Source organism: Entelurus aequoreus, linkage group LG01, assembly GCF_033978785.1.
Source record: "Entelurus aequoreus isolate RoL-2023_Sb linkage group LG01, RoL_Eaeq_v1.1, whole genome shotgun sequence".
NCBI lineage: Eukaryota > Metazoa > Chordata > Actinopteri > Syngnathiformes > Syngnathidae > Entelurus > Entelurus aequoreus.
In genome coordinates, this window is record NC_084731.1 from 64,322,908 (window position 1) to 64,394,996 (window position 72,089).

Here is a 72,089-nt window from a genome sequence, read left to right on the forward strand (position 1 = left end):
AAGGGGGTGAGTGAGGGTGGATACAGACTCCTTGGAACAAAATCGACAATCATCCGACTCTGACACATTCCATAGTTTTAACATTTTTCCCGTGGGTAAGAAGTTATAACTAATTTTAATTTGAAAATAACGATTTTACACATCGATAGTAGTTTAGTAGATCAAATTTAGAATATGGAGGAGGTGAGTGTGAACCATGTATAGTCTTTGATTTCACTGATAAGATCAATACGGTACAAGGGAAAGGTACGTACTGACTTGTGTTGACAATCACAGTGGTTGGCCGGAATCAACAACAACCTCAAAAGAGGATGCAATATCAGTAATTAAATGACTTGTGAATGACCTAGTACCCCGACATGCTTTCCCCAAAAAGATTAGGTAAGACAACGGCAACCATTAAAAAGAAAAAAAATACTCACTTAGCCTTGGTCGAAAAGGCTTTCGGACTAGAACACAGGTTTGGGGTACCATCCTGAGTCCCAAGGTAAGGTTGAAAGGATGGACCAGAACATTAAAAACTAATTGGCTAAAATCTGTGCACAGACCAAATTTAATTGGATTGACATGTTGCAATTAGCGTTAATGATCATTCGAAGGTCCGTGAATAAAACTGTTTTACCGCCCTTTGAGTTTTTCACCCTATGAGCTGCATACAGGTCAGCCATTCACAGGACCAGCAGCCCACCATGGAAGGAGGACTCAGCGTAAAACCAAAATGGTATGTAACACAAAAAATTGCAGAATTTGTGTGCCAGTTCTTCTGTACAGATTCCCTTCCGCCCGCTGAGAGGGTCAAGATCAAGGTCATCAAACGCAAGTGGACGGAGCTCAGGTGGACTGGTCCCTTCAAGGTCGTGGAACGGACGTCCCACGCCCTTCGACTGGCTGGTGGAGGGGACACCTGGTACCACCTCTCCCTCTGCACTACAGCTGAAGAACCTGACAGATCACCAGGGGATGTCATTGCCACAACATCTGCCCCTCTTGACCCCCTCGCCACATCATCTGCTCCTCAGCCCAGGAGACGAGAGAGATTTTCTACCTACATTACTCTTTTCAACTTCTATATTGTATATCCTTGTGTGAGACCAATCCAGTATGCTAAATGTTTTAGTTTTTCTTGCTTGTTTTCAGCATAACTATATGTGTCGTTACATTAAGTGAAAAGTTTGATGTTTATCCCCGTTTTGTTATCTAAATTACTCTGATATTGATAGACGAAAGGCAAGATGTTACACCCGGTAGTGTTCCCTGACGGACTGGTGCTTGGCCGTGTTCTACTGTCTTTGTGTCTCAGTTCATCCTTCCTGACGACAGTGACTGACAAGTGTCTAAGAACATTCAGCGGACTTTAAATAGACTGGGTCAAAGTAGATAGCAAGACTTATTTTTGACCTGTGCAGTGTGATTAATTACGGGGGACACAATAGCTATTACCGTGGTAATAACCTCTATATTTGTTACGACTCAACCCTGAACCATTGGTGTCGGATGCAGACAACATACTCTGGTAAGTTGTGCCCATCGTCCCTTTTATGTTGTTTTGGGGCTTGACCTGACTGATACAGACGCTAAATGAATTATTATATACATATACACACACACTGTGTGTGTGTATATATATATATATATATATAGATATATATATATATATATATATATATATATATATATATATATATATATATATATATATATATATATATATACACACACATATATATATTAGATATATATAGCACACTTTCCGCGCGCGCGATGATGTCACGTTATCGATGAGAAAATGCATTTTTAGACAATATGAAGTCCCAAGTATAAAAAAAATAGATAAATAAATAAAATTAAATAAAATTCTGTCTTTTCTTATCCACTTTGTACTGCTTGCTACTCACAGTGTCTCCTAGCCGCTCAGGCAAATCACATTGTCTAAAAATGTGTGTGGAAAGTGTGCTATATATATATATATATATATATATATATATATATATATATATATATATATATATATATTGCATATGTACAGCCCGGCCCCCGGCCAAATTGTTTTAACCCAATGCGGCCCCCGAGTCAAAAAGTTTGGGGACCCCTGCCCTAGGGCAACAACGTTCATATATGTTCGATGAAACGTGATTATGTGCATGAGTGTATGTATGCATATGTACTTGTATATGTACAGAATGTGTATATGTGTGTTTGTACAGTGAATGTATATGTACAGCATGTGTATATGTATGTTTGTACAGTGAATGTATATGTACAGCATGTGTATATGTATGTTTGTACAGTGAATGTATATGTACAGCATGTGTATATGTATGTTTGTACAGTGAATGTGCGTGTGGATGTACGAACTTCGAGTATGTAGGTACAGTATGTACTGTATTTGTGTATGTATGTGGGAGCGTAGGTATCTATGTATGTATGAATAACGGTATGTATGTGAGTTGATGTGTATTTGTATGTACAATATATTTGACTCCCAGTGTGTGTGGGAGTCAGAGTACGGCTCCAGCCACCCAGAGAGCCCAACCCACAAACAGCAGGTGTGGTGCCCAGGGAACCAGGGACCACCGGCCCCACGCAGCCAGGCCGGCCAGCGACAGGAACCACAGAGCCAGTCCCACCTTGCCACCCGTAAGAGCCAGCAGCAGGCCGCAGACAGACGCACCCGGGCAGAGGACAAGGCACAAGAGAAGCAGGGGACAGCCAGACCTCAAGCCAGCGAGAGACCACACCCCACACGGGCAGAAAGGCGGGACGCCCCGCCCGGGGTACCCAGAGACTCCCCGCAACCGGACGGGAAGACCGCCCCCGCCCCACCAGCAACCGGGCCCCCACGAGCCCACCTCCCAGAGAGCACGGCGCGGCCCGCCCCCGGCCACCCCACCCAAGCCGACCGCCGCAGGACCGCCCAGCACAGGGTCACGGGAACCACCCACCCCACCCGCAGGGACCCAACGATGGAGATGGAACAACCAGCAACCACCCTGTCGAGTTTCACCCCGGAGGGAGGGGAAAAATAAAAAATAATAAAATCCCTTTTTGAGAACCGGTTCCCGTTATCGAGGCCACTATAGTAAAGAAAAAGAGTTGGTTCTTCATTCGAATCCCTGGGAACGAATCCCTGGGAACGAATCCCTGGGAACGAATCCCGTCCCACAGGAAATGCCCTGTGGCACGTCCCAGGAAATGATGTAGCTCAGTCATTAGGCGGCAGATACAGAAGCAGCAACAACAATGGACCAGAAAAAACGCTTCAAGGCATGGCTTAATTTCACAAAAAAATACGACGAGGAAACGGCTATCTGCAATTATTGCCAGGCTTCGCTTTCCTGTAAGGGGAACAGTACAACAAACATGTTGAAACATGTTCAGGCTGTACATAACCTGAAGGTTAGAGAAAGGTGTCGTGGAGAAGCAGCGACAGAGATGACGAAGCAAACCCCTCGTCCTCTGCTTCAACCTGCAGCGCCAATTCCAGTGATAGTGCTGGTGAGTAACTAACGTTAACTGTTGCCGGTTAATTTCCATATCTGCACACTCGTAGCCTTTAGGCTAAAAAAACGTTACCTCTTATGTCAACGAGGACTGCAGTAATGTTAGCTAGACTAACGTTACCTAAGCATAGTCAGTGGCTAACGGTAACGTTAACGTTAGCCTTTTTGTATGTGTCTGATAACGTTAACGTTTTCTTGTAGCCTACACCACTCCAGAGTTTGCAGGTCTGTCTAATAAACTAGTGCTTTCTTTCTTTCTTTAGTTTATTTCGTGCATGAACACACTTACAGCATAACACATCACAGTTTCATATCATTTCACTTTATATCATGTCCGAAAAGGAGTAGGAAGAAGTAAAGCTTATTTAATCCTACCCCTTTCCCACTTCAGAGCGTTTACAAATATATACATCATTTACTGAACTTTTTATAATAAAATAACATCTGTGAATTAGTATATACAACGGTTTTGTAATATGTAATGAATTAATTCAGTCATTATTAATATACTGAGATGAAGAATATCTTATTTTCAATAAGGTTGAAAGTATTTCTCATAATTCTTCTTTGTACTTTGTAAGCACTATTAATTTGAACAACCTCTTAAAGTGGATCATATCAGTACAATGTTTAACTTCATTACTTAATCCATTCCATCATTTAATTCCACATACTAATGCTAAAGACTTAATAACAGACACCCTAGTCTTCACATTCAGCTAATTTCCCCCCTAATTCTATGCTGTGTCTGTCCTTCATTTTCCCTCCAGGACAAGGATGTGCAGTCATTCCTGGAGGAGGCCACTCTGATGGACCCCAGAAGGATGTTCCAATAACAGCAGAAGTGCACTTTTTGGAGAGCTGTATTATTTTCAGTTTCGTGCCCAAGGGACTGATTTTATTTAACACTATATTGTTATTTATACACCTATAGTGATCACAGAGACAGGTTGTTTTTGTGTTACTGTATATACGTATTTGTTTTTCTGAAAAATCCCATTTAATATACTTTGGGTAACAACAGTTAATATTTATTTATTTTATTTTATTTTTTTAGGGGGGTAACAACAGTCAATATTTATTTATTTATTTTATTTGATTTTTTTCTTATAAAATAAAAGTGAGCTTTTGTTAAACCAAATATTGTGTTTTTTTTCCCCATATACAACAACTTATCTGGATTCGATGAGAGAATTTATAAGGAATCGGTTCGATAAGAAGATTCGATAATGGGCCTGAACTCGATAATTTCTTATCAAACATCATCCCTATACACCAATGATTTTATCTCACACTGTTCTCTCTCTGAACTAGTTGCACTTGCTATGCTACCAGAGAGGGGAACAAATGAAGAATAGTGAGCAAAAAGTGTTTTAAAGTAGCAGTGGAAAAACAGGTTGACTTTATATGCTTATTTGTGTTTGTGTCCATTAAACCATATCCAATTGTATTTACTATCTGCAAAGTATGTGAAAACACCATCTAAACATCACAAAATGCCACAAATTCAGTTAGCCATTTTGAATATTACGCTCCAAATACCTTCGGCTATTTCCGGAGATTGACGTCCCTGAAAGAACGCTTCTGCACTCTGACCATATTATTAGATCAGTCATACTGGAAATACGCAAAAAATTATATGTAGAAAGAGATGTGCTGTCTATCATTCATAATCCCTATATAAGTCCTGTACACATGTTTTTCTTTTTTTATGCATTCTAAGTCAGAAATAAATAAATAAATAAGTCTGCTAAAATTGACTCAATGGGGGCTCTCTTTTTCGCCCTCAAAGCTCTCTATATAACCATCCGAAAACCCGCAAACAATACTCCGTTAACATCTCCATCCATCCATCCATTTTCTACCGCTTATTCCCTTTTGAGGTGGCGGGGGCGCTGGAGCCTATCTCAACTACAATCGGGCGGAAGGCGGGGTACACCCTGGACAAGTCGCCACCTCATCGCAGGGCCAACACAGATAGACAGACAACATTCACACTCACATCCACACACTAGGGCCAATTTAGTGTTGCCAATCAACTTATCCCCAGGTGCATGTCTTTGGAAATGGGAGGAAGCCGGAGTACCCGGAGGAAACCCACGCAGTCACGGGGAGGACATGCAAACTCCACACAGAAAGATCCCGAGCCCGGGAATGAACCCAAGACTACTCAGGACCTTCGTATTGTGAGGCAGATGCACTAACCCCTCTGCCACAGTGCTGCCCCCATTAACATCTCGTGACCTGAATATTAGCCAAATATTAGCGACGCTGTTATTATCAGCGCTAACATAGACAAAGTATTGTTAGCATTGATTACCGAGAGCTAACTATAGTTTATGCTGCACTGGACTCTGAAGGAGAAACTTTATTGTAATTTTAAAATGAAACTGAAGATGGCAGTAATGCAACATGGATGGATGCAAACTGTCAAGAAGAAGACGCTTATGTCGTTTCTGCTACTGTTGCATAGTGTCTCGTCTTGTCAAAGTTATTTTAGATTATAAAACAAGCCGCTCGTCTGGATATTGTTAGGATTTAGCCATGAATCTAGAAGTTGTTGTTCTGTGACATTCAATGTATGCCTGGCGATGGAAGAAAAACACACTACAATAGAAGACCCTTTTTTAACCCTACAATTAATGGGAAGTGTTTAGAAGATATGGTCATCCTATGAGAGCAGACATTGTACAGTAAGTGATCATTTTATTATGTTTGTAGTATGTATTTCTTGGTTAGCACTTAGCAATACTGCTGCAATACTGCGACATGATGCTTAATGTCCAATAAATCCAACCCCTTTTCAAGCCTTGCATAAATGGCTCTGCCAAAATGTAAAAAAAAAATGTGTGTTGTTGTACTGTGCAGGTTTGAAATTAATACTTCGATTCAATTCAATGATTCACTATAGCTCGGTCTGTTTTGCAGAGCTTGTAGCTCACCCTCCTTATTATCAGGATCATGAGGTTCCGGAGCATCATTTGTCCCAAAGTATTGGCTCCCACAGAGTCTGCATGATTAGCATTGTTGTTGATGGGGAAGGGATCTGAGGCTCATGATCACATGTCTGGCTCGCTCATTATCTTTCAAACTTTGTAAGTATTTCCGTGTCATAAATCAGATATATATGATAATAGCTTCACTATGTAGGACACTTGTTTTTACACTCGACTGGTACTCAAAGGTACCGTGGGTAGGGAGTGCTCTCCTGCTGGTGTCCAGAGTCAGGACCAAACATGGTGAAACTTCGGTTGCTTTTTTATGCTCCAAGAATCTGGAATGGTCTCCCAGAGGACGTGAGACGGGCCTCGACCTTGGCAATGTTCAAATCCAGGCTGAAAACACTTTGACTTATTTGTGCGTATGACAACTGAAAGTATTTTATCGACACCATTTGATTGATTTTAATTTGGAAATGTGATTGTTTGATGATGATCAAGTACTTTGATTTTGACGGAGACTCTAGAGTCCTTTCTTGCGTTTCTTTGTATCAAGATCGATTTCTTGTTTTTTGTTCTCTTTTCTCTCGTTGACATGTACAGAGTGAATGTGGAAAGGGTCGGCATAATAAGCTTTTAGCTTCAGCCTACACCTTTTTGGTCAGGAAATGTAATTTATTTATTTATAATTTGTGAGACTGAAACAATACAAAAAGAACGCAGCTGTAAGTTAAAAAATACTAACACAGACACTGGTAAACATGTTAGCATACTAGCTAATCCAAACGACGCTAGCTTCATTACATTTAATTATGATAGCACGTAGAAATATGCATGAAAACACTCTTACAGACATCACACATGGGACGGTTTACTTAGTAAGAATTGTTTTAGTTATATTGTAAAACTTACAAATGTTGCTTGGGGTGATAAATGAAGAATTATTCTTAGCGAAAACGCTATGGCCGCTTATTTCCGGTTTATGGCATCAACACAGGAAGTACATTTTTAACCTGCAGTTAGCAAACCTGTTTAAAAGATGGCGCCATAGCAAATACAATAACACAACATTTCAGTCCTCTGCTTGGGTTTAATGCGAGCTATTGAACACAACACCTTATATGCATTAGCGGAAAAAATTGTCCGGAAATGACGGTATATGTGGTTTTAGCGTAGTCAAAAATGTTTCCAGTTTGACGGGAGTGACAGACAAGGATGACTTCATAAGCAAAGCTAATTCTACTTTAGCCCGTTTGGCTTGCCAACATTATTTAAGCTTATGAAATCGTTTCTCTCTTTGACATGTACAAAGTGAATAAGCTTTTAGCTTCAGCCTACACCTTTTTGGTCAGGAAATGTAAACCGATACTTTTTTTTAATTTATCTGCATTGCACTTGAAGTGTACTGTTTACATGAACTGGTGACCAAATAAAAACCATTGAAATGAATTATTTTATTTTAAATTATGATTATTATTTTACACTTTCATTTTTTGCCTTCTTGTAATTTTCTGTAAAGCACTTTCAACTGAATTGTGCTCTATGAACAATCTTGCCATGCCTGTGTATTTGATTACGGAGGGATTTTTGCACTGCTTTGAACGTATTTTGCATATTTAAAATTAGACTTCTTGGATAGCGTGTGATAGAAGCGTTTGGAATACGGTCATTTTCAGAGACATTATAGTTGCACGTACAGTAGTTGTTTGTACACAAGGATGTGGTAAGCAAGAGGGTGCACTCTCCACATGTAAATTAATCCATTCATCTAAACTCAACGTGACTGTTAAGTGTGTGTGAAAAAGAGGGAAATATGATTACTTAGGCACAGCAAGAAAATGAAAAGTAAATTAAAAACACATCGGGGCCTCTTTTTGCCTAATGACTTTGTTTTTCCTCCGAGGGGGGCACGCTGATTGGAGCTGGAGTCGTGTTACTTTGTGCAGAATGAGTCTTAATCATCCGTTTTTCCGGGTAATTACTTCGACAAAAAGCGATAATTTGAGACGAACCCCACAAAATAGCGTTTGTCGAACATATGTGTAATTGTCCTCAATTTTGAACCAATTATATGTGTGGTTGTCACATACACAAAGACTATTCCACTACCGTATTTTTGGACAATAGAGCGCACCGGGATATAAACTGCACCCACAAAATGTTTTAAGAAAATAATATTTTTCCATATATAATCTGCACCGGACTACAAGTCACAACCACAAAATTTTTTGATTGGGAAAAATATTTTTCCACATATTAGCCGCACCAGACTGTATAAGTCACACCCACTAAAGTGTAGGGTAAAATAATATGTTTTCCATACATTAGCCGCACCGGACTATAAGCCGCACCCACTGAATTTAAGGGGAAACATATTTTTTACATATATTAGCTGCACCAGACTATAAGCCCCACCCACTAAATTTTAAGGGAAAATAATATTGTTCAATATATTAGCCGCACAGGACTATAAGCCACACCCACTAAATTTCAGGGGAAAATAATGTATTTCCATATATTAGACGCACTGGACTATAAGCCTCACCCACTAAATTTGAAGGGAAATAATATTTTTCAATATATTAGCCGCACCGAACTATAAGCCACGGCCATTAAATTTCAGGGGAAAGTAATATACAAACCCCGTTTCCATATGAGTTGGGAAATTGTGTTAGATGTAAATATAAACGGAATAAAATGATTTGCAAATCATTTTCAACCCATATTCAGTTGAATATGCTACAAAGACAACATATTTGATGTTCAAACTGATAAACATTTTTTTTTGTGCAAATAATCATTAACTTTAGAATTTGATGCCAGCAACACGTGACAAAGAAGTTGGGAAAGGTGGCAATAAATACTGATAAAGTTGAGGAATGCTCATCAAACACTTATTTGGATCATCCCACAGGTGAACAGGCAAATTGGGAACAGGTGGGTGACATGATTGGGTATAAAAGTAGATTCCATGAAATGCTCAGTCATTCACAAACAAGGATGGGGCGAGGGTCACCACTTTGTCAACAAATGCGTGAGCAAATTGTTGAACAGTTTAAGAAAAACCTTTCTCAACCAGCTATTGCAAGGAATTTAGGGATTTCACCATCTACGGTCCGTAATATCATCAAAGGGTTCAGAGAATCTGGAGAAATCACTGCTAAGCCTGTGACCTTCGATCCCTCAGGCTGTACTGCATCAACAAGCGACATCAGTGTGTAAAGGATATCACCACATGGGCTCAGGAACACTTCAGAAACCCACTGTCAGTAACTACAGTTGGTCGCTACATCTGTAAGTGCAAGTTAAAACTCTCCTATGCAAGGCGAAAACCGTTTATCAACAACACCCAGAAACGCCGTCGGCTTCGCTGGGCCTGAGCTCATCTAAGATGGACTGATACAAAGTGGAAAAGTGTTCTGTGGTCTGGCGAGTCCACATTTCAAATTGTTTTTGGAAACTGTGGACGTCGTGTACTCCGGACCAAAGAGGAAAAGAACCATCCGGATTGTTATAGGCGCAAAGTGTAAAAGCCAGCATCTGTGATGGTATGGGGGTGTATTAGTGCCCAAGACATGGGTAACTTACACATCTGTGAAGGCGCCATTAATACTGAAAGGTACATACAGGTTTTGGAGCAACATATGTTGCCATCCAAGCAACGCCCCTGCTTATTTCAGCAAGACAATGCCAAGCCACGTGTTACATCAACGTGGCTTCGTAGTAAAAGAGTGCGGGTACTAGACTGGCCTGCCTGTAGTCCAGACATGTCTCCCATTGAAAATGTGTGGCGCATTATGAAGCCTAAAATACCACAACAGAGACCCCCGAACTGTTGAACAACTTAAGCTGTACATCAAGCAAGAATGGGGAATAATTCCACCTGAGAAGTTTAAAAAATGTGTCTCCTCCGTTCCCAAACGTTTACTGAGTGTTGTTAAAAGGAAAGGCCATGTAACACAGTGGTGAACATGCCTTTTCCCAACTACTTTGGGACCAGTCCAGCCACCCTCCACTCTTCATCGACGGCACAGCGGTGGAGATGGTAAGCAGCACCAAGTTCCTGGGGGTGCAGATAACTGACAATATGACCTGGTCCCTACACACCGGAGCTCTTGTAAAAAGAGCTCAGCAGCGCATGCACTTTTTGCGTCGGATGAAAAGAGCACAGCTCCCTCCCCCCATTCTCACCACATTCTACAGAGGCACTATAGAGAGCCTGCTGACCAATTGCATCTCTGTCTGGACTGGAGCCTGCAGTGCCTCAGACTGGAAGTCTCTCCAGAGAGTGGTGAGGATGGCAGAAAAGATCATCAGGACTCCTCTTCCTCCTATCCAGGAGATCGCAAAAAGCCGCTGCCTGACCAGGGCTCAGAAAATCTGCAGAGACTCCTCCCAACCCCACCAAGGACTGTTTTCACGGATGGACTCTAGAAAGAGGTCCGCAGCCTCTGTAGCAGAACCTCCAGGTTCTGTAACAGCTTCTTCCCTTAGGCCGTAAGACTCTTGAACGCATCATATTAATTCCCTCAATTCCCCCCAAAAATGGATGAACTCGCTGGAATATAAAGACAATATAACATACATCCATAAACGTAGATGCATATGCAAAAGTGCAATATATTTATCTTTACAGTAATCTATTTATTTATATCTGCACCTTATTGCTTTTTTATCCTGCACTGCCAACCAGTTAATGCAACAACATTTCGTTCTTATCTGTGCTGTAAAGTTCAAATTTGAACGACAATAAAAAGTAAGTCTAAGTGTAAGACCCACAAACACTGGCTGAGTAACAACAATATGAACGTTGCATGGAAATTTCTCTGCCAGTTTCTGCATCCCACAGGGATTCTTCTTTTGTGTTTCTGCACCTGCGCTTCCCACACAAGGTTGCAACATTGTTTGTCAACACTGTCTGCGCTCATTTTGTCGCACATTTGACCCTCTGATGTTCTGTGTACCTACACTCTGTCCTCCCCGTCTAGGCCTGCTGTGTGTGTGTGTGTGTGTGTGTGTGTGTGTGTGTGTGTGTGTGTGTGTGTGTGTGTGTGTGTGTGTGTGTGTGTGTGTGTGTGTGTGTGTGTGTGTGTGTGTGCGTATGTGTGTGCGTGTGTGTGTGAGTGTGTGTGTGGGCGTGTGGTACACAGAACATCAATTTCCACACTTCTATTAGCCCCGGGTCCAGTGGACCCGAACATCTTATAAAGTAATAGAAATGTTTAGGGGGTGTGTATGGTGTGTGGTCATTAAATATGTATTCTGATATATGTTCTTCACAGAAAATGAGCCAAAGCCAGTGAGTCTCAGTTTGAAAAATTAATTAATTGTATCATTTTTCTTTTAATAAAAATCGAAAACGGGTCCCACAGACCCGAACACCACACAAGGGTTAAATAAGACGGCCTGCACCAGATTATTTGTACACACAATGTTAGTACAAACCCCAAAAGCAGTGAAGTTGTCACGTTGTGTAAATGGTAAATAAAAACAGAATACAATGATTTGCAAATCCTTTTCAACATACAGTATATTCAATTGAATAGACTGCAAAGACAAGATATTTAATGTTCACACTGAGAAACTTTGTTATGTTTTGCAAATATTAGCACATTTGGAATTTGATGACTGCAACATGTTTCAAAAAGCTGGCACAAGTGGCAAAAAAGACTGAGAAAGTTTAGGAATGCTCATCAAACACTTATTTGGAACATCCCACAGGTGAACAGGCTAATTGGGAACAGGTGGGTGCCATGATTGGGTATAAAAGCAGCTTCCATGAAATGCTCGGTCATTCACAAACAAGGATGGGGCGAGGGTCACCACTTTGTCAACAAATGCCTGAGCAAATTGTTTAAGAACAACATTTCTCAACCAGCTATTGCAAAGAAACTACGGTCTGTAATATAATCAAAAGGTTCAGAGAATCTGGAGAAATCACTGCAGGTAAGCGATGATATTACGGACCTTCGATCTCTCAGGCAGTACTGCATCAAAAAGCGACATCAGTGTGTAAAGGATATCACCACATGGGCTAAGGAACACATCAGAAAACCACTGTCAGTAACTACAGTTGGTCGTTACATCTGTAAGTGCGAGTTAAAACTCTACTATGTAAAAGCCAAAGCCATTTATCAACAACACCCAGAAACGCCGCCGGCTTCACTTGGCCCGAGCTCATCTAAGATGGACTGATGCAAAGTGGAAAAGTGTTCTGTCGTCTGACGATTCCACATTTGAAATTGTTTTTGGAAACTGTGGACGTTGTGTCCTCCGGAACAAAGGGGAAAAGAACCATCCGGATCGTTCTAGGCGCAAAGTTGAAAAGCCAGCATCTGTGATGGTATGGGGGTGCATTAGTGTCCAAGGCATGGGTAACTTACACATCTGTGAAAAGTACATACAGGTTTTGGAGCAACATATGTTGCCATCCAAGCAACGCCTTTTTCATGGACGCCGCTGCTTATTTCAGAAAGACAATGCCAAGCCACCTGTTACAACAGCATGGCTTCGTAGTAAAAGAGTGCGGGTACTAGACTGGCCTGCCTGTAGTCCAGACCTGTCTCCCATTGAAAATGTGTGGTGCAATATTAAAAAGTTAAAGTTAATGTGCCAATGATTGTCACAAACACATGAGGTGCGGTGAAATTATCCTCTGCATTTGACCCATCCCCACAGGGGAGCAGTGAGCAGCAGCGGTGGCCGCGCCCCGGAATCATTTGGTGATTTAACCCCCAATTCCAACCTTTGATGCTGAGTGCCAAGCAGGGAGGTAATGGGTCCCATTTTTACAGTCTTTGGTACTCGGGGTTTGAACTCATGACCTAACGATCTCAGGGCGAACACTCTAACCACAAGGTCACTGAGCAGGTCAATATGAAGGCTAAAATAGCAAAAGGGAGACTGTTGAACAACTTAAGCTGTACATCAAGCAAGAATGGGAAAGAATTCCACTTCAAAAATGTGTCTCCTCAGTTCCCAAACCTTTACTGAGTGTTGTTAAAAGGAAAGGCCATGTAACACAGTGGTAAAAAATGCCCCTCTGACAACTTTTTTGCAATGTGTTGCTGCCATTAAATTCTAAGTTCATGATTATTTGCTAAAAAAAAGGAAGTTTCTCAGTTGGAACGTTAAATATCTTGTCTTTGCAGTCTTTTCAATTGAATATAAGTTGAAAGGGACTTGCAAATCCCAAAAATGACATCAGAAAGAACACGCCACAGCCAGCTTAATAATAAAGCGGTTTCGTAACTCGGAGGTAACCACTGGAAATATGAAGGCGAGTCATCCAGACATGCCGTGTTTCTCATTCCATCTGTACAGACACTTGTGGAAATCACACATGAATGTCTTCAGAGAAAAGCGATTGCAGCTATTTGGGATACAACACTTCTCAGACGGAAAGAGAACTTTCCAATGTCAGCTGTGATTGTACTTGGCGAAAAACTTTGTCCATTTGTCGAAGGAGAGACAACGAGGATCCTGATGAGAGTGTGCGAGCATGATCATATCACACCTATCCTTAAATCACTCCACTGGCTCCCTATTGCATCCCAGACCGAATTCAAGATCAACCTGCTAACACATCAATGCATCTACGGCAACGCCCCCTCCTTCCTCAAGGACCTAGTTTCCCCTCAACCTCCTACCCGCAACCTCCGCTCCTCAAACCCATCAGGACAAACTTACAAACAATGGGCCGCCGGGCTTTCTGCTCGACCGCACCCGAACTCTGGAACGCTCTCCCCGACCATCTTAGAGCACCAGAGTCGGTCGACCGTTTTAAGAAGGGACTAAAAACCCACCTTTTTAGCACAGCTTTTATCTAATTTCTCTGCCTTCTTGTTTTTAAATGCACTGCTTGCCTATCTGTTTTGTCCAGTGCTTTCATGTTTTTATTTCTACTTTATCCATGTTTCTGTTTTATCTAGTGTTTATCATGTTTTTATTTCTATTTTAATTTTCTATTATATATTCTAACTTTCTATTTTTTTTTATACTTTGTAGCACTTGAGATTTTAACAAATGTAAAGTGCGTTACAAATGTTCATTTATTATTATTAACGAGAATGCGAGCTCCCGTGGATGTTATAAAAAAGGTAGCGTGTGCTTTTTATTACCTGGCCGTCGAGGGAAAACTAACTACGGACGACATCAAATGCTTTTGGACTGGCAAAGCAGACTATCAGTTATAGTCCGCCATGTATGTCGCGGACTCAACGTCCAGGTCCAGAGTCTATAAAGTCTAGGTCTGCAACAACTAATCGATTAAATCGATTAAAATCGATTATAAAAACAGTTGGCGATTAATTTAGTGATAACACCAACTCACGTGCAGGCAAGATGGGTCCTGGCGGAACTGGATCGTATGGCTACTTGGGCAAAGATGATCTTCAAGCCCAAGAAATCAAGGTGTCTGGTGATCCAAAAGGGAAAAACAACGGGAAAGTTCAAGCTGCTTGTTCAGGGGGAAACAATCCCGAACATCCAGGGGAACCCTATTAAATGCCTTGGAAAGTGGTATGATGATTCCATGACAGATAAAAACAGCATCTCCAGCACCGAAAATCAAGTTGAAGAATGGTTGAAAAAGATTGACAAGTCTGGTCTGCCTGGGAAATACAAGTGCTGGATCTACCAGCATGGCCTACTCCAAAGACTTATGTGGCTTCTCACTGTGTACGAAGTGGCCATAACAACAGTTGAAGGGTTGGAGAGGAAGTTCAACAAGCATCTTCGTAAATGGTTGGGAATACCCCCAAGCTTTACATCTACAGGGCTCTACATAAGGTCGGGTCAGCTCCAGCTCCCCCTGTCTTCAGTTGTGGAGGAGTTTAAAGTCGCAAAATGCAGACTTTCCCTGACGTATAGGGACTCCCAAGATCAACTCATCAGGGAAGCTGGAATAAGAACAAGATCTGGCAGGAAGTGGGCCGCCAGCACTGCTGTTACCCAGGCAGAATCATCTCTCAGGACCAAAGATACCATCGGAAGCCCTTGCACTGGAAGACAGGGTCTAGGAACATCACATTTCCAGCAGTGGTCCAAGTCCACTCCCAGGGAAAAGAGGACCATGATCCAGGATGAAGTTCGAAACCTTGAGGAAGAAGGAAGAAGAGCTAAAGCCGTCGAGCTCGCAACCCAAGGTGCCTGGACAAGGTGGAACCTTCCCAAGAGGACCGTGACGTGGAGTGAACTGTGGAGGCTGGAGCCGTTTCGTATCTCGTTTCTGCTCCGAGCAGTATACGACACCCTGCCGACCCCAGTCAACTTGCATAGGTGGGGAATGAGGGAGGACCCGCTGTGCAGGTTGTGTGGCGGTAAAGGAACTATGGCGCATATTCTTTCTGGGTGCAAAACAGCATTGACCCAGGGAAGATACAGGTGGCGCCATGACAGGGTGTTGGCAATGCTCGCAAACATCTTAGAGCAAGAGAGGAGAAAGAAACACCACGCCAAAACTAAGCCACTGCTGAGCACCATCACCTTCGTGAAAGAGGGTCATAGACCAGTTGTCCAAGGCCAAGCCAAGCAAAACTTCCTGCAGTTGGCCCAGTGTTGGGAGATGGAGGTCGACCTGGGGAGGAAGCTCCTCTTCCCAGAGGCGGTACTGTCCACCACTCTAAGACCAGATATAGTTATGTGGTCCCCAGAGGGAAAGAAAATCATCCTGGTGGAACTTACTGTCCCATGGGAGGAGGGATGTGAGGAAGCGGCAGAGAGGAAGAAAACAAAGTACCAACAACTTGTCCAGGACTGCCGGGACAAGGGGTGGATGGCATGGCTGATGACAGTGGAAGTTGGATGTCGAGGATTCCCTGCTCAATCTGTGTGGAATCTGATGACAAAGGTCGGATTGAGAGGTCACTCGAGGAAAACAGCCCTTCGTAGGCTGGGAGAAGCGGCAGAGAGAGCCTCCTGTTGGCTCTGGCATAAAAGAGAGGACAATAGCTGGAAGCCTGGATGAGAGGGGCAGTGATCTGGCCAATCACTGCTGACCAACCAACCGGAGAGTGTTGTGGTTAAGGGTCGAAACACTCGGTGAACGTTGGGGACCACCTGATGACCTCTTGTCCAGGCCAAAGCTTTATCCATTAGAAATGGATTAAAATAGCATCTTTGATGTATTTGCAAACAGTCATCGATTCGTTGGATCTATGTTATGTGCATGCGCAGAGGCTACTTTTTTATTTGTTATTATTTCAATAAAATACTGGAAAGGATAGAAATGTAGTTTGTCTCTTTTATCCAATTATTAATTGATTAATCGATTATCAAATTAGTTGTTAGTTGCAGCCCTAATAAAGTCCCCAAAAAGGAATGGCCAATGAAGGTGAAGGCAAAAGAGTGAGGAGTGTCCAGACCAGATATCTAGATCCCTAGTTTGATTGATGTTAAATGTTCTTTATCACATTGTTTACGTGTCTAATAAAGATGTAAATCATGTATGATGGTTCAGGTGTGATTGACTACAATAGGGCCCCACAGCACACTGGATTCCAGTTAATTGAAATAGCACAACACTGGATATTGTTCAGATAAGTTACATTTAAGAACTTGCACACAAAGCAACAATGGAGGTGACTATGACGTGTGCATTTTCCGCGCATGCGTACTAAGTCGTGTTGCGCCGGCGGACGGAGGGGGGCGGGGGTCTTAAACGGTGGCATTGTTGTGTGTGGACACGGATAAGGTTAGGTGTGATTTACCCTGGATAACCTTAGTGTAGAAGGGGCCTAATGCTGCCTCTATTTAAGGATATAACCCACCTAACCTTATCTCTGTCCACACACACATCGTTAGGGATGATGTTCGAAAACCGGTTCTCCCGATTGTTCGATAAGAAAAGAACCGGTTCCATGGATTCAAATCCCTTTTTGAGAAACGGTTCCTGTTATCGAAGCCACTATAGTAAAGAAAAAGAAAGAATCCCTGGGAACGAATCCCATGTCACAGGAAATGTCCTGTGGCACGTCACAGGAAATGACGTAGCTCAGTCATTCGGCGGAAGATACAGAAGGAGCAACAACAATGGATCGGAAAAAACGCTCCAAGGCATGGCTTCACTTTACTAAGAAACACGACGAGGAAACGGCTATCTGCAATTATTGCCAGGCTTCGCTTTCCTGTAAGGGGAGCAGTACAACAAACATGTTGAAACATGTTCAGGCCGTACATAACCTGAAGGTTAGAGGTGTCGTGGAGAAGCAGCGACAGAGGTGACGAAGCACGCCGCTCTTCCTCTGCTTCAACCTGCAGTCCCAGTGATAGTGCCGGTGAGTAACTAACGTTAACTGTTGCCGGTTCATTTCCATATCTGCTCACTTGTAGCCTTTAGGCTAAAATAAGGTTACCTCTTATGTCAACCAGGACTGTAGTAATTTTAGCTAGACTAACGTTACCTAAGCATAGTCAGTGGCTAACGGTAACATTAACGTTAGCCTTTTTGTATGTCTGATAACATTAACGGTATCTCGTAGCCTACACCACTCCAGAGTTTGCAGGTCTGTCTAATAAACTAGTGTTTGCAAGATGTGAATAAAGATAATGTTAACGTTATCCTACAAACGTATTTCAGATGACGTCATTCATGACATCCGGAGTGACCAGGGCAGTGTTTGTTAACCCATTTACCATAGCGAGGTATAATGCAGAGCGCAGCAAAATGAGTGAGTAGGAGAGTAACAACATTACTCGTAAGCTAACGAGAATGATGGTGAAAAATCTCCTCCCCTTCAACTTGGTGAACACAGACGAATACAAGTAGGTTAATAATTGTATTTTGCTGACATTAATTGAGCAAAAAGTAAACAACACTATTACTCTGAGATTTGTTTCAAATGTAAAGTGCTGTACAATACAAATTAGTGCATGTATTTTTCTTAGGTGGCCCACTTAAAGGGGCACTAACATTGAATATTTATTTATTTTATTTTATTTTTTTGGGGGGTAACAACAGTCAATATATATATTTTTTAATTTATTTATTTATTTCTTAAAAAAATAAGTGAGCTTTTGTTAAACCAAGTATTGTGTGTTTTTTCCATATACAACAACCTATCTGGATTCGATAAGAGAATCAATAAGGAATCGGTTTGATAAGAGGATTCGATAATGGCATCGAAAGCGATAATTTCTTAACAAACATCATCCCTACACATCGTTTAAGACCCCCTCCCCCCTCCGTCCGCCGGCGCAACGCGACCTCGTACGCATGCACGGAAAATGGCAGACGCGCATATATTACGTCATAGTCACCTCTGACCTGGAAGTGTATCCTTACCCAGTCTGGTATGTGAAGTATTTCAATGTAGCCTATTGCCACATTTCATTGAACAGTCAACCTTGCTTGCCTCACCATCAGCATTGATTGATTGATTGAAACTTTTATTAGTAGATTGCACAGTGAAGTACATATTCCATACAATTGACCACTAAATGGTAACACCCGAATAAGTTTTTCAACTTGTTTAAGTCGGGGTCCACTTAAATTGATTCATGATACAGATATATACTATCAAATATATACTAACATCATTATACAGTCATCATCAGGTCTGATAATCATCAGAGTATATACATTGAATTATTTACATTATTTACAATCCGGGGTGTGGGATATGGACGGGGGGGCGTTAAGTTTGGTTGGTATCAACACTTCTGTCATCAACAATCAGCATCAACAATTGCATCATCAGAGAAATGGACATTGAAACAGTGTAGGTCTGACTTGGTAGGATATATACAGCAAGTAGTGGACATAGAGAGAGAGATATCAGAAAGCATAAGAAAAACATCTGATTATTTACAATCCGGGGAGCAGTATGCTCCTCTGCTCGTAACACCAGCAATGTCACCACGTGACGACGCGCTGTCATGCCCATTAAAAAAAAAGTATAATAATAAATTGGGATCCGGTACTTTTCGAACAGAGTATAGTGCCGTTTTTGATTCATTAATACTGCGATACTATACTAGTACCGGTATACCGTACAACCCTACTGTCTATATACATATGTACACTATATTGCCAAAAGTATTTGGCCACCCATCCAAATGATGAAAATCAGGTGTCCTAATCACTTGGCCCGGTGTATAAAATCAAGCACTTAGGCATGGTGACTGTTTCTACAAACATTTGTAAAAGAATGGGCCGCTCTCAGTGATTTCCAGCGTGGAACTGTCATAGGATGCCACCTGTGCAACAAATCCAGTCGTGAAATGTCCTCGCTCCTAAATATTCTAAAGTCAACTTTATTATAAGAAAAGTGAAGAGTCTGGGAACAACAGCAACTCAGTCAGGAAGTGGTAGGCCACATAAACTGACAGAGAGGGGTCAGCGGATGCTGAAGCGCATAGTGCAAATACTTTCTGCACAGTCAGTTGCTACAGAGCTCCAAACTTCATGTGACCTTCCAATTAGCCCACGTGCAGTACGCAGAGAGCTTCATGGAATGGGTTTCCATGGCCGGGCAACTGCATCTAAGCCATACATCACCAAGTCCAATGCAAAGCGTGGGATGCAGTGGTGTAAAGCACGTCACCACTGGACTCTAGAGCAGTGGAGACGCCTTCTCTGGACTGAGGAGTCACGCTTTTCCATCTGGCAATCTGATGGACCAGTCTGGGTTTGGAGGTTGCCAGGAGAATGCTACATTTCGGACTGCAATGTGCCGAGTGTGAACTTTGGTGGAGGAGGAATTATGGTGTGGGGTTGTTTTTCAGGAGTTGGGCTTGGCCCCTTAGTTCCAGTGAAAGGAACACTGAATACCAAAACATTTTGGACAATTCCATCGGATGGCACTTCAAGTTCATATGTGAGTAAAGGCAGGTGGCCAAATACTTTTGGCAATATAGTGTATTTCATACAGATTTTTTGTGGCTTGATGTGGGGCTTCAGGTTGGTGCTTCATTTTGGTAATTTATTAGTATTATATTATATATAGAGGGAGCTATGGCGCTTTATTTTTTTCACTGTGCTGATGAGCTATGTCTCCTTTTGTTATAATGGTTCACACATTTTTTTTCTTGCTTCATTTCCCTGTGATACTGTACTGAGTCTTTGATTTACTTCGGACAATTATCCACTTTGTCTATTATTTGTGCACTTTCATTTGCGAAGTTGTTCTTGATTTATTATCTCAATTGACTGACCACAGCTGTGACTATTCAAGTGCATCATCACTTCCTGTTGAAAATTGCACACTGACCAAGACATTTTTCCAAACCAGTCTGCACAGTTTGTATTAAAATGATTAGAAGGACACGGGTGTTGCTGGCCTTGCTTTTTTTTTCTCGTTTGAATGACAAACATTCAGTTCCATTATTAACACGGGCAGATTCAGACTAACTCATACCGTGTTTGTGCTTCCAGTCTATTTTAATCATTATGTGGTCCCACATCTTTTTGTTTGTGCCTACAAGCTGTGGAACAGAACAGAACACTGATATTGAGTTGATGATACACAGTAGCTGCTCCGGAATGTTAATAAAAACGAGCGTTATCAAATCAGTGCACAAACACTCCTCACCCGAAGCCACCAGCACCTGTCGAGAATACCAAGAAGCTGTGATCCCGGTCTATAAAAAGCTGTGCAGTAGGGAAAGGCTCTGTGAAGATTCGGTTTCTCCGACAGACACCGTGTCCTAACACCGGAGATGACGACATCTCCGGTGAGGATGGTTAAATATAGACGTTCTCTTCATTTATCACTCTATTTAGAATGGTTTCATTCTTGGAGCTTCTGCCTTCGTGACGCTACTTTGAAAACATATTTTCCATTCAAAAATGTATTTCAGAGACAGCGGCACGTCTGCTTGAATATGACAAAGAATTGGAACAAAAAACAAATAATTCCCTTATCGTTGGTGCTCTACGGCAGTGTTTTTCAACCACTGTGCCATGGCACACTAAAGTGCCGTGAGATACAGTCTGGTGTGCCATGGGAGATTATGTAATTTTACCTATTTGGGTTAAAAATAGTTTTTGCAAACCAGTAATTATAGTCTGCAAATGATGTGTTGTTGTTGAATGTCGGTGCTGTCTAGAGTTCGGCAGAGTAACCCTGTAATACTCTTCCATATCAGTAGGTGGCAGCCGATAGCTAATTGCTTTGTAGATGTCGGAAACAGCGGGAGGCAGGGTGCAGGTAAAAAGATATCTAATGCTTAAACCAAAAATAAACAAAAAGTGAGTGCCCCTAAGAAAGGCCATTGCAGCTTAGGGAAGGCTATGCAGAATCAAGAATGCTAATAGTTTCCATGCTGCTGTTGCCCTGAAAATGTTTTTTTTTATTATTATTTTTTTTAGATATAAAATACTGTCTGTTATTTTCATCTTTTTTATCTTTGTTTGTTTGATATTCATTGTAAAGTTCAGCTTTTTTTTCAGTGGGGCCCTGGCTCCACTGCAAGCATGAATAAATAAAGTCAAGTCAAGTCAAGTCAAGAATGAAACTAAAACTGAACTGGCTGCAAAGTAAACAAGAACAGAATGCTGGACGACAGCAAAGACTTACTGTGGAGCAAAGACAGCGTCCACAATGTACATCCGAACATGACAATCAACAATGTCCCCACAAAGAAGGATAAAAACAACTGAAATATTCTTGATTGCTAAAACAAAGTAGATGCGGGAAATATCGCTCAAAGGAAGACATGAAACTGCTACAGGAAAATACCAAAAAAATAGAAAAAGCCACCAAAATAGGAGCGCAAGACAAGAACTAAAACACTGCACACAGGAAAAAAGCAAAAAACTAAAAATAAGTCAGGGTGTGATGTGACAGGTGGTGACAGTACACCTATTTTGAGACAAGAGCTATAGTGATGCATGCTTGGTTATGGTTTAAAGTCATATCCAACAATTGCGACAACGATTTCTGCTGGTGGTGTGCCTCTGGATTTTTTCAACACAAAAAATGTGCCTTGCTACAAAAAAGGTTGAAAAACAATGCCCTATGGTGCAATCGCCTGATAATTTCTCCTACAACCTCCAATACTGCAGATATTGAATACAGGACTAACCTATACATTATACATGTGGAATATAGATTCCTTCATAACCTAGTCAGACCACACAGAAATGGCTCAGTCTTGATATCCTAATGTGTGAGTTGTAATCTGATGAAAGCAGACCTAAAATACCAAGTTGCAGGGTTTTGGTCACAGGCTCTAGCCCTTGGTGGGCAAACAAAATGCTGTTCCAATAGCAATTTTGGGGAAAGCTATGACAAAAGCTCCTAATTTAGTCCACCATAGAGAGAACATGTAAATAAATAGTTCAGAAAGTCTGAACACAACTTGAAGTGAGTCTACAGTGATCACTTTCTTCAAGGTCGAGGACAGTCTTCCTCTCAGGGAATAAAACACACTGTTAAATCCCAAATTCGTTTAGATGACATATACACTTTATTGCCAAAAGTATGTGGCCACCTGCCTTTACTCAAATATGAACTTGAAGTGCCATCCCATGGAATTGTCCAAAATGTTTTGGTATTCAAAGTTCCTTTCACTGGAACTAAGGGGCCGAGCCCAACTCCTGAAAAACCAACCCCACACCATAATTCCTCCTGCACCAAAGTTCACACTCGGCACAATGCAGTGCGAAATGTAGCGTTCTCCTGGCAACCTCTAAACCCAGACTGGTCCATCAGATCGCCAGATGGAAAAGCGTGATTCATCACTGCAGAATACGCGTCTCCACTGCTCGAGTCCAGTGGCGACGTTCTTTACACCACTGCATCCCATGCTTTGCATTGGACTTGGTGATGTATGGCTTAGATGCAGCTGCTCGGCCATGGAAACCCATTCCATGAAGCTCTCTGTGTACTGTACGTGGGCTTATTGGAAGGTCACATGAAGTTTGGAGCTCTGTAACAACCGACTGTGCAGAAAGTATTTGCACTATGCGCTTCAGCATCCGCTGACCCCTCTCTGTCAGTTTAAATGGCCTACCACTTCCTGGCTGAGTTGCTGTTGTTCCCAAACTCTTAATTTTTCTTATAATAAAGTTGACTTTGGAATATTTAGGAGCAAGGAAATTTCACGACTGGATTTGTTGCCCAGGTGGCATCCTATGACAGTTCCACGCTGGAAATTACTGAGAGCGGCCCATTCTTTCACAAATGTTTGTAGAAACAGTCTCCATGCCTGAGTGCTTGATTTTATACACCGGACCAAGTGATTAGAACACCTGATTCTCATCATTTGGATGGATGGTCAAATACTTTTGGCAATATAGTGTATGTTGAGTAAAAAGGACCCCAGAGACAGAATGGTACAATACCACGTTTTACTGAAACTTCAGGACACCGGCCCTTACAATGCAACCAAAGCATAAATCCAAACGAAAAGAGTCAGCTTATGTAGAGCAAAAACAGCCCCTCTTGCCCAGAAAGAAATGCAGCTGCTACTTCAAAAAACAGTTAAGGAGCTGGCCAAAACAGCTCTGTGAGCAGACAAACAAGAGCCCTTAAGACAAAACAAAGAGTTTACTAGCGGATATCAGATAAAAGCAAGGAGGTCACGAGAAGACACACTACATGGGAAAATACTAGCTGCTTTAAACATGACTATGGATTAAAAAAAGAACACTTAAAAATATGTCATTCTAATTGTATGAACTTAAAATGTTTTCCATCTTTTAATATCCTCCATATACTGAACTGACATCTTTACAGCTTTCTTCGACACAGAATGGATTTGTGCGTCGTTAATAGGCACGAAAGGTGCAATGTTGAGCATCAAGAAACCTCCACTAAATACCCTCCCTTCACGTTGTTCTTCAGAAATAACTTGTTACTTAATGATTAAGTAAAAAGTTTATCAGGCTTGGTATTAGATGTTGTCCATATTGTCACTTTGCTGCTAATCATATTAGTTGTACTCCTCGCATTAGTACTGAGGAGAGCACGAACACATTTTGTTTAGAATTTTTTCAAAGTTGTCTTGTATTTGGAGTTGCTTTATATTCAGGTCAATATGATACATAGCCTCGTTCTGAACAGGAGTCTTCAGAGTATCACCATCTTGGTTGTGTTAACTAAATTTTTTCACTGCAGCCATTTTGTCTTAGTAAAACGGTAGGTCAAGGAAGAAAAAAATTGGCCCTGGAAATGGAGTAGCATAGACCTCAGAATGAATCTGTCAGAGGTCACAGTCACATTAGTCACACGGTGAGGACACTCCATACAAGCCCATGCCATAATACCGCCTCATGTTCACACACAAGATGCTACGTCGAGGATGAATGCCCCACAACAAGAAGATAAAGGAAAAAGAAGGAGATAATTGACCACGGCACGGACTACAATGACAGATGTGCGCACATTTTCGGGATTTATGCACATCCCAAATACACATCAGCAGGAACCAGACGGTTATATGTCTCCTAATATGTGATATTTTGGGGTCCTTACACACACACCATAATAACACCCATATGTTGAAGCACAGTACGTCTGACTATGGTAGCAGTAATGATTCGACAATCCATCAAGCGGTGTGGAAATTCAAGACACCATGTCCTGCAATAAGGTGCATTTCTACACCATATTTTACCTTATAGATTTATTCTCAACTACCAACCTCTTTTGTACCACACAATTTTTAGTTTTTAGTAGATCATTATTATCATTACAAATATAATCCCAAATACACATCAGCAGGTACCAATAGGTTAGAAAAGATGACATGTCTCCTAATAGGTGCCATTTTGGGGTCCTCATATACACCATAATAATACCTGTATGTTGAAGTACAGTACGTCTGACTATGGTAGCAGTAATGATCCGACAATCCATCAAGCGGTGTGGCTTCGAAGCTTACCGAAGTCGTACGAAAATATTTTGACAGATTTTTGAGCGCCGTTTGTAATATTCTCAATTCTCAATGAAACATCATAGTTTTGGTATTGCTTGCTAGCGTCATATATTGAACAGGGGTCAACCTGCAGTCCACACGTATCTCTTATGGTATTGATTTATTTCAAGTGTGTCTTATAGTCAAACAATACGGTAATGTCTTGATGAAAACACTGAAAGGAAATTTAGATTTTGAAAATTTCCTGCAATAAGGTGCATTTCTACACCATATTTTACCTTATAGATTTATTCTCAACTACCAACCTCTTTTGGCTGTCTTTTTAACAGCAACACAATTTTTAGTTTTTAGTAGATCATTTTAGTTTTTAGTAGACCCATTTTGGGGTCCTTCTATACACCATAATAATACCTGTATGCTGAAGCACAGTACGTCTGACTATGGTAAACATAATGCTCCTACAATCCATTAAGCGGTGTGGCTTCAAAGCTTACCAAAGTCGCACAAAACATTTTGACTGATTTTTGAGCGCCGTGTGTAACGTTCTATAATCTCAATGAAACATCAAAGTTTTGGTGTTGCTTGCTAGCGTCATTTATTGAACAGGCGTCAACCTGCAGTCCACACATATTTTTGTGGTATGGTATGCAGGAGTACGGCAAAACTTAATTTTCACCACAAACCCATTCAATATGAGATAAACATTGTACAGCAGGAACGGCGATGGGTCACCACTTACGGCGCCCCGTTAAAGAAAACCAGAATTAATCATGCGCACCGGGATATAATATAAAAAATAATACAAAATTTCCTGCAAAAAGTTGCATTTCTACACTATATTTTACCTTTTAGATTTATTCTCAGCTACCAACCTCTTTTGGCTGTCTTTTAGACAGCCTAAAGCCATGATGTAACACACAATTTTTTGTTTTTAGTAGATCACTGACTAACATTATTATCATTAAATATATAAACCCAAATATACATCAGCAGGTACCAATAGGTTAGAAAAGATAATATGTCTCCTAATAGGTGCCATTTGGGGTTTTACACACACCATAATAATACCCATATGTTGAAGCACAGTACGTCTGACTATTGTAGCCGTAATGCTCCGACCATCCATCAAAACGTTGTTTTTGCATATTATTGCAAAACAAAACACCAGATATGTGTGCAAAAAGGTGCCATTTTGGGTCCCTATACACACTCCATAATAATACCCGTATGTTGAAGCACAGTACGTCTGACTGTGGTATCCGTAATGCTCTACCATCCATCAAAACTTTGTTTTTGCATATTATTGCAAAACAATACACCAGATATGTGTGCTAATAGGTGCCATTTTGGGTCCTTATACACACACCATAATAATACCTGTATGTTGGAGCACAGTACGTCTGACTATGGTAGCCGTAATGCTTCTGCCATCCATCAAAAAGTTTTTGCATATTATTGCAAAACAAAACGCCAGATATGTGTGCTAATAGGTGCCATTTTGGGTCCTTATACACACACCATAATAATACCTGTATGTTGAAGCACAGTACATCTGACTATGGTAGCCGTAATGCTCCGACAATCCATCAAGCGGTGCGGCTTCGTAGCTTACCAAAGTCGTGCTAAAACATTTTGACAGATTTTTGAGCGCCGTGTGTAATGTTCTATATTTTCAATGGAACATATAAAATGTTGGTGTTGTTTACTTCATATTGCCATCATGGTGCAGTCCACATGTATCTCTTATGTTTGACTGCCATCTCCTGGTCACACTTATTACACCATGTACCAAATAAAATTGCTTTGAGGTCGGTAAGCAAAACCAGAATGATTCTCTACATTAGGCGCACCGGGTTATAAGGCACACTGTCGAGTTTTGAGGGGGAACAAAGGATTTTAAGTGTGCCTTATAGTCCGGAAAATACGGTATGTATTTATTTCGTTTAGACCTCAGATGGGATTTGATTTTGTGCACGCCATAAATTTGCTGTGCGCAGAGGGCGCTTGAGCAGTGTGTAATTGTGCAGGCGCGCACCTTGGATGGAACGTTGCCCTACGTGCATATAGAGGGATGCGTTGGGGCTAGACATGGCCGCCGGCCTCTGCGCATCTTTGTGTGCGTGCCAGAAAGACGAGCAGTTGAGGGCAAAGTGCTGCTCGGAGTGACAAGATGTGATGAGACACAGTCTGTGTGAGCGCATAGTGGCAGCACAGAGAGAGAGAGAGAGAGAGAGAGAGAGAGAGAGAGAGAGAGAGAGAGAGAGAGAGAGAGAGAGTGTTGTGTGTTCTTGTATTTCTACCAATCTTGAGATATCAACAAGGAAAAGTATCTTCCATATGAGGAGGTGTGAACAAGTGATGACATAAATCATGGTCCCAAAAACATTGCATCTAATAGACAATGTCTCATTTGGTGAAATCTATCCATAATGAGGGTGGTCCCAAAAAGGAGGAATTTTTCAAATTGACTTTGTGTTGGTTTTAAAAGTGCTCCCCCTCTGGTCAACATATGAAATAACAAGTAAGAAATTGAAATGCGCCCCCTTTGGCCAAAATTAATACAAAAAATAAAATAAATATGTATATAGAGACATATTGTAATAACTTAAAGTAAGTAATATAGATTAAAAACCAATTACAAACAAAAAAAATCTAAAAAAATAATTCACTAAAAGCATTTTTTTTTCTCACAATGTGTCAATTTTTTTTTTATAAAATTGGGAACAATTTCTCATATTCTGTAATATTGCAATATTTTCTCGTAAAATTATTACCTTTTTTAATGTAAAATTATTACTTTTTAATGCAAAATGGAGACATTTGTCATAAAATTCTGACTTTTATCACAATATTGCCAATTTTATGGTTGTTCTTGTAAAATTGTGATATATTTTGAGTAAAATTATGACTTGTCATAATTTTGCATTAGTAAAATTCCGATTATTATTATAATATTGCCAACATTTTTTTGTTTTCTTATAAAATTGTGACTTTTGTCAAGTAAAATTACAACTCTTTTCATAAAACTGCCAACCTTTTAAGTTTTTCTTGTAAAATTGCGACTGTTATTGAGTAAAATTCCAACTTTTATCATAATATTGCACAAAAATGTTTCGTTTTTCTTGTAAAATTTTGACTTGCGTTGAGTAAAATGATGACTTTTATTATAATACTGCCAAAATTCCAAGTTTTTCTTGTGAAATTGTGACCTTTTTCTTGTGGGATTCCAACTAATTTTTCACAACAAGCTTTTATATTTGCATAGTATGTATATATTATTAATGTTGTTAATACACATCTTCATATATCTAGAAAGGGTGGTCCCAAAGAGGGAGGCATTTTTCAGAGGTCTCAAGAAGTTAACAAATACAAGAATGTGTGTGTGTGTGTGTGTGTGTGTGTGTGTGTGTGTGTGTGTGTGTGTGTGTGTGTGTGTGTGTGTGTGTGTGTGTGTGTGTGTGTGTGTGTGTGTGTGTGTGTGTGTGTGTGTGTGTGTGTGTGTGTGTGGACTTAAATGACTATGAGTAAGCATAACCTACTATTTTTTTCCTTCCTTTCTCTTTTTTTTTTTAGGTAAGCAAATTGAAGCCACTAACGCGGTCTGCTTTTCAGGTCAGGAAATCTGTGCTAAAATGGAAGCCAGACCTAAATCCATTGTTCTATTTGATGGAATGACAGACACTCCCAAAGGATCCTCCTGTTTGCAAAATAACCTATTTGTTGTTATGTGCGGCAAAGCCACGGTCATGAAATTGCTTCGGCATATTATTTATGGCCTCAAGTTGTGGTTTGTAATCTGAAAATAGTACGCCTCTGTCCTCTGGAGCTAAATATCGTGATGCTCCAGTTGGCACGAGGCAGCCATTTTTTTATTTTTTTTATATTTGTAACACATGCAACATCGCATGTTCTACCCAATTATTCACCCATCACGGTTTACACAGCCTATTGCTATTGTTGTGCCAATCAAGGTGAAGAGTCCAGCTGGTCCCATGGCTATTTGGAGAAGTGTCAGTCGATACAATGATTCTTCTTCTTCTTGATGACCTATCATCTCTTACACTGCTGGAGCGTCATAACAGTGCAGCTTCAAATGCATACAATCATCTTTGTAGACTCATCTTGTCAGAAGAATTGAAGGCATTAAAAATCTGCAAGGCACCTTGAGTCATTGAGTACTATGACATTTGACTCGAGCGGTGGTGTGCCGTCAGGGCCAGCAAGGCCTTCTCTGCTGGCCTAACATAAAGCATGATCATTAATTAATAAAAGTTAATTTTATAAGTGACAATAGCCGATCAGATCACTAGTTGTTGACAGTAGCCCATCGAGGTAGCCTTACGTTGAACATGACTATTATTGGATACTCACTTGTCACTCCCAAGTATCCAATCACAAGTTGTGATTTACAAAAGCAGAAAGTGGCACCGGAGCCATACCCGGCCAGCGGAGAAATCAGCGGTTCTCACTTCTTTAACCAACAAAGAACTCTGCAAGGCACCTTGAGTAATTAAGTACTATGGCATTTGAGCAGTGGTGTGCCGTTAGGGCCAGCAAGGCCTTCTCTGCTGGGCTAACATAAATCTTGATCATTGTGTATTTGGGATCTGCATGAATCCTGAAAAATTGCGCACATCTGCCATTGTAGTCTGTGCCGACGACGTAGTCGAGAAGCTTCTTCTTTTTCACTATCTTCTTGTTATGAGGCATTTCTAATATAAAGTAGTGTAAAGTTCTTACTTATATCTGTCAGTAGACTCGCTATGAAAGAGCTAAAAACTACCGGTATAGTGGTTTTAGATTATTCACCCAAGGAGATTGAGACCCAATTGAGAATATAGAACATTACACACAGCACTCAAATCTATCAAAATGTTTTAGTACGATTTTGGTAAGCTATGAAGCTGCACCGCTTGATGGATTGTGGGAGCATTACCATTACAGCTACCATAGACGGACGAATTGTGCTTCAACATAGTAGTAGTATTATGGTGTGTATAAGGACTGCAAAATGGCACCTATTGCAGATATTATCTGGCGTTTTGTTTCGCAATATTATGCAAAAACAACTTTTCTTACCTTCTGGTACCTGCTGATGTGTATTTGGGATCTGCATAAGTCCTGAAAATGTGCGTGTATCCGCCTTTGTAGTCTGTGGCGACGCCGTAGTCGATAAGCTTCTTTTTTCTCTCTATCTTCTTGTTATGGGACATTCATCCTCCACTGTTGTCATTTCTAATATAAAACAGTGTAAAGTTTCTACTTATATTTGTCAGTAAACTCACCATGAAAGCACTAAAACATACCGGTCTAGTGAGTTTACATTATTCACCCAAAGAACTTTAGTTATTAGAGAGTTGCGGTCGGATGTTCACTATTTTATTTAAGGACTAAATTGGTCTTCGATTGCAATAATAAGCATATGTTTAATGTACCGTAGATTTTTTGTTAAAATAAAGCCAATAATGCCATTTTTTGTGGATCCCCTTGTTTAGAAAAGTACAGAAAAGTACCGGTACTAAAATATTGGTATCGGGACAACCCTAATAACTAGTATATTATGCAAAAGCGCAGATTCCGACCATTGAAATACTTTGTATAGTAAAGACTTGCGGTCATTTGACAACATCACTGCACATCATAATGGCAGCTACACTTTCCATCTTAAAGATCGAAAAAAATTATTTGGGAATGTCCGGCGGGCCAGATTGAAACGCTTAATGGGCCTTACTTTGTCCAGGTCTGCTTTAATGAGACAGCCGTGAGTAACAACCAGTCATTTTGCTGATCTGTATATGGGATCTGCATAAGTCCTGAAAATTTGAGCGTGTCCGCCTTTGTAGTCCGTGGCAACGCCGTAGTGGATAAGCTTCTTCTTTTTCTCTATCTTCTTGTTATGGAACATTCATCCTCCGCTGTTGCCATTTCTAATATAAAGTAGTGTAAAGTTCTTACTTGTATCTGGCAGTAAACTCGCCATGAAAGCACTAAAACATACCGGTGTAGTGAGTTTACATTATTTACCTAAGGAACTTTAATTATTAGAGAATTGTTGTTGTTGTCCAGCCTTGTTGTTGTTTCTGGATGAGGAGTTGCTGCTCCGTTATTGATTGAAGTAAAGTCTCTTATATTTATGTATCTTATATTTCGTCTGCTCTTTTTTGCAGTGTACAACAATTATCAACAAAAGAGGAGAAATATAACCTTAGAGAAAAAGCTAACTTAAATCATTTGTATGCACGAAACACACTTAAAACCGTTCTTGTATCAATATGTAGAATTCAATTGTGAAATGGATTAAGCAAATAATTCAAACAATGGAATTAAATGATCTAGTTTAAGAAACCGTTCCAACTCAAAGTGATAACTAGTGATGTGCGATGCCACTGTTTTTTTTCCCGATCCGATACCAAGTAAAATTCAGGCTGGTATGGGCCATACCGATTTGATACCTATACTTTGTGCAGGTATACCTAATATGTCTCCTAAAATTTAAAAAGTTGCGTATTTCAAATAATAACATGTCTCATAGCACAGCAAGACAAAACCATGGACAGAATCATATAAAGTACACAAAAGTGTTGTTTCAAACCATAAACAAATAAATAAATTGGTCAAAATGTTGCATAGATTATGTTTTACAGATCATCTTCAAGTCGCTTTCTGACAGTCGCTTCAGGATGCGCCGTTTTGTGGGCGGTCTTATTTACGTGCCTCCACTTCGACAGTGTCTTCTCCCCGTCATCTTTATTGTAGCGGTGTAGCGTGCAAGGACGGGAGTGGAAGAAGTGTCAAAAGATGGAGCTAACTATTTTAATGACATTCAGACTTTACTTCAATCAATAACGGAGCAGCATCTCCTCATCCGTGGCTCACTAGTGCAACAACAACGCCGGAATTGTGTCCCGTGAAAAACCGTCCGACGGGAACTCTCTAATAACTAAAGTTCCTTGGGTGAATTATGTTAACTCACTACACCGGTATGTTTTAGTGCTTTCATGGTGAGTTTACTGACAGATATACTGTAAGTAAGAACTTTACACTACTTTATATTAGAAATGGCAACAGCGGAGGATGAATGTCCCATAACAAGAAGATAGAGACAAAGAAGAAGCTTATCCACTACGGTGTCCGCACGGACGCAAATTTTCAGGACTTATGCAGATCCCAAATACAGATCAGCAGGTACCAGAAGGTAAGAAAAGTTGCTTTTGCATATTATTGTGAAACAAAACGCCAGATAATATGCCTTACCTTATACACACACCATAATAATACTCCTATGTTGAAGCACAGTACAATCCATCAAGCGGTGCGACTTCATAGCTTACCAAAGTCGTACTAAAACATGTTGATAGAATTTTGAGCGCTGTGTGTAATGTTGTATATTCTCAATGGAACATACAAAATGTTGCTGTTGTTTACTTGAGTCATATTGCAGTCTACACATATCTCTTATGTGTGACTGTCATCTACTGGTCACACTTATTTCACCATATACCAAATAAAATTGCCTGGAGGTCGGTAAGCACAATCAAAATGATTCCGTACATTAGGCGCACTAGGTTATAAGGCGCACTGTCGAGTTTTGAGAAAATTAAAGGATTTTAACTGCGCCTTATTGTCTGAAAAATACGGCATTCATGCTAAAATGAAGATTATGATGTAATGTCAACGACCAAAATAAGTAAATTAAAATATGCTCTTAAAACTAGGGAAACTATTTACTGGGTAGCAGGTTATAGTTTGCTTTGTGCATAATTGTAGCTGTTTGCAAATGCACCAACACATTCAGATTTACACATGAGGTATTCATGCAAGTAGCAATATAATATTATTGTGGTAGTACTAGCTATGTGTACTGCATCATAGACAGGTACTTTTAATATTATCATTGTTTTGTTTTTGTTCAGTTTTTCACGACTGCAAACTACAACCATAATGCCAAAACAATTGTTAAATACAGTAGGTACCTCTTTGACGTTGTCATTGAAAACCGAGCATTATCTTAGTCAAGGCAGTGCGTGTGTCAGATTGTGACAAGCAATTGAACGCAGCACTCTCTCCTGTTGTCATCTGCACTTGAACGCAACAACAGTTTTACCTTGACAGGAAGCGTCGACGACCACTTTAGGAGCTTTTTGTCTGTTTGTTTATTCAAATAACTTCCCGAGAGGAGGCTTCCAAGTCGTGTTGACACGAAGATGAAGGCTGGATAGATTTTTGAGCGCTGTGTGTAATGTTCTATATTCTCAATGGAACATACACAATGTTGGTGTTGTTTACTTGAGTCATGTTGCAGTCTACACGTATCTCTTGTGTGTGACTGCTATCATATTGCAGTCTACACGTATCTCTTATGTGGGACTGTCATCATATTGCAGTCTACACGTATCTCTTATGTGTGACTGCCATCTACTGGTCACACTTAACATTTCACCATGTACCAAATACAATTGCTTGGAGGTCGGTAAGCACAACCAAAATTATTCCGTACATTAGGCGCACCGCGTTATAAGGCGCGCACTGTCGAGTTTTGAGAAATTGAAAGGATTTTAAGTGTGCCTTATAGTCCGAAAAATACGGTAGTCATGCTAAAATAAAGATCATGATGTAATGTCAACGACCAAAATTAAAATGAGGGAAATTATTTACTGGGTAGCAGGTTATAGTTTGCTTTGTGCATAATTTAAGCTGTTTGCAAATGCACCAAATTCATTCTGATTTACACATGAGGTATTCATGTAAATAGCAATATAATATTATTGTGGTTGTACTAGCATAGGTAAAGAAGTCTACTGCATAATTTAATATTATCATTGTTTTGTTTTTTTCAGTTTTTCACGACTGCAAACTAAACAATTGTTAAACGGGTGCCTCTTTGACGTTGTCATTCTAAACCGAGCATTATCTTTTGTAGATTGTGACAAGCACTTGAACGCAGCACTCTCTCCTGGTGTCATCTGCACTTGAACGCAACAACAGTTTTACCTTGACTGGAAGCGTCGACGACCACTTTGGGAGCTTTCTGTCTTTTTTTTTTATTTTTTATCCAAATAACTTCCCGAGAGGAGGTTTCCAAGACGTGTTGACACGAAGATGAAGGCTGGGGAAAAGCGGCATTTGTCCTTTAGTTGTTGAGAGGCAAGAAGCGAGACTTCCTCCATTAGCCGCCTCGCCGGGGAGAGAGGTACACAAAATGTGTGCTTTGGAATTGGATGGCGGACGAAGAGGAGACGGGAGGAGAGGAGATGATGTCTGCCTCCGTGATGCTGCTGCAGCCTAATAACTAACTACACCGAGAGAGAGAGAGAGGGGAGAGGGAGAGAGACCTTTAACAAACAATTTATCGGCGCCACTTCCGGTTAAAGTAAGCGTCACATGTATGCCGATTTAAATTAAATTTTCTTTTACGTTACAACCAATTTACAATTAAGGTTGCAACATTTTTGAACAGCTTAATCAAAAAAGGACGACTTAAACTAAATAAAAATGATCATTCAGACCGATTAAAATGACCGCTTGTCACTCACGGCTGTCTCGTTGAAGCAGACCTGGGACCATAGGGCACACCGGATTATAAGGCGCATATTATGATTTATTTTCTAAATGTAAAAGACTTCCTTGTGGTCTACATAACATGTAATGGTGGTTCTTTGGTCAAAATGTTGCATAGATGATGTTTTACAGATCATCTTCAAGTCGCTTTCTGACAGTCTCTTCAGGATGCGCCGTTTTGTGGGCGGTCTTATTTACGTGCCTCCACTTCGACAGCGTCTTCTCCCCGTCATCTTTTGTTGTATTAGCGGTGTAGCGTGCAAGGACGGGAGTGGAAGAAGTGTCAAAAGATGGCGCTAAGTGTTTTAATGACATTCAGACTTTACTTCAATCAATAACGGAGCAGCATCTCCTCATCCGTGGCTCACTAGTGCAACAACAACACAGGAAATGTGTCTCTAATAACTAAAGTTCCTTGGGTGAATAATGTAAACTCACTGCACCGGTATGTTTTAGTGCTTTCATGGCGAGTTTACTGACAGATATAAGTAAGAACTTTACACTACGTTATATTAGAAATGGCAACAGCGGAAGATGAATGTCACATAACAAGAAGATAGAGAAAAAGAAGAAGCTTATCCACTACGGCGTCGACACGGACTACAAAGGCGGACGCGCGCAAATTTTCAGAACTTATGCAGATCCCAAATACAGATCAGCAAAATGACCGGATTTTACTCACGGCTGTCTCATTAAAGCATACCTGGGCAAAGTAAGGCCCGGGGGCCACATGTGGCCTGTTAAGCGTTTCAATCTGGCCCTCCGGACATTCCCAAATCATTTTTTTTCAATCTTTAAGATATAAAGTGTAGCTGCCATTATGATGTGCAGTGATGTTGTCAAATGACCGTAAGTCTTTACTATACAAAGTATTTCAATGGTCGGAATCTGCGCTTTTGCATGATATACTAGTTATTAAGGTTGTCCCGATACCAATATTTTAGTTCCAGTACTTTTCTAAACAAGGGGGACCACAAAAAATTGCATTATTGGCTTTATTTCAACAAAAAATCTCACGGTACATTAAACATAAGTGTGTTATTGCAATCGAAGACAAATTTAGTCCTTAAATAAAATAGTGAACATACTAGACAACTTGTCTTTTAGTAGTACCGTATTTTCCCGACTATCGGCGCCGCTTCCAGTTAAAATTAGCGTCACATGTATGCCGATTTTAATTACATTTCCTTTTACATTACAACCAATTTACAATTAAAGTTGCTACATTTTTGAACAGCTTAATCAAAAAAGGACGAATTAAACTAAATTACAATGATCATTCAGGCCGATTAAAATGACCGCTTGTCACTCACGGCTGTCTCATTAAAGCAGGTTAGGCAAATTAAGGCTTTGGGGCCACATGCGGCCCGTTAAGCATTTTAATCTGGCCCGCCGGACATTCCTAAATAATTTTTTTAGATATTTAAGATGGAAAGTGTAGCTGCCATTATGATGTGCAGTGATGTTGTCAAATGACCGTAAGTTTTGAACTATACAAAGTATTTCAATGGTTGGAATCTGCGCTTTTGCATGATATACTAGTTACTAGGGTTGTCCCAATACCAATATTTTAGTACCTGTACCGGTATTTCGATACTTTTCGGTACTTTTCCAAATAAGGGGGACCACAAATATGGCATTATTGGCTTTATTTTAACAAAAAATCTCACGGTACATTAAACATATGTTTATTATTGCAATGGAAGACCCATTTAGTCCTTAAATAAAATAGTGAACATACTAGACAACTTGTCTTTTAGTAGTACTGTATTTTTTGGACTATAAGGCGCACTTAAAACCTTTTTTTTTCCTCAAAACTCGACAGTGCGCCTTATAACCCGGTGCGCCTAATGTACGGAATAATTCTGGTTTTCCTTACCGACCTCGAAGCAATTTTATTTGGTACATGGTGTAATGATAAGTGTGACCAGTAGACATAAGAGATAAGTGTAGACTGCAATATGATGGCAATATAACTCAAGTAAACAACACCAACATTTTATATGTTCCATTGAAAATATAGAACATTACACACGGCGCTCAAAAATTTACCAACATGTTTTAGAATGACTTTGGTAAGTTATGAAGCCGCACCACTTGATGGATTGTACTGTGCTTCAACATAGGAGTATTATTATGGTGTGTTAAGTTAAAGTTAAAGTACCACTGATAGTCACATACACGCTAGGTGTGGTGAAAGTACTCTCTGCATTTGACCCATCCCCTTGTTCCACCCCCTGGGAGGTGAGGAGAGCAGTGAGCAGCAGCGGTGGCCGCGCTCGGGAATCATTTTGGTGATTTAACCCCCAATTCCAATCCTTGATGCTGAGTGCCAAGCAGAGAGGTAATGGGTCCATTTTTATAGTCTTTAGTATGACTCGGCCGATTTCAACTCATGACTTACCGATCTCAGGGCGGACACTCTAACCACAAGGTGTATGAGGTAAGACATATTATCTGCCGTTTTGTTTTGCAATATTATGCAAATGCAACTTTTCTTACCTTCTGCTACCTGCTGATCTGTATTTGGGATCTGCATAAGTCCTGAAAATGTGTGCATATCCGCCTTTGTAGTCCTTGGCGACACCGTAGTGCAGACCTGGGCATTCGGCGGCCCGTGGGCCACATCCGGCCCTTTGTGCGTCCCTGTCTGGCCCGCTTGAGGCCAATCGTAAATTACAAAATACATTTAAAAAAGTATCTATGTCGAGTGTGCAATGCAACGGTGCTGCTTTTCTTTTGAAAAGCGTTATTTGTATTACTTCCGTGTGGACGTATGCACGTGTGTGATTGTGAGTGAATATGAACAACGGCAATCACAAATTACTAAATACATTTAAAAAAATATCTATGTCGTGCGTGGAATACAACTGTGCTGCTTTTATTTTGAAAAGTGTTATTTATGGACATATGTCCGTGTGAAACCTGTGAGTGAAGGTGCACAGCGACAAGTGATGCCCGGTTACCCCCGAGATGTCAGCTCACGCTAAAAAAGAAAAGTTGATGACGAATGCCGTGTTTCCAACAAGACATGGACTGCCAAGTATTTCTTTACAGAAATTAAAGGTAAAGCCGTGTGCTTAATTTGTGGTACACAGGTTGCTGTGTTTAAAGAATATAATTTGAATCGCCACTACATGACGAAGCACGAGGAAAAATACCGGAATCTGTCCGATGAAGAGCGTGCAAGGGAGGCTGATGCGTTGATGGTAAAACTGCAAACCCAACAAGGACTTTTTGCCAAATTTCACACCCCCAGAGATGCAGCCGTCAGAACAAGTTTAGTCATTTCTCACAAAATCGCCAGAAAAAGTAAGGCTTTTTCTGACGGAGAGTTTATTAAGGAGTGCTTATTGGACTGTTGCGCTGATATGCCCGGAGAAGACAGGCGCATTTGAGAACGTGTCACTCTGCCGACGCACTGTAACGAGGCGGGTTGAGACCATCGCTGGAAACTTGGAGCTTCAGCTGAAGAACAGAACGGCCCACTTTGACTGTTTGTCGCTGGCTTTGGAAGAGAGCTGCGATGTACGTGACACCGCCCAGCTGCTCTTCTTCTTACGGGTGATAACTGCAGACTTTCAAATCACGGAGGAGCTGGCAGCCATGCAGTCAATTAAAGGGACAATCACAGGTACCTATTGCCTATTGTTCACATAGGTAAATGCGTGTTTGGACATGTTAGGACTGAAATGGGACAAGCTGGCAGGTGTGACAACAGATGGTTGTCCAAATCTGATGGAGAAAAATGTTGGACTTTTAAAGAGGATGCAGGATAAAGTGACAGAAATTTACATTTTTGCATTGTATTATACATCAGGAAGTGTTGTGTAAGACAGTGTTAAAAATAAAACCATCAAAAGCAATCTGTTTTTATATGAAGTTAAGTTAGGTTATGTCAGGACTTGGTCCTTGACGTGGTTCGTTCTCCCAGAAGGCAACGGAAAATTGGCGCGTGCGAGACGTGAATTTAAATACATGTTTATTTTAATTAATCAAAAAAGGTGCAAACAAAAGGCGCTCACAGTGGAGGTACAAAACGACTATGAAAACAAAACACTAGCACAAAGGCAGAACTAGGACATAAAACAAAACTTGCAAACTACGGCTTGAATAAAGAAAACTTACTTGGAACCAGAACAGGACATGAAAAAGAGCAGCATGGATCATGAACAAGGGGGTGTAGAAAGTGTGTCAAGAGTGATGTCGCCAGGCCGACTGCCTGGCAACAATGGCCTTAAATACTAGTGACATGATTAGTGAAAACAGGTGCGTGACATGAGGATGTGAAACAGGTGAAACTAATGGTTACTATGGTGACAAAGCAAGGGAGTAAAGACAAGAACTAAAAAGTGTCCAAAAACCAAACAAAACAAAAACATGATCAACACAGACATGACAGGTTAAATGAAATTATTATTATTATTATTATTTATCTTTCGGTACATCAAAAATAATATTGAGCAAAATTTAAATGAAATATTGTCGATGTGGCCCTCCAGCAGTGCTCGGGGTGCTCATGCGGCCCTCGGTAAAAATGAATTGCCCACCCCTGCCGTAGTGGATAAGCTTTTTCTTTTTCTCTATTTTCTTGTTATGGGACATTCATCATCCGCCGTTGCCATTTCTAATATAAAATAGTGTAAAGTTCTTACTTATATCTGTCAGTAAACTCGCCATGAAAGCACTAAAACATACCGGTGTAGTGAGTTTATATTATTCACCCAAGGAATGGTCGGACGGTTTTTCACGGGACACATTTACGGCGTTGTTGTTGCACTAGTGAGCCACGGATGAGGAGATGCTGCTCCGTTACTGATTGAAGTAAAGTCTGAATGTCATTAAAACAGTTAGCTCCATCTTTTGACACTTTTTTGACAACAAATATGACGGGGAGAAGACGCTTTCGAAGTGGAGGCACGTAAATAAGACCGCCCACAAAACGGCGCATCCTGAAGAGACTGTCTGAAAGCGACTTGAAGATGATCTGTAAAACATCATCTATGCAACATTTTGACCAAAGAACCACCATTACATGTTATGTAGACCACAAGGAAGTATTTTACATTTAGAAAAAATATATAATAATATGACCCCTTTAATGCGCCCTATAATCGCTTTATATATGAAAAAAGATCGAAAATAGATCATTCATCGGCAGTGCACCTTATAATCCGGTGCGCCCTATGATCCGGAAAATACAGCAAGTAAACAAACAAAGATTAGTCTGCTGACGTATGCAGTAACGTATTGTGTTATTTATCTACCTATTATTTTGCCAACATTATAAAGGACAAGCTGGAAGACTTGATTGTTAATCTACTTGTTCATTTACTGTTAATATCTACTTATTTTCTGTTTTAACATGTTCTGTCTACACTTCTGTTAAAATGTAATAATCACTTATTCTTCTCTTCTTTGATACTTTACATTAGTTTTGGATGATACCACACATTTGGGTATCGATCCGATACCAAGTAGTTACAAGATCATACATTGGTCATATTCAAAGTCCTGAGTTTATAAACATAATATAATTTTTATTTTTAAAGGAAAACAGATTTTGTGGCAATAAAAAATATCGATGTAATCATAGTAGTATCGACTAGATACGCTCCTGTACTTGGTATCATTACAGTGGATGTCGGGTGTAGATCCACCCATGGCATTTGTTTGCATTGTGACACCGGTGAGCTATTGTATCCTCCTACGGTGTGTAGTGAAACATGTTTAGCTATTCCTCCTCATGCAGTGATAATGATACTTGTAAGAAACTTACTTTATTTGTCGCCATCGAGGCCAGAATGAGTGATTAAGAAGTAGCTAAAACACTGCCGACTGCGGGTGGATGTTCGTTGCTAGCTAGCTAGTCATGTCTTAAAGCACCTCTTCCTGAGAGTATTTCAGTGTTATAACATCACCTTCATCTTTGCTTTTTACACCAAAATGCGTCCATTCTCTGTTTTCTGTCTACAAACTGTGTCGGCTTGTAAGTACTCTGTGTGTGTGCGCTGCCGAACATGCTTCTCTGCTCGTAAAAAAACAGCAATGTCAGGACATGACGTCATGCCCGGGAACCGGTACTTTTCAAAGAGAGTATAGTACCGTTTACGATTCATTAGTACCGCAATACCATACTAGTACCAGTATACGTGTGTGTAGCATAGCTTCAAGCTCGGACAAGGAAGAGTTCGGGCTGCCAGTTGAATAGATTCTACGTCAATCTGCAAAATGTATACAGTAGCTTGCTATTGCTGTCTATCATTTCGAGAGAGACCTTTGACAAAGACAACGGCCGTCTGTTCTTGTCAGGCTGCACTCTCTCACTGCAACTCCTGTCTGCTTTCAAGTCTTCTCCACATGCCAAGCACACTCTGAAACAGAATCCTACCCAGGACCGCAGACAGCTCTCTGCACAGTGGAAAACTAGGGCAGCCACTGCCCTTGTTGTTGCTGCCTACCTTCCTTTTATAATGCCAGTCAATCTCAATTCACTCTGGGAGTGACTAAAGATGAGCTGAGATTAGTATCAGAGCGCCACAATCCTTGCCCCCTAACTAGGCGGTTTGATGGCATAAACAAAGTGTTTGTCCACCGACTGGTAAAGACAAACACGATTTAGTCGAGCCAAATGACTGCAGGTGCACTTCTGTCTTATCGGCTTGTTTTCACTCGTCACATTTGATCTTTCTCACCCCTGTGAGGTGAGGGCCGGGGAGAAAACACAACCTAACTGTCGCTGTTTACCTTGATCTTACATATATTCACTTGCAGGCTGTCATGCGGGGGTCGCATCTTACTGCGGGGTTCGTTCTCTTGGGATTCAGACGGACCACTCCGGACAAAGCGTGCAGGGAGGAAGGATTTAATCTTCGTAAATCATAACACATTCAAAAAACAGGACGCAAACCAAAGGGGCTGCGTGCCGATCGCACGTGAAGCTAAGGTACAAACTTAGCACAGGAATCAAGAAACATAGAAAAGAGAAATAACCCTACGTGCCTGTTGCAAACAGGAAACAATGAAGCCAGACAGAGTGTGGCGAGCAACGTGAATAAATAGCTCTCTGATTAGTGCCCGGCAGCAGGTAAGCTTGCCGAACGCTAACCAGAGGCAGGTGAAACCAATCAGTACCCATGGTGACCAAAACAAAGCCAGGAGTGCACAAAACAGGAACCAAGGGAGTCCAAAACTAACAGAACATGACTAAACAAAACATGATCCGGGCCACGGATCATGACACAGGCCATATGTTCAAAGGCCATCACTCCCCCTGCCTAAATCAAATACCAGACCAGCGTTTTGGAGCTAAACTGGTCCTGAGTGACTTTATATGCACTAGGGTTGTCCCCATACCAATATTTTAGTACCGGTACCAAAATGTATTTCGATACTTTTCAGTACTTTTCTAAATAAAGGGAACCACAAAAAATTTAATTTTTGTCTTTATTTGAACAAACAATCTTGGGTTACATGAAACATATGTTTATTATTAAAAAATTTAGTCCTTAAAGAAAATAGTGAACATACTAGACAACTTGTCTTTTAGTAGTAAGTAAACAAACAAAGACTCCTAATTAGTCTGCTGATGTATGCAGTAACATATTCATCATTCTATTATTTTGTCAACAATATGAGGGACAAACTGTAAACATTTATTATTAATCTACTTGTTCATTTACTGTTAATATCTGCGTATTTTCTGTTTTAACATGTTCTATCTACACTTCTGTTAAAATGTAATAATCACTTATTCTTCTCTTCTTTGATACTTTACATTAGTTTTGGATGATACCACCCATTTAGGTATCGATGTGATACCAAGTAGTTACAGGATCATACATTGGTCATATTCAAAGTCCTCATGTGTCCAGGGCCGTATTTCCTAACTTTATAAACATAATAGGAATTTGGCGAAAAAAAGGAAAAAAGATTTTGTGACGATAAAAAATATCAATGTAATCATAGTATTATCAACTAGATACGCTCTTGTACTTGGTATCATTACAGTGGATGTCAGGTGTAGATCCTCCCATGGCGTTTGTTTACATTGTGACGCCGTTGAGCTATTGTATCCTCCTACGGTACTTGTTAGAAACTTACTTTATTTGTCGCCGTGGAGACAAGGATTAGTGCAGGGGTCGGCAACCTTTACCACTCAAAGAGCCATTTTGACGAGTTTCACAAATTAAAGATAACAATGGGAGCCACAAAACTCTTTTGAAACTCAAAATGAAATAACACTGTATACAACGTTTTTATTTACTTTTGGGCTATGTTTAGACCAGGGGTCTCAGACACACGCCCCGGCCTGCACCTTATTAAAACAATTTAATGTTAGTGCGGCCCGCGAGTTTTACATTAACGGTGCTTGACAGCGTCATACTTGCCAACTCTCCCAGTCTTTCCGGGAGACACCCGAAATGTAGGGCGTGTTGGCACTGTCTTTAGCCATCTCTACAGCCTGCGCACACAGCGTACCTGATCGGCCACATGCTAAGTGCAGCTTCTGCTTTCACACGAAAGTGACAGCAAGGCATACTTACTCAACAGTCACACAGCTTACACTGACGGTGGCCGTATAAAACAACTTTAACACAACATTAACACTGTTACGTTACAAATATGTGCCACACTGTGAATTCACACCAAAAAAGAATGACAAACACATTTCTGGAGAACATCTGCACCGTAACACAACATAAACACAACACATCGAATACCCAGAATCCCATGCAGCCCTAAGTCTTCCGGTCTACATTGTACACCCCCGCTACCACCAAACCCCGCCCACCTCAACCGACGCACGAAGGGGGATGGGGAGGGGGGTTGATGTGTGGGGGGGTGGTGGTGGTAGCGGGGGTGTACAATGTAGACTGGAAGAGTTAGGGCTGCATGGGATTCTGGGTATTCGTTCTGTTGTATTTATGTTGTTTAACGGTGCGGATGTTCTCCAGAAATGTGTTTGTCATTCTTTTTTGGTGTGGGTTCACAGTGTGGCGCATATTTGTAACGTAACAGTGTTAAAGTTGTTTTATATGGCTACCGTCAGTGTAAGCTGTGTGGATGTTGACCAAGTATGCCTTGCTGTCTCCAACGTGTACAAGTAAAAGCTACATACACCATGTGGACGGGCTGGCACGGTGTTTGTACAGGCTATAGAGGATCAGAAAATGCAGTGCTTTCATGGCACGCCCTTGATTAAGTTGTTAGGGTGTAAATTGGAGAATATTTGCCTCGGGAGATTTTAATTTAGTTGTAAGGGTGAAAACTGGAGAATATTTACTCCGGGAGATTTCTAAGAGAGGCACTGAAATCCGTAGGTCTCCTGGGAAAATCGGGAGGGTCGGCAAGTATGCAGCTGAGCCGCATCAGAGTGGTCAAAGAGCCGCATGCGGCTCCGGAGCCGCGGGTTGCCGACCCCTGGATTAGTGATTTAGAAGTTGCCAAAACACTGCCGACTGTAGATGGATGTTAGCCACTAGCTAGCTGGCTGACCATGTCTTAAAGCACCTCTTCCTGAGGGTGTTTCAGTGTTATAACTTCGCCTTTATCCTTACTTTTTACACCAAAATGCGTCCATTCTCCCTTTTCTGTCTACACACTGTGTCTGCTTGTAAGTACTCCGTTTGTGCGAGCTGCATGCTCTTCTGCTCTTAAAACCAGCAACGTCACGACGTGACTACGTGCTGTCATGCCCGGAACCGGTACTTTTCAAACAGAGTATAGTACAGTTTTTGATTCATTAGTACCGCGATGCTATATTAGTACCGGTATACCGTACAACCCTAATATGCAGTCAGTAGCTTGCGGTTAGAGGCAAGGGCATTTAACAAATCTGAACACTTCATATTTCTGTTCCTGCCACCTGCACTATCTTGATCAATCTTGATAGTGAAGTGGCGAGCCTCATGGAAATGGTTGGAAGCACCTTGTATTCGGATCATGTATGCTGCAACATGAACCCTGCAGATAAGCCCTGGCTCCTTTTGCATTTGAATCAAAGTCTCTCTCTGGCGTTCTCGGCCCCCCTCTTCAGGCAGCTGTGCTATGATGGAGGATGACCTCCTTAATGAAGAGGGGAGGTGAATTGATTAATTGATTCTACCATGAATTGATTAACTTGGACCTCGACTTAAACAAGTTGAAAAACATATTCGGGTGTTACCATTTAGTGGTCAATTGTACGGAATATGTACTGTACTGTGCAATCTACTAATAAAAGTTTCAATCAATCAATCAATGTATGACAGGCCACACATATACCAGTGTAATCACAAGTGATCAAATCATTCAATGATTTGAATGGCGGCGCCTTGATGGCGGCAGCTTCTTGCAGACGCTCTTGGAAGTGTAGACCGATTTGGCAAAAATACCCGTCAATTCAGTCAATTTAATGGCTAGCTCACAGCGTAGTCACTCCGTGATCACTTACGACCGACATACGATTCTGGATGTGGAGAGATTGGGCCATTTTGGCCTGAAAGATGCGTGTACGGTGGACCTCCTCGCTAACTTGGGAATTCTTCGCGAGCTACATCCAGTGGTGGCCTTTGAAGCAGCGGGGTCCACTACCAGCGGGGACCGTCAACGAAAGAGACGTAAGCGGTGTGTTCGGAAGCAGAAGCGGGGATGCCGGGCGGGGCTAACAACAAAGCTAAAGGCTAATCCTCAAAGTAGCGCCAATAAGGAGTCCGTTAAGCTAGAACTAGCCAGCGCCAGGCTGGATAATCCCTGCACACATAGCAATTCTCTTAGAATAATATACAACTCACATAATGTTTTTTCTGCTGTGACTGTGTCAGAAGTGGACATGCATTCTATTGAGGTGGCAAACTATGATGCGTTCAGTTTATCGCAGCACCAAGCAAACAATCTGAAAATTCCTGTCATATCAATTCCTAGATATGGTCGAAACTATTTAAAGTACACTACGCATAATAAACGTAACATTATTAATATTGCTACTACGGATAATTTCAACAAAAACTCCTCAAAACATCCCACTACCTATAGTATGGGCTTTTTAAACATAAGATCATTATCTTCCGAAACGTTATTAGTTAATGAGCTCATTAGAGACAACAATCTCGACGTCGTTGGTCTAGCCGAGACCTGGCTCAAACCAGACGAGTTTTTTGCGCTGGGTGAGGCGTCTCCTCCTGGCTATGCGGGAATGCATATTGCCCGTCCCATTAAAAGGGGTGGGGGAGTCGCACTAATATACAACAAAAACTTTAACCTTACCTCGAACCCAAATAATAAATATAACTCATTTGAGATGCTTACTATGAGGTTTGTCACACCGCTGCCTCTCCACCTGGCTGTTATCTACCGCCCCCCAGGGCTCTATTCGGACTTTATCAGTGAATTCTCAGAGTTCGTTGCTGATCTTGTGACGCACGCCGACAATATAATCATAACGGGAGACTTTAACATCCATATGAATACCCCATCGGACCCTCCGTGCGTGGCGCTCCAGACTATAATTGATAGCTGTGGTCTTACACAAATAATAAATGAACCCACGCATCGCAACGGTAATACGATAGATCTAGTGCTTGTCAGGGGTGTCACCACCTCTAAAGTTACGATACTCCCGTACACTAAAGTAATGTCCGATCATTACCTTATAAAATTTGAAGTTCTGACTCATTGTCAACAAACTAATAATAATAATAATAACTACTATAGCAGCCGCAACATTAATGCTGCCACAACGATGACTCTTGCTGACCTACTGACTTCGGTAATGGCACCATTCCCAAATTATGTGGGCTCTATTGATAACCTCACTAACAACTTTAACGACGCCCTGCACGACACCATTGATAGTATAGCACCGCTAAAGCTAAAAAGGGCCCCTAAAAGGCGTACCCCATGGTCTACAGAAGAAACTAAAGCCCATAAATTATCATGTAGAAAGCTGGAACGCAAATGGCGCACGACTAAACTTGAGGTTTTCCATCAAGCATGGAGTGATAGTTTAATAACTTATAAACGCATGCTTACCTCAGCTAAAGCTAAATATTACTCAAATCTCATCCACCTCAACAAAAATTATCCTAAATTTTTGTTTAGTACAGTAGCATCGCTAACCCAACAAGGGACTCCTCCCAGTAGCTCCACCCACTCGGCAGATGACTTTATGAATTTCTTTAATAAGAAAATTGAACTCATTAGAAAAGAGATTAAAGACAACGCATCCCAGCCACAACTGGGTTCTATTAACACAGATACGACTGTATATACGACGGACACTGCCCTCCAAAATAGTTTCTCTCTCTTTGATGAAATAACATTGGAGGAATTGTTAAAATGTGTAAATGGGACAAAACAAACAACATGTTTACTTGACCCAATTCCTGGGAAACTTATCAAGGAGCTTTTTGTATCGTTAGGTTCATCAGTGTTAAATATTATAAACTTATCACTTTCCTCTGGCACTGTTCCCCTAGCATTCAAAAAAGCGGTTATTCATCCTCTACTCAAAAGACCTAACCTCGATCCTGATCTCTTGGTAAACTACCGGCCGGTGTCCCACCTTCCGTTTATCTGGAAAATCCTCGAAAAAATTGTTGCACAGCAGCTAAATGAACACTTAGCGTCTAACAATCTCTGTGAACCTGTTTAATCCGGTTTCAGGGCAAATCACTCTACGGAGACAGCCCTCGCAAAAATGACTAATGATCTATTGCTAATGATGGATTCTGATGCGTCATCTATGTTGCTGCTTCTTGATCTTAGCGCCGCTTTCGATACTGTTGATCATAATATTTTATTAGAGCGTATCAAAACACGTATTGGGACTTAGCCTTGTCTTGGTTTAACTCTTATCTTACTGACAGGATACAGTGCGTCTCCCATAACAATGTGACCTCGGACTATGTTAAGGTAACGTGCGGAGTTCCCCAGAGTTTGGTTCTTGGCTCTGCACTCTTTAGTATTTACATGCTGCCGCTAGGTGACATCATACACAAATACGGTGTTAGCTTTCACTGTTATGCTGATGACACCCAACTGTACATGCCCCTAAAGCTGACCAACTCGCCGGATTGTAGTCAGCTGGAGGCGTGTCTTAATGAAATTAAACAATGGATGTCCACTAACTTTTTGCAACTCAACGCTAAGAAAACGGAAATGCTGATTATCGGTCCTGCTCAACACCGACACCTATTTAATAATACCACCTTAACATTTGACAACCAAACAATTACACAAGGCGACTCGGTAAAGAATCTGGGTATTATCTTCGACCCAACTCTCTCGTTTGAGTCACACATTAAGAGTGTTACTAAAACGGCCTTCTTTCATCTCCGTAATATCGCTAAAATTCGTCCCATTTTGTCCACAAGCGACGCTGAGATCATTATTCATGCGTTCGTTACATCTCGTCTCGATTACTGTAACGTATTATTTTCGGGCCTCCCTATGTCTAGCATTAAAAGATTACAGTTGGTACAAAATGCGGCTGCTAGACTTTTGACAAAAACAAGAAAGTTTGATCATATTACGCCTATACTGGCTCACTTGCACTGGCTTCCTGTGCACTTAAAGGCCTACTGAAATGAATTTGTTTTATTTAAACGGGAATAGCAGATCCATTCTATGTGTCATACTTGATCATTTTGCGATATTGCCATATTTTTGCTGAAAGAATTTAGTATAGAACAAAGTCGATAAAGTTCGCAACTTTTGGTCTCTGATAAAAAAAAAGCCTTGCCCCTACCGGAAGTAGCGTGACGTCACAAGAGCTGGGGCTGCTGAGTCTTTCCTATTGTTTTCAATGATGGCCGCCAGAAGTGAGAGCGATTCCGACCGAGATAGCGACGATTTCCCCATTAATTTGAGCGAGGATGAAAGATTTTTGGATGAGGAAAGTGCAAGTGAAGAACTAGTGGGGATTGGAAGCGATTCAGAAGCTGTGAGAGGGATAGAGCCATACCGCTTTGAACCCGAAGCTGACGAAGACTGTCAGGAGGACGCTGCTGCTATTGATGCTGGAGGAGCACACGACATAGATCGCCTTCAGAATACAGAATGGTAAAATGTTATTTATTTATAGACTAGTTTTAGCTTGTGGCCTAGTCTTGCACTGTTACTGTTAGTGTTACAACTTACACCCCAGGCCTATCTATAGATTAAGTATCTATCATTGACACAATGCTGGAGTAGCACACGACATAGATCGCCTTCAGAATACAGAATGGTAAAATGTTATTTATTTATAGACTAGTTTTAGCTTGTGGCCTAGTCTTGCACTGTTACTGTTAGTGTTACAACTTACACCCCAGGCCTATCTATAGACCAAGTATCTATCATTGACACAATGCTGGAGTAGCACACGACATAGATCGCCTTCAGAATACAGAATGGTAAAATGTTATTTATTTATAGACTAGTTTTAGCTTGTGGCCTAGTCTTGCACTGTTACTGTTAGTGTTACAAATTACACCCCAGGCCTATCTATAGACTAAGTATCTATCATTGACACAATGTCAAACCTAATTAATTACCCATTATTTCTATGGGCCACAGCTCCATATCCTGGCAATACTAAAAATATGCATGTAGATTAATAAGATCCACAACAAGACAATGATAATATTAATTATTCCACATGTTTGCAGATTGCAGGTGTCCATAATAAGAATTGATTTACAAATATTATGAATATTTCTATTTCCAGGTGTACATGTCACAACTGTGTGAACATGGAGACAGTGGCTGAGTGTGTCTGCTGTCGTGAGCTAGATGCAGTGGCCAGAACGATGGAGGAGGAGAGGGTGGAGACGTGCATCATAGACCACCCTGGCTTTCCATCTGTGTGTCTGGATGAATGGGTGCTGCAGACAGCGTATTACGCCTACGAACAGCAATATGGCGTGCTGCAGCAACAGCAAAATGAGTGAAGCACTAATAAGTTTAAATAATTCTATCAACCTTTGGAAGATAAGTCAGAATGAGCACTTTCTTATCTTATTCTTAATCTGTGAAATGTACTGTGCTACAATGTACATGACATTATATATCATAGAAGTATTACATACATAAAACCGTAGATGTCAACAATATTTACAATTTACTGCAACAGTAAATGACAAATGAATAGAATGCATGACAATGTCTTTTGCATCTCAGAGAACAGTGAGTCACTGTGTATCCATGTCCGGATAATAACAGCTGCCATCATTTGCTAACAACTATTTTGTACTTGCAGGCGGAGACGACACACAGCCTATCGACAGTTTGTCCGCTTCTGCTGGGGATATCTGGGAAAGGAGATAAGGGTGGTACTACCAGCTTGTGTAGTACATAAGATTAGGACAACATTCCCATCGATGGACTACACGGGGTTCGAAGACGTGCAGTGACTGCAACACAATCCACATGGCCACTGTACTTAATCAATAAAATAAATCAATCAATCAATCAATCAATGTTTATTCATATAGCCCTAAATCACAAGTGTCTCAAAGGGCTGCACAAGCCACAACGACATCCTCGGTACAGAGCCCACATACGGGCAAGGAAAAACTCACCCCAGTGGGACGTCGGTGAATGACTATGAGAAACCTTGGAGAGGACCGCATATGTGGGTAACCCCCCCCTCTAGGCGAGACCGAAAGCAATGTATGTCGAGTGGGTCTGACATAATATTGTGAAAGACCAGTCCTTAGTGGATCTAACATAATAGTAAGAGTCCAGTCCATAGTGGGGCCAGCAGGAGGCCATCCCGAGCGGAGACGGGTCAGCAGCGCAGAGATGTCCCCAACCGATGCACAGGCGAGCGGTTCAACCCGTGTCCCAACTCTGGACAGCCAGCACTTCATCCATGGTCACCGGAATAACCCCTCCACAAGGGGGAGAGGGTGTGGGGTGGGGGGCAGAGGAGAAAAGAAAAGAAACGGCAGATCAGCTGGTCTAAAAATGGGGGTCTATTTAAAGGCTAGAGTATACAAATGAGTTTTAAGATGGGACTTAAATGCTTCTACTGAGGTAGCATCTCTAACTGTTACTGGGAGGGCAGTTAACACTTACCGATGCGTCTCCTGTGCTTGGCGATGGCTTCCTCCTTGTCTGGATTCTCCAGTTCATCGCAGAGGAAGGGAGGCACATCCACAGTGACGCTGACTGGTGTTCTCTGGTCAGGGGTCTGTCTGCAGCCAGCAACAACCTCCCTGATCAAGTCATCTACGTAGCCTGCAAAATACAATTGTACATGTTCCTGCTCACAACATAATATACTCATGGAGAGTGAAACTTGACAGTATTATTATCATGATACAAAGTTTTCAAGTGTTTACATGTTTTGTGTCCTCTACACTTACGGTATGTTGGCTCTGTCGTGATTTTCTTGACCACATGGCCCCCTGCTTTATACTTCGGGTAGCGTACTGCATAGAGCTCAGCACCCGCTTGTGTAGTGGCTATAGGGCGGCTCGAGTTTTCATTCCAGTGCAGCCCAGCAAGCAGGTTCCTAGGTGTGGTAACAGAATAATGTAATAATTAGTACTAAAGTATGGCACACACTAGTGACACTTAGATTAGTGTGGAAACATACCTGCACAGCATTCCGATGTATGAGAAGACATACATTTTCGGTGCGAACTGTATAAGATAAAAGACACTTTATTCAATCATGCGTCCATACAATGTGTGTGTAAATTTATAAATAGTTTGTAAATTTGAATACAAATGTTTGTGTATTAAACTGTTTATAGTCAGCTATTAAAGCTTGATCTCCTGCAATAATGAAGCTGTTTTGTTTTTAATTTTAACACCACGCCAGAATTGTTTGCAATCTTTCTCACCAAGATGCCTAGCCACTATGTTGGACCTCTAACTGCCTAGCCACTATGTTGGACCTCTAACATTCTCTTGCTTACACTGACTGTATCAAGGCTACATTTAGTATGCTCTAGTATTTTGCTCCCTGGCCACCAAAGTCCTAGTGGCAGGTGGTAACCACCGACGCCACCTACAGGCGATCAGCCTAATTCTCACCTGTATGATAAGGCTATGGAACGCCTCCACCTTGGAAGTCTGGTGTTCACCCGACAGCATGGCGATATCTTTCAGCAGGGACTTGTTGTTGACCACCTCCTCCAGTTTCACTGCTGAGCGTGAACCTAAACATACATTTAAAATAGAACAATGTTTCAACAAAAATGTTCCAGTCAACTTAAACTGGTTATTTACTTACAAGTTTATCTGAATTTTTTGACTTTCAAAAGATGTGCAGGAAAATACTGCTAGTCCCTCACTGCTTTCGGGCAACTTATTTGCCTACTCACTTTGTTTGAGCCATTTCTTTTGCCGTTGCAGTTGTCCATGAGTACAAATTGGGAAGAGGTCGCCATGGTCCTTGTGGATGTTCTGAATGTGTCGCTCCACAGACTTCCACTTGGCAACCAGAAGTCCCCCCTCTCCAGGCGGTGTAGACACTGCTGCCCAGTAGAGGTGGTTGATTATACTTTGCACCCAGGGCTTCAGGTCTTCACAGTCCTTATGCTTGTAGATGGCCTTCAGTTTCTTTCCGATGGCTACAAACAGAAAAAAGCAGAAATTTGTGGATTAAATACAATATGGCATTCATCTGATCACTAATATGTACACACTACTTCACAACTTGTCATGCATACAAATAATCCAACTAACATTTTGCAACATGCCAGATGTCATAGCAGTGCCGTGTATTGGGCATGTTTTCGCAAATCCATTTAGCGATCTGTCTGTGTCGGTCTGTCACCAGCACCCCGACATCCAGGTCCCAGCTGATCAACAGCTCCACCATCCTCTTCAGTCCTTCCATCTCCATATGGTAGCTGCCAAGACATCCGTTGCTCTGAAATATATATAACAGAAAACAATGAGCAAAGAAAAAAATGAAAAAGGGGCTTAGTATACATTGAAATGGTTAATGTTATTAGACAAATTTACTAGGATAATTCTGGAAAATCCCTTCTCTGCTTATTATGTTACTAGTGTTTTAGTGAGATTATATGGTCGTACCTGTACAACCTGAAGGTCGAGAACCACATTGGCCACAAGCTCCATTGTGGTGTAGGTACCAAACTTGGCACTGTGTCCCGGACTGTCTGCTCGCCCATCACCACCATGGACGAGGGGTCGGTCTTCCACCTGCAGCATGGTGAGGTGCGTCCGTTGCTGTTCCTCCCACACCTTTTTGATGGCTGGCTGCAGGATGAGCTCCAGGTGGTTGAAAAATGTCCTCTTCACATACGTGACCACTCCGATGCTGTTCAGCACTTGCAACACCTTGCCAGAAGATGCGCCAGCGAAGAGGATGCCAGCAGATAGCAGGATGTTGCCCGCGGCATAAGGGCCAATGTTTGGCTGGCTGCTCCAACTACTCCTCTGGTCACATGATGCACATTGAAGAGTCATGGTCAGCTGTGTACCGTTTGAATCCCAAGAAGGGCTTATGTCCTGGCTGCCACAGACTGGACAGTGACACCACATGACGAGACTCTGGAGGCACGACTCAAAGATGATGTACTTCGGTTCCTTGTGGCAGCCCTCTTCACGCATCTGGTGAGTACGTGGGCGATCTGGCGACCCGTCAGATTGACACGGATCCGATGTCGATGACTCACTCGGCACATAGCTGTCATCGGAAGAACCACTAACAAAAGGCGCAGTGGGACTTGATGCTGGTCCTACATCAAACAATGCAGGAGCACCTGGAGTTGCTATGTTAGTCTGCATCTCGGGGCTGTCAGATGGAGCTGCTACACTTGACGATGGGACTTCACTAACCCTGGCCAGCCGAGCTCTAACCCTCTCGAGGATCTCTGGGGTCACCTGGTGTCCTAGCAATAAAATCAAACACAAGTTGTTTTATATAATCTGTTAAAATTAAACTAGAATCACATACTAATTTTTGTCTTTGAATCACCTAATTTATCTGTCTACTCTACTCTGCACAGGCAGCTGTGCAATGTGTACTGTGATGTGCAGAATCATGTTCATCACCGAAATAGACATACCCTTTGATCTATGATGTATTTTCCCTGTTTGGGTGCTCTTGCTACTGGTCATTGCTGTTGGTGCTCTCCCAATCGGTACCCAGTCCGTCTGGCATCCTTGTTCTCTTGTATTTCCCTCATATGCGGTCCTCTCCAAGGTTTCTCATTGTCATTCACATTGACGTCCCACTGGGGTGAGTTTTTCCTTGCCCGTATGTGGGCTCTGTACCGAGGATGTCGTTGTGGCTTGTGCAGCCCTTTGAGACACTTGTGATTTAGGGCTATATAAATAAACATTGATTGAATGATGGATTGATGACATTACTTGTGTTCCTACTAGGCTAGTCCCGACACCAATACTTTGGTACCGGTACCAAAATGTATATCGATATGTTTTCGATACTTTTCCAAAGAAAGGAACTATGAAAAAGTTTATTTTAACAGAAAATCCGGCAATACAATAAACATATGTTTCTTACTGCACTCAAAGAAAAATTCTAGAAGGTTAAAATATAAATTAAAGGGCATTAAACACATTGTGTTTTTATTGTTGCCCTCCATATTGTACTTCACACACTCTTTATTAACCAGTAGAATTTTAGTTTTTATTGTTAGTTTTGAAGTCCAAATACCTCCATGTTGTACTTTGCACACTCTTTATTAACCAGTAGAATTGTAGTTTTTATTGTTAGTTTTAAAGTCCAAATACCTCCATATTGTACTTCACACGGACACCCACTCTTTATTAACCAGTAGAATTTTAGTTTTTATTGTTAGTTTTGAAGTCCAAATACCTCCATGTTGTACTTTGCACACTCTTTATTAACCAGTAGAATTGTAGTTTTTATTGTTAGTTTTAAAGTCCAAATACCTCCATATTGTACTTCACACGGACACCCACTCTTTATTAACCAGTAGAATTGTAGTTTTTATTGTTAGTTTTGAAGTTCAAATACCACCATATTGTACTTCACACACTCTTTATTAACCAGTAGAATTTTCGTTTTTTGCCATTCTTCCTCTCCAAGATGTTACTGCTTGTATGCACTTTGTGTGTGTGTTTTGACACACTCAACATCATGCGCCTTGGCTCTGTAGTCACCGCCACACAGCGGCACTCGGATGAAAGACCGGTACCGGTACTTTTCAAAGGCAGTATAGTACTGATTTCAATCAATTAGTATCGCGGTACTATACTAGTACCGGTATACCGAACAACCCTAGTTCCTGCATTATTTGCTTTGTGTGATTATGGCCACACTTACCACAACAGCAGGTAAGTACACCTGCACATTATAAAACTAGGACAGGCGGAACCAAAAAATGGGAAAGTGAGTCATTTAACACATAATTAATGGTGTGCTTCACAGTACTGTACAATTTCACACAGTCAAAAATCATACGGGTATAAATGGGTTGCATCAACACCTGCATGACAATTAAAGCTGCTCTGCACCTGTATCATCCACCTCTCTGACAACATGGATTAGCAGCATGCAGGGGATAAAAGTAACAGGCACTGTGGAAAAAAAGTGAAAAGGCAGCTGTTAAAATTGTGGTGCCAAACCTCACATCAAAATTGGTTTTAATTATTAATTAAGAGCTATGATACGTGAATTTTGTTTTTTTTAAATTAAAGCTTTACAAGGCTGAGCAGACTCCTTATTGATCCAAATAGGGTATATACCGTTCCCCGTGGGTTATGAATATGACCCTTTCCCAAAGTTCCATTTTTCAGACCAAAGAATGTAACAATTTCCCTTGTTTATAATTAAAGTTAGTATAAGTCTGAGCATAGGAACGCCACCGGCTGGTAGGGTTGTACAGTATAATGGTACTAGTATAGTATCGCGGTACTAATGAATCAAAAACGGTACTATACTCTGTTTGAAAAGTACCGGTTCCCGGGCATGACGTCACGTCATGGCATTGCTGGTTATACGAGCAGAGCATCATGTTCGGCCGCGCACACACACAGAGTACTTACAAGCAGACACAGTGTGTAGACAGAAAAGGGATAGATAAAGGTGAAGTTATAACACTGAAACACCCTCAGGAAGAGGTGCTTTAAGACATGGCTAGCTAGCTAGCAGCTAACATCCATCCGCAGTCGGCAGTGTTTTAGCTACTTCTAAATCACTAATCCTCGCCTCCATGGCAACAAATAAAGTAAGTTTCTTACAAGTAGCAGTATCACTGGAGGACGAGGAATAGCTAAACATGCTTCACTACACATCGTAGGAGGATACAATAGCTCACCGGCGTCACAATGTAAACAAATGCCATGGGTGGATCTACACTGTAATGTTACCAAGTACAAGAGCGTATCTAATCAATACTACTATGATTACATCGGAATTTTTTATTGTCACAAAATATGTTTTCTTTTCTTTTTTTAATTCATATCTTATTCATAAACTCAGTAAATATGTCCCTGGACACATGAGAACTTTACATATGACCAATGTATGATCCTGTAAGTACTTGGTATCGGATCGATACCTAAATGTGTGGTATCATCCAAAACTAATGTAAAGTATCAAAGAAGAGAAGAATAAGTGATTATTACATTTTAACAGAAGTGTCGATAGAACATGTTAAAACAGAAAATAAGCAGATATTAACAGTAAATGAACAAGTAGATTAATAATCAATTTTTACAGTTTGTCCCTCATAATGTAGACAAAATAATAGGTAGATAAATGACACAATATGTTACTGCATACGTCAGCAGACTAATTAGGAGTCTTTGTTTGTTTACTTACTACTAAAAGACAAGTTGTCTAGTATGTTCACTATTTTATTTAAGGACTAAATTACAATAATAAACATATGTTTCATGTACCCTAAGAATTTTTGTTAAAATAAAGACAATAATGACATTTTTTGTGGTCTCCTTTATTTAGAAAAGTATCAAAAAGTATCAAAATACATTTTGGTACCGGTACCAAAATACGTTTTGGTACTGGTACCAAAATATTTGGATCAAGACAACCCTATTGGCTAGCTTATGTTACCAGTGGTGGTTGAACAGAACATGTATATTTTGCAGAATTTCAAATTGTTTTGAAGGCAGGATATAACGCTTACACCACTTTGGAAAGTTAGCACCTTTTTTTTGCCAAGATGACGACTGTATTTTTTTTAATGCCTTCTATCTTGTAAATAATCGAAAATAAAAGCCTGTTTACAGCACAGCCAATGGGAGGGCCTCTATTCCACCCATAAACCTAATAAATAACATCCAAAAACTGCCAACAACACTCCATTTACATTTCAAGACTTAAATATTTACCAAGTATGAGTGCTATTGTGTATTGACATCATCGCTTCTCTGCTTGTGTAAGTTAATTGTAGATCATAAATCATGCCTCTTACCTGGATAGTAGAAGGATGAGGACGTATTCCGACAAGGCGGTACACTTTGACAGCCAATATAGACCTGGTAATAGCAAGAACAACATGAAAAGACGCCTGATTCCGCCCGCCCTCCAAATTCTTCAGGACAACCTAAAATCATCAGCCCGGAGGTTGGGTCTTGGGCGCAGTTGGGTGTTCCAACAGGACAATGACCCCAAACACATGTCAAAAGTGGTAAAGGAATGGCTAAATCAGGCTAGAATGAAGGTTTTAGAATGGCCTTCCCAAAGTCCTGACTTAAACGTGTGGACAATGCTGAAGAAACAACTCCATGTCAGAAAACCAACACATTTAGCTGAACTGCACCAATTTTGTCAAGAGGAGTGGTCAAAAATTCAAGCAGGAGCTTGTGGATGGCTACCAAAAGCACCTTATTGCAGTGAAACTTGCCAAGGGACATGTAAGCAAATATTAACATTGCTGTATGTATACTTATGACCCAGCAGATTTGCTCACATTTTCAGTAGACCCATAATAAATTCATAAAAGAACCAAACTTCAAGAATGTTTTTTGTGACCAACAAGTATGTTCTCCAATCACTCTATCACAAAAAAATAAGAGTTGTAGAAATGATTGGAAACTCAAGAGAGCCATGACATTATGTTCTTTACAAGTGTAAGTGAACTGTATATTTGGACTGCCATTTTCAAGAAGGATACTTAAGAGAAACTAGATCTTGTGAGACGAGGTCGGCCGACACTGGAAGCTAGCTAAGCTGTCCCGGCGGTAAAATGGTTTTGCCCGCAACTGGCTTATACGACCTCGGTTGGGTCCTACAAATTGTGAGTTCAAATATTTTATTTCTTGATTTTTTCATGTTTCATTAGTTTTACACAATTCTTTTAATTTTGACAGTACTTCGTAAGATATGTTTTAATTGCTGAAGCGGGTTTATTGAATGTTAAATGCACCGAAAAATAGACCGTTTTGTACACTGTTGAGGGACTTCAATGCGCAGTACTGTTGTTTCTGTGAAAATTGTCAAACTGCAGCATTTCTGTTGATAGTGAAAGGAACAAGGAGAGAATTTGCCCCCCAAAATTGCCACTATTGATTGAGTTATTCTATTCATTGGTCCAAAAGACTTGTTTACACTGCGCTGTTCAAATTCACTCTTCAAATTGACACGGTCACACGTGGGCTCATTTGAGCAGCTTTCAATATTTGAACAATCATGAGCTCTCTCACAGTCAATAGATCAAAGTTTCACACTTCTCTTTGGGCATCTTTGTGTGGAGTAGGCATGTCTCCATACCAATATTTTGGTACCAGTACCGGTACCAAAATGTATTTCGCTACTTTTCGATGCTTTTCTAAATAAAGGGGACCATAAAAAAATGTCACTATTGTCTTTATTTGAACAAAAAATCTTAGTGTACATGAAACATATGTTTATTATTGTAATTTAGTCCTTAAATAAAATAGTGAACATACTAGACAACTTGTCTTTTAGTAGTAAGTAAACAAACAAAGACTCCTAACTAGTCTGCTGACGTATGCAGTAACATATTGTGTCATTTGTCATTCTATTATTTTGTCTACATTATGAGGGACAAACTGTAAAAATGGATTATTAATCTACTTGTTCATTTACTGTTAATATCTGCTTATTTTCTGTTTTAACATGTTCTATCGACACTTCTGTTAAAGTGTAATAATCACTTATTCTTCTCTTCTTTGATACTTTACATTAGTTTTTAGGGATATCCGATAATGGCTTTTTTGCCGATATCCGATATTCTGATATTGTCCAACTCTTAATTACCGATACCAATATCAACCGATACCGATATATACAGTCGTGGAATTAACACATTATTATGCCTAATTTGGACTACCAGGTATGGTGAAGATAAAGTCCTTTTTAAAAAAATTAATAAAATAAAATAAGATAAATAAATTAAAAACATTTTCTTGAATAAAAAAGAAAGTAAAACAATATAAAAACAGTTACAAAGAAACTAGTAATTAATGAAAATGAGTAAAATTAACTGTTAAAGGTTAGTACTATTAGTGGACCAGCAGCACACACAATCATGTGTGCTTACGGACTGTATCCCTTGCAGACTGTATTGATCTATATCAGGGGTCACCAATCTTTTTGAAACCAAGAGCCACTTCTTGGGTACTGATTAATGCGAAGGGCTACCAGTTTGATACACACTTAAATAAATTGCCAGAAATAGCCAATTTGCTCAATTTACCTTTAACTCTATGTTATTATTAATAATTAATTATATTTATCTTTGTGGAAACACACTTAATTATTTCTCACAATAAATATATATAGAAACAGATAAATATCAATATGCAACACTTTATTTTTATATTTTCTCTAAGTGCACATTTTTCAAATTTAACATTTTCAAATGATCACTTCTAAGACAGTCTTGTGAAATCACAATATCCCATTTTAACTAGCTAGCCACTAACATTTTTTAATAAATCATGAATTACTTTGCACCATGTTTGTACAAATAATAACTCATGTAAAATACAAAAGTAAACTCTCAAATTTTTAAATCATGTCACACTTTGAACTGGACACCAAATCTGTTATCTGTTTCTTTGTCAGTTAGTGGGAAGCCTGGCATTGCATGCTGTTAACTAGTGTGTTGTACTCTGGTGTGTAACTTGACACTGCAACTCTGAGTGAGTCTTGCAGATGTGCATCAGTGAGGCGTGTTCTGTGTTTGTTCTTGATGAAGTTCATGTCAGAAAAGGCTGATTCACAACGATAAGATTTTTCCTCATTGTTTGCGGAACCTTCTTAATCTTTTGGACATATTTTCACAGCAATCTGGCCTTAAGCTTAATTATGATAAATGTTAAATGTTAAGGATCGGAAATCTAAAGGGAACATCCTTTCGAATGGAATGCAAAGTGCCTGTTTTGTGGACAGATGGACCAGTTAACATACTTAGTGTTGTTGTCCCAGAGAATCTGGAAGATCTAGGCTCAGTAAATTATGATAATCGACTAAGAAAGCTAGACCAAATTATGCAATTATGGAAAGGGAAATCCTTAACCTTGTATGGTAAAATATCTATTGTCAACTCGTTAATTATTCCTCAATTTATTTATTTGTTTTTGTCATTACCAGCTCCATCACAAAACTTTTTTAAGATTTATGAGCGGAGGGTCTTCGATTTTGTCTGGGACGGCAAACCAGAAAAGATTAAAAGAAAGGTTTTGTAGAATGAGTATGAATATGGGGGCCGGAACTTCTCAACCTTGAAGCTATGTGTCTGTCTTTAAAAGCATCAATTGTTCCAAAGATGTATTTAAACATTGAGTGATACACAAATGTCCTGTTGGACAAAAAACATGTACTGTATCAAAAGAAATTGTATCCTTTTTTACAAGTGATCCCCTCCCATTTTTCTTATGTAGAGAGTCTGCTGGGAAACAATCCACTCATGGTGATGTTTTCAATTTTATGTGCCAGAAAAAAGAGACAATATTTTGCAGCAGATAATATGGATGAACTCTAATATTGTAATAGATGGAAAGCCTTTCTTTTAGAAAAATATGTTTGAAAGAGGAATCATTTTTGTCAATGATATTATCAATGAGAATAGTAAAATTATAAAATATGATGAATTTAGAACTATGTTTGGTGATGCTTGCTCAAGCTTTTCATTTTATCAACTAACTGGAGTAATTGGGAAAAGATGGAAACAAATAATTAATTATGGAACTACTAAATTATTAGTTTGTAAACCTCTAATAAGAAATGCTAGTTGGCAAAAAGGAACTAAAATAAATAGAAACATATATAATTGTTATTTAATAAATACATTTTGAAGTCTGCCCCATACAACACATATGGAAAATGGGAGGACTTTTTTGACTGCTCGTTGCCATGGGATGCCATATTCAAAGTAGTCTATAAAACTACTATCGATGTGCAAAATCGTTATTTTCAAATTAAAATTATTTATAACTTCTTACCCACGGGGAAAATGTTAAAATTATGGAATATGACAGAGTCAGATGATTGCCGATTTTGTTCTCAGGAGCCTGAATCCACCCTGCATTTGTTTTGGTATTGTCATATTGTGTCTTCGTTTTGGGTGGAAGTTGAAAAAATGTGTTTAAGGATTGGTTTGTTTATGAAGCTTAATGTGGTTTCTGTTATTTTAGGAGAGTTCATTGACAATCATGATTTAGTCAATTTAATTATAGTACTCGGTAAAAGGTTTATTTTTAAGGCCAAAAACAGATATTCACTTAGTATTACTTTCTTTAAAACATTTATACAATATTTTTTAACTTTAGAAAGTTACATGGTTGAAAACGATAATGATGCCAAAAAACATAAAAAAAGATGGGAAGTCCTCAAAGGCTTATTTTGAAAGTATAATTATGTTTATAGATTATATGCTATCTGTTGTTGTGTTCCCTAATTTGAGTGACCTGGACATAATCTGGACTGTACATAAATGCTTATTTTGAAAATGTAATTTTGTTTATAAATTATATGCAATCTGTTGTGTTCCCTAATTTTTTTCTGTGTACATGAATGAAGGTGTGTGTTGCTGAGTCTGACTTGGACATTATCTGGACTGGGCCTGGTTTTAAAAACCCTTTAAACAAATCTAATTTCATTGACAACCTGGTCTGGTGAAGATAAGGTCCTTTTTTAAAAAATAAAATAAGATAAATAAATAAAAAACATTTTTTTGGATAAAAAAGAAAGTAAAACAATATAAACATAATTACATAAAAAATAGTAATTAATGAAAATGTTAGTGGACCAGCAGCACATACAATCATGTGTGCTTCAGGGACTGTGTCCCTTGCAGATGTGTTGTCTATGTTGTGGGAACCAGAATATTGGTAGCAGAAAGAAATAACCCCTTTTGTGTGAGTGGGTGTGGATGAGTGTGCACGGGGGAGGTTGTTTGGGTTGATGCACTGATTGAAAGTGTATCTTGTGTTTTTTCTATGTTGATTTAAAAAAAAAAAAAAATGTTTTTTTATTTTTTAAATTTTTTAGAACAGGCCAGCGGGCGACTCATCTGGTCCTTACGGGCGACCGCGTTGGTGACCCCTGATCTATATTGATATATAATGTAGGAACCAGAATATTAATAACAGAAAGAAAGAACCCTTTTGTGTGAATGAGTGTAAATGGGGGAGGGAGGTTTTTTAGGTTGGTGCATTAATTGTAAGTTTATCTTGTGTTTTTTATGTTGATTTAATAAAAAACACAAAAAAAAAACAACAACAAAAAACGATACCGATAATAAAAAAAAACGATACCGATAATTTCCGATATTACATTTTAAAGCATTTATCGGCCGATAATATCGTCAGGCCGATATTATCGGACATCTCTATTAGTTTTGGATGATACCACACATTTAGGTATCGATCCGATACCAATTAGTTACAGGATCATACATTGCCATCCATCCATCCATCTTCCTCCACTTATCCGAGGTCGAGTCGCGGGGGCAGCAGCTTAAGCAGGGAAGCCCAGACTTCCCTCTCCCCAGCCACTTCGTCCAGCTCCTGCCGGGGGATCCCGAGGCGTTCCCAGGCCAGCCGGGAGACATAGTCTTCCCAACGTGTCCTGGGTCTTCCCCGTGGCCTCCTACCGGTCGGACGTGCCCTAAACACCTCCCTAGGGAGGCGTTCGGGTGGCATCCTGACCAGATGCCCGAACCACCTCATCTGGCTCCTCTCCATGTGGAGGAGCAGCGGCTTTATTTTGAGCTCCCCCCAGATGGCAGAGCTTCTCACCCTATCTCTAAGGGAGAGCCCCGCCACCCGGCGGAGGAAACTCATTTGGGCCGCTTGTACCCGTGATCTTGTCCTTTCGGTCATAACCCAAAGCTCATGACCATAGGTGAGGATGGGAACGTAGATCGACCAGTAAATTGAGAGCTTTGCCTTCCCGCTCAGCTCCTTCTTCACCACAACGGTTCGATACAGCGTCCGCATTACTGAAGACGCCGCACCGATCCGCCTGTCGATCTCACGATCCACTCTTCCCTCACTCGTGAACAAGACTCAGAGGTACTTAAACTCCTCCACTTGGGGCAGGGTCTCCTCCGCAACCCGGAGATGGACTCGGACTTGGAGGTGCTGATTCTCATCCCAGTCACTTCACACTCAGCTGCGAACCGATCCAGCGAGAGCTGAAGATCCTGGCCAGATGAAGCCATCAGGACCACATCATCTGCAAAAAGCAGAGACCTAATCCTGTAGCCACCAAACCAGATCCCCTCAACGCCTTGACTGTGCCTAGAAATTCTGTCCATAAAAGACAAAGGGCAGCCTTGGCAGAGTCCAACCCTCACTGGAAACGTGTCCGACTTACTGCCGGCAATGCGGACCAAGCTCTGACACTGATCATACAGGGAGCGGACCGCCACAATCAGACAGTCCGATACCCCATACTCTCTGAGCACTCCCCACAGGACTTTCGGAGGGACACGGTCGAATGCCTTCTCCAAGTCCACAAAACACATGTAGACTGGTTGGGCAAACTCCCATGCACCCTCAAGGACCCTGCCGAGAGTATAGAGCTGGTCCACAGTTCCACGATCATACATTGGTCATAAGTAAAGTTCTCATGTGTCCAGGGACATTCTCCCTGAGTTTATGAAAATGATATGAATTTTAAAAAAAGAAAAGAAAACATATTTTCTGACGATAAAAAATATCGATGTAATCATAGTAATATTGACTAGATACGGTCTTTTATTTGGTATCATTACAGTGGATGTCAGGTGTAGATCCACCCATGGCATTTGTTTACATTGTGACACCGGTGAGGTATTGTATCCTCCTACGGTGTGTAGTGAAGCATGTTTAGCTATTCCTCACCCTCCAGTGATAATGCTACATGTAAGAAACTTACTTTATCTAGTGGTTAGAGTGTCCGCCCTGAGATCGGTAGGTTGGAGTTCAAATCCCAGCCGAGTCATACCAAAGACTATAAAAATGGGACCCATAACCTCCCTGCTTGGCACTCAGCAACAAAGGGTTGGAGTTGGGGGTTAAATCACCAAAATGATTCCCGGGCGCGGCGCCGCTGCTGCCCACTGCTCCCCAAGGGGATGGGACAAATGCAGAGGACAAATTTCACCACATCTAGTGTGTGTGTGACAATCATTGGTACTTTAATCTTAATCTTTAATCTTTATTTGTCGCCATGGAGGCGAGGATTAGTTATTTAGAAGTAGCTAAAACACTGCCGACTGCGGGTGGATGTTAGCTGCTAGCTAGCTAGCCATGTCTTAAAGCATCTCTTCCTGAGGATGTTTCAGTGTTATAACTTCACCTTTATCTTTACTTTTTACACCAAAATGCTTCCATTCTCCCTTTTCTGTCTACACACTGTGTCTGCTTGTAAGTACTCCGTGTGCATGCGCTGCTGAACATGCTCCTCTGCTCGTAAACCCGTCATGACGTGATGGCGCGCCGTCATGCCCGCAAAATACATAAATAAATTGGGAACCAGTACTTTTCAAACAGAATATAGTACCGTTTTTGATTCATAAGTACCGCAATACTATATTAATACTGGTATACCGTACAACCCTCCAGTGGAGATGATTTTTTCCACCAGTTTTTTGCGAGTATACATGTGTGCAGGGTTAATTGGAAACATTTAATTTTCTATCATCTTGAATGTGAATGTTTGTCTGGTGTCCCGCCCAAGGCCCTAATGAGGACAATGGGGATTAAAAAAATGGGTGGATGCCTCAACTCAGGACTTTCCAAAACAGGGGTTTATACATCGACTGTACCCTCTCACGGCTGCACTGTAACGATCGTACAATCTGGTTTTATCCAGATTTCTTTGCAGTCTGAGGAGAGAATGTGAGCAAACGCGACTTGAAGCCAATGACAGGATCACAAAGGAGTTTACGGGCCCTTGAGAAAAGCAGATAGAGAAGGTTATTGCGTCAGAGAAAACCAAGACTGTGCTCTGTTTAACATGTGAATGGACTTGGACATAATGTCTTTGTTCAACCTCATCAAGTGTTACATTCGATATGCTCAGATAACCTTTATATTAAAATTTGAGATAAACATAATGGGAAACGACCAGTGGTGTGCCGACAGGGGCCAGCAGGGCCTTCTCTGCGGGCCTAACATAACCAGAAATCATCATCATTATTACAGATAAAAGTAATGTTTAATTTACTTTCCCTAAATATCTAAAAGTATTCATATTCTCTTCATGTCATATTATGCTCCTTCCAGTGCTGTTGTTTTTAGTTTATAGAGTTTTTATCCAATCAAAATTCAGCTAGCTTATGTTACCATGCTGTACCAAATCTGCCTTCAGAATCAACAATGTCTGTGCACTGTAAGTAAACGGGCACATACAGTTGATAGAAAATTGCAATAGCCAATCAGATCACGCGTTGTTGTCAGTAGGGCTTCTAGTATGAGGGGCCGTTAAGGACATTATTCAGAATTACCTCTTACATACACTACTGAAATGCTCTCATATAAACAACTGGAATGTTTTTCTCACACACACACTACTGAAACACTCTTATACACACTACTGAAATGCTCTCACATAAACAACTGAAATCTTTTTCTCACACACACACTACTGAAACACTCTCATACACACTACTGAAACACTCTTACGTACACTACTGAAATGCTCTCACATAAACAACTAAAATGTCTTTCTCTCACACACCCTACTGAAACACTCTCATAAACACTACTGAAATGTTTTTCTCTCACGCACACACACACACACACCTGGAATTATTTTTCACTAGTATGTATAAACGGATTTCACCTGTGTGTGTGTGAGCTTTTTACACGTGCGTGTGAGAGACAACAATTTCAGTAGTATGTGTGCAAGGATTTCAGTTATGTGTATGAGAGCATTTCACCAGCGTGTATGAGAGAGGTTGCATTCCGGTTCTGGTCACCAATAATCCCCGGCCCTTTTCAGAGATTTTTTTTTTTTTTTTTTTTTAAAGCCAAGTTGTTTGTGAACAAAATGTCTGCCTAACTGCGGACAAGTATCTTAACCGAGGCAGGAGCTCCACTTCATAATTTGAGGGTTTCAGCGGAGAATATAAGAACACTTTCAATGCAACAAAGGTCGGGCTGCAGCCGTCGGTTGCACCTGCAGGACGCGACACCTGAGCGGCCACTTTCTCCTCCCGACAGCCAAGCAGCCTGGAGCACTGGTTCCGTTGCGAGTGTGCGACGCAGCATTATCAAGCGCAACGTTTCAGCTCATTGACATCGGGGCAAGAGGAGGAAAAGGTAATTAGACATTATTTATTTCTAAATTATTGTTTAATCCCACAGAATGTAAGGCAACATGGCATTGTAGTGAGCTAAGCAGCTAGCCTTGTGTGCCTCCACTACAAACAAGTTAGCAACTAGTGTTTCCGCGGCTCCTAAGAGACTGACATCTATTGCAAACTAGGCGTTTGTCTCGGAGGAAGCGGAAAAAGTACACTGTCGAATCAGCTAGTAATGTTTGCAGTGTTGTTGCTATGGTAACATGTCGAAATGTGAGTCACGTCGTGGTACGTCAGTAGCTAATCAAATACTAATAATAATGGATTACAGTAATTTAGTGCTTTTCTATCGACTAGATAAGTGGTCCTCAAAATTCGGCCCACGGGAATTTAAAAAAAAATTGTTTTAAAATCTGTCTTTTCTAATCCATTTTTTGGTGTCTGCTAGCCGCTCAGGCAAATCATAATGTCTAAAAATGCATTTTTCTGTATGACTTAAAGGGGCAAGCGGTAGAAATGGATGGATGGATGGACCTATATTGTCTTAGCTATTTTCATGTGGTCTGATTGTTACATTCTTATTTCAGAGTCACCACACAGCTGCATGACCATTTCAACAAGGACGGAATAAACAACCTCTGGATTGTGTTCTTCGACTAATTCCAAAGCATGATGCAATTATTTGCCATGATATAGCGATGGACACAGTGAGAAATGTGTTTAGTGGCTATACTGGATCTGTATATACTGTTTACTGCAGTGTTTTTCAACCTTTTTTGAGCCGAGGCACATTTTTTTCATTGAAAAAATCCAAAGGCACACCACCAGCAGAAATCATTAAAATATGAAACTCGATGTTGACAATAAAAAGTTGTGGGATATGATTTTAAAGCATAACTAAGCATGCATCACTATAGCTCTTATCTCAAAGTAGGTGTACTGTCACCACCTGTCACATCACACCCTGACTTATTTGGACTCTTTTGCTGTTTTCTTATGTGTAGTGTTTTAGTTCTTGTCTTGCGCTCCTATTTTGGTGGCTTTTCCTGTTTTGTTGGTATTTTCCTGTAGCAGATTCATGTCTTCCTTTAAGCGATATTCCCCGCGCCTGCTCTGTTTTAGCAATCAAGAATATTGCAGTTGTTTTTATCCTTCTTCGTGGGGACATTGTTGATTGTCATGTCATGTTCAGATGTACTTTGTGAACGCCGTCTGCTCCACAGTAAGTCTTTGCTGTCGTCCAGCATTCTGTTTTTCTTCACTTTGTTGCCAGTTCAGTTGTAGTTTGGTTCTGCATAGCCTTCCCTAAGATTCAATGCCTTTTTTTTTAGGGGCACTCACCTTTTGTTTATTTTTCAGTTCAAGCATTAGACACCTTTTTACCTGCACACTGCCTCCCGATGTCGTCTGAAAAATTGTAATCACGATTAGCTACCTGCTGCCACCTACTGATATGAAAGAGTATTACACGGTTACTCTGCCGACACTTAACAACAACACATCATTTGCAGACTAATTACTGGTTTGCAAAAAATGTTATACCCCAAATAGGTGAAATTAGATAATCTCCCACGGCACACCAGACTGTATCTCACGGCACACTAGTGTGCCGCGGCACAGTGGTTGAAAAACACTGGTTTACTGTATACAGAATCTGGGCCGCCCTGGGTGGCCAGTCAAGGGTGTTAGAGGTGCAAACTTGGAGTCACTTCAGTGGCTCTCTGTCTGGCCACATGTTCATGCAGCACATTGCGAAAACATCTATACAATGATTCCAGAAGGTTCCGGACATCCGCATCATCACACACACCAAGAAATGCAGATACAGTTTGTGTGTGCTCATTAAGCTCTCGATAAAGCTTCTCCTGATGGAAGTTATCAGAGTCCTCTTTTTGCAGCCTCTCAATGCAGTGCAGAACACTAGTAAAAAAAACAGAAAACATCCTCTTCATTGCCTCTCACTTCAAAAAATAAAGCTTGAATCTGAAAAATGAAGAATATCATATGAACATACGTTGTGGATGAAGCAAGAAGTGCTTGTCACCATATTCCATCATTACCGGAATACACGATCAGTCCATGCGTGCACGAAGACAACGTCACTTCCGTCAAATTGTTTTACGCAATTATGATCGTGCCCGTCATACCAGTTATCATGGTTTTCGCTTTTGTAATCATTATTTGAATAACAATAACATATAAAAGATTACATACAAAACAAATATTACTTAAGAATACAGTATTTATTTTGAAACCGTACAGCAGCCTTAAATAGCAAATAAATATTTTTTACTATTACATTAAATACATCAATTCACAATACGGATCATTTAAAAGTCTAGTTTTTGTTACACCACAGATAGATTTTTGTTAAAATGCGTTGTTTAAAAAGAAGTATGCAATGAGTTAGTGGTGCCCCCGTGCGTCATTTATTGCGATGACAGAAAAGTAAAAGTGGTTGAAAATGTGGCGATAAAACTCCCCTTTTTTAAATGTACAATCTGTTAATTTTTATATTATTGTTCCCTTTTACTCCTTGGTAAGCTATAGTTTTATACAAAACATTAAAATGACACATAACAAGACGTAGCAGACTCCGTCGTAAAATGTTCAAGTTCCGGAAGTGACGTAGTCTACACGAATGCGTGGGCAGATTGTGTTTTCTGCTATCAATGGAGTAGTAGTGTGCTGCAAACTTAGCAAAAGGATCTCTACTTCACTGTTTGGAGGAAAACAAAAGGCCATCAAACAGCAATGGCTAGAATGGTGCATTTTTCTTTAATGCTATTTCCATAACAAAGATATTTGATATTAAACATTTTCAAATTAAGTATTTACAAATTATTTCCGTCATCATTTTCAATCATTAAACAATATATTTAAACAATACTAACAAAAAACAAGAAACGTAAGGAATAACAGTTAAAAGTATCCATCCATCCATTTTCTACCGCTTATTCCCTTCGGTGTCGCGGGACAGTTAAAAGTATAAAACAAAAATCAATTAAAAGCATCATATTACACATTACATATTGTTTTTTTCTTTGATGTAATGTTTTTTATAATGTCCCTGAGAGGGACAAGCGTTAGGAAATGGATGGATGGATAATACAATTAAAAACTACTTGGTTTGCATGACATAACATTGTATTTATGAATAAGACCCCGAACGGGACAAGCGGTAGACAATGGATGGATGGAATATTTAATACTCCTAGTAGACACAGCAGTTCGACAGCATACTCAAGTTTTTATGACATTTACCCTGTAAGAACAGAACCCTTTCTTTGAACTCAAACAGTATATTGTAAGTACTAAACAGTATATTGTAAGTACTAATTTCCCGAAGGCTTTCAAAACTGCAGTCATTAAACCTCTTCTAAAAAAGCAGAGCCTAGATGCCTCTGTTATCAACAACTACAGACCAATTTCAAATCTACCATTCATAAGTAAAATAATTGAGAAAGTTGTCCTCCAACAACTAAATCACTTCTTGGCTTCTACTGGCTGCCACAACAACTTCCAGTCAGGATTTCGACCTCTTCATAGCACAGAGACGGCCCTTCTTAAAGTTATAAATGACATCCGTCTAAACACAGACTCTGGCAAAACTTCAGTATTAATGCTTTTGGACCTCAGTGCTGCATTTGACACTGTCGACCACTCAATACTTTTGGACAGGTTGGAAAACTGGGTGGGGATCTCAGGCACAGTTTTAAGCTGGTTCAAGTCATATCTACAAGATAGGAACTATTTTGTTTCCATTGGTGACTTTGTATCAGAACCAACCAACGTAACGTGTGGAGTCCCCCAAGGTTCAATCTTGGGGCCGACTTTATTTAACATCTATATGCTCCCACTAGGACAAATCATGCAAAATAATAACATTGACCATCATTGCTATGCCGATGACACCCAAATCTATGTAGCGCTATCACCAAATGACTATCGCCCCATAGATCTTCTGTGCCAGTGCATTGAGCAAGTCAAACACTGGATGTGCCAAAATTTCCTACAACTAAATGAAGATAAAACTGAGATAATTGTTTTTGGTGCTAAAAAAGAAAGGTTTAAAGTCATCCAACACCTTCAATCACTGTCCCTGAAAACCTCAAATAAAGCCAGAAATCTTGGGGTTATTTTAGATTCTGATTTACATTTCGACAGTCACATCAAATCAGTAACAAAATCGGCCTACTATCACCTCAAAAATGTAAAAAGACTTAGAGGGCTCATGTCAGCTCAAGACTTAGAAAAACTTGTACATGCCTTTATTACCAGTAGGCTAGACTATTGTAATGGTCTCCTTGCAGGTCTTCCCAAAAAAACTGTCAGGCAGCTACAGCTTGTTCAGAACGCTGCTGCTAGAGTTCTAACAAAGACCAAAAAATGTGAGCACATTACACCAATTCTTAAATCCTTACATTGGCTCCCTGTACATCAGAGAATAGATTTCAAAATCCTCCTGCTCACATATAAATCACTACATGGTCTAGGGCCCAAGTATATCACTGATATGCTCCCACTATATACGGCCTCTAGATCACTAAGATCTTCTGAGACCAATCTGTTAGCGGTTCCAAGAGTAAACTCAAATCAAGGGAGAGCATCATTCAGTCACTATGCAACACATAGCTGGAATAAACTTCCTGAAGATGTCAGACTCTCCCCAACTCTCACTACTTTTAAAACTAGACTGAAGACTTTTATGTTCACCTTAGCTTTCAGCTAAATCTTTTAATCTTTTAACTTTTAACGTCTGCACTGTTTTTATTTTTATTGTCTGCATTTTAATTTTGCTTTTATTTTCTTTCATTTCACTTTGTTGTCTGTGAAGCACTTTGAGTCTGCCTTGTGTATGAAAAGCGCTATACAAATAAAGTTGCCTTGCCTTGCCTTGCCTAAACAGTATATTGTAAGTACTAAACAGTACATCAGAAAGTTCAGTCCAGAATAATTGTGAGATTGGACATTCATGGTTAATTGACTCTTTTTTAATGGGACAAAAAAAGAGCATTCTAAAGAAACCTGGATGAATTTAGACAGAAGAGATTTACAAGGTAACATTTGTGACATGATTGTAACTTTATTTGGAAGAAGAAATGTGTTATGTTTAGTCCAATTTTTTTCAAAATGAATATGAGGTAAGACGTTTCTCTGGGACACAACCCTTTTTGGTGGACAAGTTCCATCAGAATTAATTGTGATCCTTGTGTGTTATTGTTACATTTACTGACTAATACGTTTATTTTAGCGATCATCAAGCTTGGAGAAACTTACTCCATCTGTTCATCCCGTAGAGAAGACTTTAAGAGCCGAAGAAGCTGGACTGAAATGCCATTTATCAATCTTTTATAATCAATAGGATTCATGTCAATAATATATTCTTCAACAAGTTATTATGTTTGAATGAAAGTCCATTTCTGTCAAAAAAAAAGGATATATTAGTTTTCTTTTTAAATGTTCTTGTAGTCAGACAATATTTTCAGTATATTACATTTGAATTTTTACCTAATATTGGATAGGCTCCAGCACCCCCCGCGACCTCGAAAGGGACAAGAGGTAGAAAATGGATGGATGGATGTTTCGACTGTCATTTGCAGTCTTCTTCA

The 72,089-nt window shown here is 40.4% G+C and overlaps 2 protein-coding genes across 3 annotated transcripts; one reads left to right on the plus strand and one right to left on the minus strand.

Annotated features, from left to right (window-relative positions):
- Window positions 1-48,419: 48,419 nt before the first annotated feature.
- Window positions 48,420-50,340, plus strand: LOC133635862 (P2X purinoceptor 7-like). Its single transcript, XM_062029304.1, has 3 exons — window positions 48,420-48,862; window positions 49,509-49,727; window positions 50,040-50,340. The coding sequence occupies exons 1-3, from the start codon at window positions 48,606-48,608 to the stop codon at window positions 50,191-50,193; spliced, it is 630 nt and encodes a 209-aa protein (XP_061885288.1). The 5' UTR covers window positions 48,420-48,605; the 3' UTR covers window positions 50,194-50,340.
- On the minus strand, window positions 50,256-53,946 carry LOC133635772 (uncharacterized). 2 transcript variants are annotated; one of them, XM_062029176.1, is made up of 9 exons: window positions 53,833-53,946; window positions 52,835-53,655; window positions 52,481-52,667; window positions 52,117-52,365; window positions 51,827-51,951; window positions 51,384-51,430; window positions 51,151-51,299; window positions 50,861-51,022; window positions 50,256-50,646 (listed from the first exon to the last, which is right to left on the minus strand). In XM_062029176.1, the coding sequence occupies exons 1-9, from the start codon at window positions 53,882-53,884 to the stop codon at window positions 50,615-50,617; spliced, it is 1,824 nt and encodes a 607-aa protein (XP_061885160.1). In that variant the 5' UTR covers window positions 53,885-53,946; the 3' UTR covers window positions 50,256-50,614. The 2 variants fall into 2 exon arrangements, with proteins under 2 accessions (XP_061885160.1, XP_061885073.1); XM_062029089.1 differs by having other exon boundaries at window positions 50,256-50,673.
- Window positions 53,947-72,089: the final 18,143 nt, after the last annotated feature.

Bases quoted from the DNA above. Each gene is read 5' to 3' on its own strand.
- LOC133635862 (XM_062029304.1), top strand. From the start codon at position 48,606: ATGATGGCCGCCAGAAGTGAGAGCGATTCCGACCGAGATAGCGACGAT. The intron at 48,863-49,508 runs GTAAAATGTTAT...TTCTATTTCCAG, and splicing joins CGCCTTCAGAATACAGAATG to GTGTACATGTCACAACTGTG. The intron at 49,728-50,039 runs GTGAAGCACTAA...TTGTACTTGCAG, and splicing joins CTGCAGCAACAGCAAAATGA to GCGGAGACGACACACAGCCT.
- LOC133635772 (XM_062029089.1), bottom strand. From the start codon at position 53,884: ATGACCAGTAGCAAGAGCACCCAAACAGGGAAAATACATCATAGATCA. The intron at 52,668-52,834 runs GTACGACCATAT...TATATATTTCAG, and splicing joins TCGACCTTCAGGTTGTACAG to AGCAACGGATGTCTTGGCAG. The intron at 51,023-51,150 runs GTAAGTGTAGAG...TGTATTTTGCAG, and splicing joins CACGACAGAGCCAACATACC to GCTACGTAGATGACTTGATC.